The following is a 60,948-nucleotide window of genomic DNA, read 5'->3' on the forward strand; positions in this document are numbered from 1 at the left end:
CCAGTGAACCTTGAACATTTGGAGGAGGAACAAAAAGAGATTGTTGAGAGAATGTTGTTCAATGAGTGCAGGGCCTTTGCGAGGGATGGGAATGATATTGGTTGTAATCCTGATCTGAAAATGGTGATAAACCTAAAGGACGACATACCAGTGCAGAGAGCATATACTTCCATACCTAAGCCGCTGCTACGGGAGGTTAAAGAGTATGTGCAAGACCTCCTGGTGAAGGGATGGATAGTAAGATCCAAGTCCTCTTATGCTGCTCCCATCGTGTGTGTACGGAAGAAAGACGGTTCACTCCGTCTTTGCATAGACTACCGTCTATTGAACCAGAAAACGGTTCCAGACCGACACCCACTACCCCGGATACGCGACCTACTTGACACCTTAGGGGGATACTCCTGGTTCAGCATCCTTGATCAAGGCAAGGCTTACCACCAGGGGTTTGTGGATGAAGGCTCCCGCCATCTCACCGCCTTCACCACACCCTGGGGCCTATACGAATGGGTGAGAATCCCGTTCGGGCTTACTAATGCACCCGCCGCCTTCCAGAGAAGTATGGAAGAGATCTTAGGTTCGCTGAGGGATGACTGTTGTGTACCATATCTTGACGACATCCTCTGTTACTCACAGTCTTTTGAAGCCCATGTCGAGGTGGTCCGCAAAGTGCTTCAGGTCCTACAGGTCCATGGTGTGAAGCTGCGGCCTGAGAAGTGTGAGCTTTTTAAAGCAGAAGTTCGTTATGTGGGGCGCTTAGTTAGCGCTGAGGGCGTCAGGATTGACCCAAAGGATCTGGAGGCTGTCTTGGCTCTGAAGACCAAGTCACCACAGACAGTAGGTGATCTTAGGCGGGTCCTGGGCTTCCTTAGCTACTATCGCTCTTTCATACAGAACTTTTCGAGGATAGCTCAGCCACTGTACGAGCTGCTCCAGAGCAAGTCTTCAGAGCGGCCCACTCATGGCCGTCAGAGTAAAACCAAAGGGCCCCAAATGCCATCGAGGGCGCCCATAGACTGGACTCCTGAGCATCAGAGGGTATTGGAACAGCTGGTCGACATGCTAGTCCATCCTCCAGTGCTAGCATATCCAGACTTTGACCAACCCTTTGTTTTGCACACTGATGCATCCGAGCAGGGACTGGGCGCTGTGCTCTACCAACAGCAGGGCGGGAAGTTGCGCGTCATTGGCTATGGGTCACGAACCCTGTCGCCTGCTGAACGGAACTACCACCTGCACAGTGGCAAGTTGGAGTTCCTGGCTCTTAAATGGGCAGTGTGCGAAAAGTTCAGAGATTATCTGTTCTACGCACCACACTTCACCATTTACACAGACAATAACCCGCTTACATATATCATGAGCACAGCTAAGCTGAACGCAGTCGGTCATCGATGGGTTGGGGAATTGTCGGATTTCCGATTTAGCATCAAATATAGGCCAGGAAAAACAAACATAGATGCCGACACGCTGTCCCGCGTTCCTCTGGATGTGAACAACCTCGCGTCAGTGTGTACTGAAGAGTTGTCACAGGAGGCGGTAAGAGCGGCTTGGGAGGGAGCAAGAGTAGCCCAGCAGAAAGAAGTTGCATGGGCGGCTGTCCTTTTGGCTTCCTCTCAGGACGTCATGCTGCAGCCAGGCGCGGCTCTCCAGGAAGTCAAACCTGATGACCTGATGCGAGCACAAAGGGATGACCCCACGATGAAGGAGGTCATCAGACTTAAAGAGTCTAATGTCAGACTCAGTGAGAGTATCAGGAGGTCATTAGAAGGATCTGCTCGTAAACTCCTCCGCGAGTGGGACCGATTACACCTCAAAAATCGAATCTTGTACAGACGAACACCCGAACGGAAACAACTAGTCCTACCTCTCCTGTACCAGCCTATGGTATTAAACATCTTCATGACCAGATGGGTCATGTCGGTACTGAGAGGGTCCTTCATCTCGCACGAGAGAGGTTCTATTGGCCTCACATGAAGAGGTGCATAGAGGACTACGTCACTAAGAAATGCTGTTGCATTAAACAAAAGAAACCTACAGTTCATGTGCGTGCACCCATGGGCAACCTGAAGTCCAACTCACCGCTTGAACTTGTCTGTATAGACTACCTACATCTCGAGAAAAGCAAAGGCGGGTATGAATACATTTTGGTGGTGGTCGACCACTTTACACGGTTCGCTCAGGCCTACCCGACCAAGAACAAATCCGGGCGGACTGCAGCAGAGCGGATCTACAATGATTTTATACCTCGCTTCGGGTTCCCCAACAAACTCCATCACGATCAGGGGCGAGAGTTCGAAAATGAGCTCTTCCGAACTCTTGGGCAGCTCTCAGGAGTTGGTCATTCTCGGACATCCCCATACCACCCCCAGAGTAATCCCGCAGAACGATTCAACCGCACCTTGCTGCAGATGTTGCGTACCCTGACAGACAAAGAAAAGGAAACATGGAAAGATCATCTCCCGCAGGTTGTACATGCATATAACTGTACTCGTCATGAGTCCACTGGTTATTCCCCACATTTCTTGCTTTTTGGCTGTCACCCCCGCCTTCCGGTGGATCTTTTGTTCGGCCTGGTTGAGGAAACGGAACCGGGGGGGTATGCTGAAAAGTGGCGTAAGAGAATGACAGAGGCCTATCAGATTGCCACCAAAAATAGCCTCTCGGCTAGTGCTAAGGGGAAGTCGTACTATGATCAGAAGGTGAGGGGAGTGGTACTGAAATCAGGGGACAGAGTGTTGGTGAGGAACGTAGGCGAGCGTGGTGGACCCGGCAAATTACGCTCCTACTGGGAGAACAGGATATATGTGGTCAAGGAACAGGTTTCGGATAACCCAGTGTATGTCGTCCATCCAGAGGGTAATGACCAGGGAAGAACTCGGACCCTGCACCGAAACTTGCTCCTGTTGGTCAATGATTTGCCAGTAGAGTTCCCACCACAACCAACTAAACTAACCTTAAGATCGACACACAAACAGACCAATGATCGAGTGAGGGATAAAGACAGGGAAAGACGGATAGAAAATGCTGAGACCTCTGATTCAGATGATGACATAGGCAGTGGCTATTGGCTGAGGGCACCACCGATCCAGGTTGAGTCCAGAACACCCGTCCCTTCTGAGAAACAGGCTGTCAGCCAGGACAGAATGGAACTGGGGAGGCAGACGCAGACTCGGGTTGAAGGAGGATCTGTTCCGAGCCCGAGGGATCTTGAAGAGCCAGGACGAAGGACACCTGTAACAGATGCCGAGGACATTGCTGAGAACCTGTCAGAGATGGCTGGGGCCCACGGGGAAGATCGACTAGGAAAAGAGGGTCCCATGGTACCTGAGACTGGGGATGAAGTTGAGACTCACCAGTATGACTACGAGGGGAGTGACAGTTCAGCAGCCCTTAACTTGCCTCAGTCAGAAGTAGAACCCGAGTCACCTCAACATGAGTGTTGTGATGAGCAGGCAGCAGACTCTCCGTCGAACTTACCTGCCCCACTGAGGCGATCCACCCGACAGAGGCGTCCAGGCCAAATGCTAACCTATTCATCTTTAGGCCATCCAACATACCAGTCATGGCCCACTGTAAACATGGTAGATACTTACCTCGTGACTTCGGCTGCCTTGTGGCCCCCACAATCATGCTCACCTTCATTCCAAGGCCCACCGGTCGTCCAGTTCCCATATCTCTCTCTTCTCTACCCCATATGTAGTTATTAGGAAGGAGCCATAAGCTATGGTGGTTACCTAATCCCAGAGAACCAAACATTCCTAAGTGCTTGAAGTTTTAATTTAAGGGTTGATTATTCACTGTGTGAGATTTGATAAGAATACAGAGACTGTAAGTGCAAATTTGTTTCAAGTGTCAGGAGCCACTTTCGTTGTAGGGGAGCGTGTGGCACCCCTGTGAGGGAATGACCACATTAATATTATTTTGTGCAAAACACTCATGTAACGGGACATTTTTCATTACTATATGTATTTATTTTCAGTTTCTTTAAAAGGATGGAAAATCCATGTAGCAGGAATTCATTTTATATTAGAAAGCAGTGAGGGCGGAACTTTGGTGCTTGCTCCGGGGTTTCGGGGTGCAGTAAGTGGAGCCCACCTTCCGCTGCTTCCTCAGACACGTTCTGGAGGAAAGCAGAGACGCATCGTGTCTTCCTTACTCCGCTCTTCACCTGCTTTTACAGGTCGGTAAATGGTGCTCGCACCGGAAACTTTGTTTATTGTTACCATGGTTACCCACGTTAACGCGAATTAGAGAGTTAAGGCGGTCTGCCCGAGTTATTTATATGTAAACACGGGAGAAACCAGAGGAGTGTCCCGTGCGGCCGCATCGCGAGCCGCTCGTTAAGTAGAGCGCTCGTGAAGCAGACTCAGTACGCTCCTGTGCTCTGTGCAAATGTGTTGTAATGTTCTGATCAAACCAGTTCTGTGAGATGTGAATGTTAATAGTTATGTTAAAGTGACTGAGTAGATTAGCTAGTCGTTAGCTTGATAGCATAATTGCCTAAGTCATTTTTTTGTGTTTTCGGAAAACAAGAAAAAACTAATTTTCTAAATATCACATGCATATTTTTAATTGATATTTTCACAGAACATTTAAGTATATGTGAGGAAAAGTATGGAAAAAGAACAAAACCCAACATCATTTCTTTTGTCTAATAAAAGTGACTTAGGCAGATTATGCCTATGACTTAGGCAGTTTTTCTTCAAACTATAAAATGAACATGACATACTATAATGTAACCATAACACACTGTAACTTTTCAATTTTAATCACAAAATGGCAGCTAGAGTAAGGAGACTTACTCACTTCACCTCACCCACCCATTAATTTGCAGAGGAGGCCTGTAGGCTCATAAAAGAGGTGTGCGTGTGTCTATGTGTGTTTGTATCTGTCTGTGTGTGTTTGTCTCTCACTTCTCTCTCTTTCTCTTCGTGTGCGGGTGTGTGTGTGTGCGTGTGTGTGTGTGTGTGTGTGTGTGTGTGTGTGTGTGCGTGCGTGCGTGTGTGTGTGTGTACTATTTGGTAGGCTATGTATACTACTGATGAGGAAGATCATCATAGTACTTGTGGGCCACTCTTGGTAGTACATTTTTCATTGACTGTAAGTCACTGTATTTCCTCAGGGTGATGGGCAACTGAGCAGGAAAGAGTGGGATCCACTTGAATGGCTTGTTGTCGGGTATGCTGATGCGCCGAGGCAGGTCTTCCCAGTCAGATTCAAAATCCAGCTTGTACCTGATCCGTCCATCAGTCAAGTACTGCAAAGCCCGGAGGTCATGGACTGTGGGGTCCCCAACTTTTTTGCCGGGTCGAATATTGGTGACATAGGTGCCAGATAACTTCATGAAGTCATTGTGGTATAGTTGAGTCACCCTGTATGGGGATGGATTAATGCGTGCAGCCTCAAAGATGACAACGTAATCTCGTGGAGTGTAAACGTCTTGCACAATGCGCCGTTCAATTAGACTGTGCATGGAGTCACACTCCATCTGTGTGTGGCCTGCAACTAGAAATTTCTGCTCAATGCTGACACCATGCTTCATGGCCAGGTAAAGGTAGGCGTTGCTGATGGTAGCACACCGGTTCTGATACCCGCAGCCATCACTCCAGACAATGACTTTCTCAATGTTTCTGTTGGCCTGTAGGACAGACTCAAAGTGGTTGGACTGCAGATGTGCAAAAACCTCACTGCTGAGGGAGCCTTCATGTTCTTCCCAAGCATAACAGTACCCATCTCTGTTGTTCATGTTGAAGCAGGTAAAGTTGTGCATCTGTAATTTAGTTTTGTAGTACATTGTACTTGCTTTTGTCTGGGGGCAAAGAAGAACGCGTTGAAGGTCCATTGTCCACACTGAAAGTGTGTCACTGGATTCATTTTTGTCTGCAGCCTTTTCAGCTTGAGCCTGACTCTTCAATCTCAAGTGTGTAGCAAGAGCATCCTCATCTGTATTTCCTACCTTGGCGCTTACACAGATGTCACATTGGTCTTTTTTTGGAATGAACACAGAGTAATCCTGCTCTCCAAAAACCTTCCGAAAGTATGTCTCACTCACAGCACGCTTTCCATTCTCATTGGCAGCATTCTGGTATTCCTTGTGAAGCTCTCTCAAAACTGTTCCTGGCTCCAGGAACTTCTTGTTCTGATAAGAGGGAACCTGGCGGCAGTAATGGGATGGGACTGTAGGTATTCCAGAGAGCCACTCTTTCAGGAAGGCCTGGTCTCCATCTGATATTGGCATATGAGGACCAGTCTTGTTGATCTTGGGGTTGGGCTGGGTATGAGTGTTGGGTTTCATGCCTGCAGTTAACCATGATCCAATGGTTCTCAGGGCAATACCAAGTGTGGAACAGAAAAGATTTTTGCACACAGGTATTTTGCATCTATCTGAGAGTTGCAGGTGGTATAGCAGAGATGTTGTTCTCCTTGAATCAACACCACCTTTCTTCTGTTTTATGGGCACATTTTCAACAACAGTCTGGATATACACCTTGCGTGTCTCCCAGGAAGGCATGGACCAGAAATTGTTGAAGATTCCTCTTCTCTCAACTTCAGTCAGTAGCTCACAACTTCTTGTCGTTGACTTGAAGCAGTGCTGTGATGTGCATGGTGGGCCCATGGCCTTTGGTGGTCTCTCCTGTCCCATTGTATTCTTGTAATTCTCTCCCTTCAGACGCTTTTCTTTGATGACATTTTTCTTCCACGTATGGGGCAGTGGACGCTTGTGACGAACAGCAGAAGTGCTGGGGGTTGGACTGGCTTCCTCTTCCTCTGCTTCCACCTCCCCTCCTTCCTCTTCCTCCCCTTCATCTTCGTCTCCTTCCCCTTTCTTTTCCTCTCCTTCATCTTCCTCTCCTTCTCCTTCCTTTTCCTCTCCTTCCCCTTCCTTTTCTTCTCCTTCATCTTCGTCTCCTTCCCCTTTCTTTTCCTCTCCTTCATCTTCCTCTCCTTCTCCTTCCTTTTCCTCTCCTTCCCCTTCCTTTTCTTCTCCTTCATCTTCCTCTCCTTCCCCTTTCTTTTCCTCTCCTTCATCTTCCTCTCCTTCCTCTGGCTGCTTATCAGTCTGTTGCCCCATATCAACATAATTTCCTCCTTCTCCCTCATCTATATCCACCAACTCCTCTAAGTTCACATCAACTTCCTTTCCTGATGATACAACAGAAAATAAAATGCTGTTGGAGTATCTTAAAATGGTAAATCAAGATGACATCTAAATCTACTTGTGTAGTCAAAATGTCTGCTATGTAAAAAAAGAAAAAAAATAAATTTGTACTATTAATATCAAATCAAATCAATTTATTTTTGTATAGCCCAAAATCACAACAACAGTCGCCTCAAAGGGCTACATGAATATTACTGGCAATAGAGTTCAACCAGTATCAGTCATTTGAACACAGTCAATATAAAGTCCAATTTAACAATTAACAATGAACCCAGGGCGTCCCCCGTCCTTAGACTCCCCTCCTAATAAAAAGCAAATGTTTGAAACATAATATAATTTGCAAACTTGCTGAAAATGCTCAAATTGCCTTTGAAATTGCCAAAGATTTACTCTGGTAGCATGCTGCTGTTAGCTAGCTGCTAGCTTGTACTACATTACTATGCTAATGCTACACTACTAACGCTAATGTTAGCTAGCCATCATACTTTGTTTGCAACAAAAAAGTAATCTTTTAACATGGTCATAACCTCTTTGATTGAATGAAAATACATTTAGTGACCAAAAAACTAAAAAAATATGAACTTTTACCAGATGTAAATGAATCAAAAAGAAGAGCAAGGGCTTCACTTGCGGTCAACCTCTTCTTCTTATCAGCCATTTTGCATACATCAAAACTGCCTAAGTCAAATTGATTGTAGCAAAACTGCCTAAGTCCAATGGTAAAACTGCCTAAGTCAAATGAATGACTTAGGCAAGTATGTTTTTTGACTCTTATGAGTGTTGTGATTGGCCAATGACATAGGCAGACGGACAGGATGATGCAGCAGTGGTAGGGGAGTAAAGTTAGGCAAAAATCTCAATTTGACCAGAAAATGACTTAGGCACTTATGCTATGAAGCTAACGTAGTGTAACACAAGCACTCTGAGCAACTCTGTGTAGCTAACAGAGGCATTCACAGTTAATTAAATAAGCTGGGTTTCATGATACACTAAATAGTGATTTTGCCAGTAAATTACTGAAGGAAACAAATGTGATGTATTTACTGATGCTGTTATTGAATATAACTGTTTAGCCAGTAAGACACTGTAATGTGATGTGTTTATTGATATGGTAAAGGAATGTAACTGTTATGTAAAGAAGTGTGAATTTGAGAAACTGAACCAGTTAACGAGAGTATATTTCACTGAGGTTGTGAAATAAGTAAATGTAATTGATGTGAATGAGGAACCAGCTGATTAGTATATTGGAAGCTCATGTTTAGTGTTATATAGCCTTTATTTGTGTGAAATAAATCAGACTCAGACACGTTCTGGAGGAAAGCAGAGACGCATCGTGTCTTCCTTACTCCGCTCTTCACCTGCTTTTACAGGTAACATATTTGTCATCGTGGTCTTCATCTTTGGGACCCGTAACAATAACTACATTAAAAGTAGTAAATAGTTGCACAGCATGACATCATGCTTTTATGCAACTGCATAAATGCCATGCCAGTGAGTTCCAATATTTAACGGAGGTGAAACATCTCCACAGACAAAAACTACAAATGTAAAACTTAAATATCCTAATAAATCCTCAACAGTAAAGAAGAAGAATCTTTTTATATATAAAAGTTTAACTGATTCTAATGAAGATTTCAAGGATGGAAAACTTAAAGGTCCTGGTTGGAAAATGTTCCAACCAGATGAACAATCTTGTTGTTTTTTTAAAAGCATTACCAGCACTGAGTTCCCATATAAAGTTCTTATAGAAAGGTCACATGCTTTATTTTTAACTATCCAAGTTTTACTTCTTTGTGCCATCACTTACCTCCATTTATGCTCCTGGCAAATCAGAAACCTTTTGATATTCATCTTTTCATAGTACTTTTTGGAGCATTTTAGCCTTTTTTTATTAGGACAGCAAAGACAGGGGAAGCAGAGCGAGCAGCAAAAGGTTCTGGGTGAGAATCAAACCCGGGCCACTGCTTGAGTCTTGTGACATATGGTAGGACTGGGCGATATGACCCAAAATTCATCTCTCGATATTCTTTAGCTGGATGGCGATATACGATATATCTCTCAATATTTTTTTAAAGCCATAAAGTAAGAACAAAAAGAGAGTTCTTAGTCAAAGCTATGTCCCAGATTTCACACAAGCATTTGAGAAAATGAAAGGACTTTAGGCATCAACGCGTTAGCGCGAATAGCTCGTTAATGTGTTGACGCCGTCCAACCCCACGCACCGGGCGATCCCCGGTAACTGGTTAACGGACATTTGCCGCATTAATGCAGTTATGGTGTTAACGCCATTTTAACAAGATTAACGCTACCAGCACTAAAATAGTAATCTCCAAATGTTTTCTTTTTACCGACCAGCTCCTCTTTGATAGCTGCCGTGTCCATCTTGTCATTGCCTGCAGGTGAAGCGATGGGGGAGGGGGGGTTATGTTCAGTGAAGGAGAGAAGTGAGGCAGAGTAGCGTTGCATAGAGACAAAAGTGGACGAAAGAGAGGCAAACTTGCGGCTCCACAAGTATATTTATAACATAACATAGACTATATCGATATAAACGATATTGTCACATCTTTTATCTCGTATAAAAATATATCGATACATTTAAAAACTCAATATATTATCGCCCAGTCCTAACATATGGTCACCTGATCCACTAGGTGAGCGTCACTGGTGCCCTTTTCCAATTATTTTGAAGGGTTAATGCACCTTATAGAGTTGTGTCTTGCTAGCTTAGCTGATGCCACTGGACAGCAACATCTTCTCAATCAGTCCCCAGCTCACTAAAGAACAAGCTGTCTTTCGTGCTGTTTCTTAAATGAGGTGTAACATCGTGACACGTTGTATATGTCAGACGGCTACAATCTCTCATTCAAGTGTGATATCATTCATCTAGAGCCGATAATGTCTCGGAGTCCACCGCCATCTCCTAGATATGGTTGCTGTGGTCGTTGCCTGACGACGTCTCTGTTGTGGTCCTGTTTACAAGATAAACCAGGCAGTATCTTGCTTGTATAATTTTTTTGGAAAAGGGGAGAGACAGTGACTTCATCGTTAAACTGTCTTATTATTTTGGGCTCATGTTACAGCTCACTCTGTTGTTAAATTGTTACTTTCTAACCTCAGCCACCCCCCCAGGTACTGGTAATGTTAAGACAGGTTTAGAAAATTTTAACAATTTAATTTATTCACTTTAAAATCCGTTCCAGTCTTTGTGCCACACTGGATTTGTAAGGATCTAAACTTTAAAAGCCAGAGTGCAAATATCTCTCCTTAGGCTTAAAACTCAGTTGACCCCCACACTTTCCAACCTGTTTTTCCCTCATTTCGTGTGACCCCATCACCCCTTTCTCTGTTTTTATATCCTTGCCCCCCTTCTTCCAAACACAGGAAACCTGCACTGAAGAATTTAGCTTGTGTGTCACTCCACTTTAAAGTGAGAGTATCAAGCAGGAACATAAATACGGGACTTAGAAAGTAGCAGCAGAACAAAGTAAAACAAAATTGGCATGGCTGCATAGCCAGGTTCTGGCTGATGTCCATGTTGATAGAGCGGCTTAGGCCCCGGCTGGGAGGTTGGTAGCGTTTCAGAAAAGCTGCTTCTGCTGCTAGCAAAGACATGCTGTTGGTGTGCTATTAGATCACTCATTCCCAACCAGTGGAACAAGTACCCCAGGGCATAGAAAACGTAGCTCAGTATGAAAAGATAAGTAAATAATTACATAAATGATGATTTATTCATCGTAATTCATTTCAAATAAAGACTAGAAAAATTCATGAGACACTTCTCATGTCTTTATATTTTTCTTCCAAAGAGCCAGACTTTCCTTGAATATTTTTTCAGGTCAATTTGAGCTGAAGGTCTTTGGTCATTGGCTGCTTTTTCACTCATTTTCAATCTAGTCCTCGTACATCAGCAGATGAATGTGGGGTTGTTGTTTTTTTATTTGTTAAGCTACTCAACTCTGACCTATGAATCATTCAAGGATAAAAAGGTACGTAACTGGAGTGATGAACCAGCCTTGACTCTACACATAAAAGAAAACTTAGTGAAGAACCACTTTTAGATTGTATCTTTAGGCTCTTTGTTACTGTCACACACAAAAAACTTTTTTGAGTTGAATCTACAAAACGTGCCAAATATGACACTGCTTCGGTTGTAACTTAAGCTAAAATCATGTTGAACTCGTAAAAGGATGAACCATGAAATAATTGCCAGAATCTCTTTTTTTTATTGAACCTTCTGATAAAATAAAATAATAATTTAATAATAATTTGCATATATTAGTTTAATTTGTATCATATTGCATATGGCATTTTTGTAATTTATTGCTTAAAAATGTATCTTGTGATTTACTTTGTGTTTGTTTTTCTTTTTATTTCTGTGTTTTATGGAAGGTGGGGATGGGGTAGAAGAATGTAGAAGAAAATTCATGTATCATATATAATACTTTTGGCTTTAAAGGGCTAAACAGTTGAAACTGTTCACTAAAAGCATTTATTGAAATAGCCAACCAGTAAAAGTGGTCACTAAGATAATAAAGAGTTGTCACAAGAAGTGAAATAATAAACCACTGACTATAGATAAAAAGTCAAATACAAATGCCACTTAAAGGTGATGTCGCTGAAGGTTGTTTCTGAATAACAGAGGAAACTCTGGGACAGTGACAAGGTCTCTCTTGTATTTCAGTTGCCTACCAAGGCAACAACTGTGTTTGGTTCTCTGTCATTCGCTCGGTCTTGTACATTTTCCACGCTTTTTTGCTGCCTTAAGCCAACCGTGGCAGCCATCACTGATCTCTTACCTTACTTATCCCACAAAGCTGACAGAAAGATTTGTCTGGCAGTGAGCTCAGTAACCACATATCCTGGTTGCCAGCCTACAAGGAGGACACCGAGAGATGATCAAAAAGCACAGGCAGGGTAATAACAATGTTTTCAAACTATGATCTTTTTTCACAAGTGTTTCATTGTGGGCTACAGACTGTCAAATGTTGGAACCTATTACATAAAGGTATTCTGTACATTTTCTTTAATCACACATCAGAGACTCTTCATTGTCATTTTGACAGGCTTGCCCGTCCCATCTTGTACACTTCAAAGAGGCGGAATAATCTCACACGGAGACACACTGTCACACAAGTACCTCTCACTTTGCCTCGACATATAAACCAGCACACCGACAATTTAAGTGGCTCATATCAACACTACAAATATCTTTCAATGTGTAAAACGATATGAGCAGGAACGGCTTAAAACACCGCACATAGGTGGGCAAGTGTTGAGATGAAAGGGGAGATTTCCCGAGAAGTCTTAACGGCTTTGTTCTAGAAGGATCCTGAGTGGAGATTTATCCGGTGGAATGCGGGGTGAAATCGCAGCCTGCATATTAAGCAGGCTGGCAGTGGGGAAAATACGATACAGAGGACAGATATGTTTAGGTGGAGGGGGGCGTTAAACATTCCTATAAAGTTGCTGTGGGGACAGTCAAGACTGTGTTCCATGGCTGTGTCCACATGTTGACAGCTTTACGCCTGTGGTCATGTATTTTAACTGCTGCCCTGGATAAACCCAAAAGTCAGCGTCTCTGCCACTTTATGTACAGAACTGAAAGAAAATCTGGCCTGGACTAAGGCTTAAAGCTTAGCGATGAGCAGTTTAGAAGAAGGATGACTACTATAACAGACAGTTTTGTTTGAATAAGGTCAATAAATGTCTATATGTCTCCACTCTCAACAGGTGCTGTGTCTAAGAGCCAGACAACCTCCGAGCACAGACATCAGATGGTCACGGTGGTTGGGTTCACTGACCTATGAACCTCCATCCTAACCCTTACAAAGCGCACGGCTTGTCTTTCCTCAATCCACATTTCCAGCCTTAATCACAGAAGAGAAAACATTGTTGGTTTGGGGTTCACAGGAAAATGTTTCAGGTTGTTTATAAGGTTAAAAGGTCAGTTCAGCCATATTACAAAAACATTTTCTCTCTTGCCCCAAGTAATATGGAGCCATGCAAGTAGCTTTGGTTATGTTTTCATAGATCTATAAGGATTTGAGCTGCAGGAAAACTGCTGACACTTGTGATCCTAAAGATTATGATGATGCTGTTGTTATTGTGGAACCTTTCGCCATCCTTTATCTGCATGACTATCTGTTTATATCGGCCTGTCCACCACTTGGATCCAGATGGGAAGGTCTTGGATATTGGATAAATTGCTGTGAAGTTTTAGAGAAAGGAGACAAATGAAGCTTTCTAACTGACATCTCTTTGAGGTGAACACTTCTAGTAGTTAATGACATGGCTTAAAAATTATTTCATGCTATTTGCCATAGATAGGACATTTCATGGTGCCCAGATGAATACTGATAAATTTGGTCAGCTGGGGTGATCTTGAAGCACCAGGAGTAGGAAGCAGTAACACGATTTCACTTATCTAACAAATATATATAATCTTCTTCTGGAGATTAGCAGCAAAGTTTGTATGATGTTTGCAGTTTACAGTGTATGAAGCCTAGTGACACATAAGCTTTGTTGAAAACTATCCACAGACTGCTTAAAACAGGTCCTCTAACGAAATGCTCAATTTAGTCCTTCCAACCATCTGAAAAAAATCCATACAAGTGTTTCCAATTAACAAACGGATAAAGTCTTAGTTAGGTGGCAAGAGGGATGGAGGTGGAACAAAAAGGTCTGGACACAAAATCTGAGTTTGACACTCACCTGTGAATGCTTTTAAACTTTCCTTTTTTGGCTGTTTTATTATTGTTTTCTTGCACAGTTTAGTTAGAGAGAACCTCTTGGTTATAGTTATGAAAAGACCATAGTTTGTCTTAAGATAAATGTTTTACAGTATGCATTCACCCATCCATTCAACCATTTTCTGACACTTCTCCATGTTACAGGGGCAGCAGTCTAAGCAGAGAAGCCCAGACCTGCTTCTCGTCACCCACTTCCCCAGCTCATCCAGGGAAACACAATATTGTTCCCAAATCAGCCAAGATATGTAGTCTCTCCAGTGTGTTCTGGGCCTGCCTCCTCCCTGTAGGACTTGTTAGAAACATCTCACCTAGGAGGCACCCAGAAAACATCCTGGTCAGATTCCCAAACCACTTCGACTGGTTCCGTTTGAGGTGAAGGAGTGGTGGCTCTATTCTGAGTTATTACCGAATGGCCGAACTCCTCGCCTCATCTGGGAGAGCTCAACTGCCCTTCAGAGGAAGCGCAGTTGTATCTGTGATCTCATTCTTTCAGTGCGAGCTAACAGTCATAGATGAGAGTAGGAACGTGGATCCACCAGTTAATCCACAGTTTTGCTTTCATCAGTACAGGGACTGAATAAATTGTAACAATATGCCCAATACTTTGAGTACTCCCAAAGCATCTTCCAAGTGATGCAGTCGACTGCCCCGCAAAGTCAGCAAAGCACATGTAGAATCGGAATCAGAATACTTTATTAATCCCTAAGGAAACTATGTGAGTTGCTCCAAGAAAGTAACAGTAACAGAGTAAACTAATTAAATATGTTATAGATATGTTACAGAATTTACAAAATTAAGAAATAGCACTAATATATATATAAATCGTTCAATTATAAATATCAGGAATATTACAGAGGTGATTATAAATATCAAGAATATTGACAAAGAATATTACAGAAGTGGAATATATATGTTTGACATTTGACTCTAACTTGGGAACTTTGTCATTTGCTATTTTACTGTAGAGCGTGTGCAAAAGGCTGTAACTATTGCTGTGTTTACAGTGTGTTAGATGGAGGAGTTGTACCGGGAGAGGAATGATTTCCTGTGTCGTTCAGTGGTGCTTTTTGGTAATCTCAGTCTCTCACTGAATGTGCTCCTGTTACTAGCCAGCATGTCATGGAATGGGTGGGAGGTATTATCTAACACTGTCCTTATCTTGGACAACATCCGCCTAGACTAGTTGGGGAAGCTCCCTGCCACCTTCAAACATCCTGGAGAGGATAAAGAGCTCATCATGTCTTCTGCAATCACGGCAAAAACCACATTGTTCCTCCTGATTCTGAGGCCTGACTCATGAATAGATTATCCTCTCCAGTATCCTGCATAGACCTTCCCAGGGAGGCTGAGGCGTGTGATCCCCTGTAATTGGAGCACACCCCTCCAGGCCCCTTTCTTTTACAGCATTAATCTGAAATGATGCAAAGCTCCTTTCTCTAGGTCTACACGATGTCGAGTTCCACCCCGATTTAGGGGGGAACAATCACACATTTTGTAAGCAATAATCCACACAGCCACTAGCAGACTAAACAGACTAAACTCTAAACAGTACTTTGATATGATAACTCATCACAGTTATCTTAGGCACAGAAAGACATTTACTGATACTGTTCAGGACACCCCGAGTTTTACTTTACTATTGCCGGTATTATATAGAACCGGCACACGTTTTGAACTACCAAATGCAATGGTTGGATTGGTCGGATCTGTTCATTCACCTGCAAAAAATCAGAAAAATTAAGCTTGAAAAATAAAAGCCGCAAATTCATCCTGCGAAATTATGTGATTGGTGTGAACAGCTGCATGTGTGAAAGCCTTACATCTTTGTCTGTAAAATCACTAAACTAGATTTAACATTCTTCAAGGGATTTGCATGGTTTGCAATTACCTGGTTTAATTCCAGATAAACAACATTGTTGCATGTCATAACACAGATTATCTGTAACTCCTCATTATCAACTGGGAGCAAGATGTGCCAGATATGCAATATAAAGCTTTTCTAGGCAACACCTTTAAGATCCTTGTGTTGCAGTATAAATACAGCATATCTTCAATGTAAGATAGGATTCATGAGGATCATAGCAGTAATTTACTATTGTGTAAACATGTAAATACATGGTGGGCAGCACTAAACTGGAGGCATATTTGCTTCTCTGAGTTTCATAAGACTTCTGCTTCCCAACCCAAGTAGAGCATTCTGGTCCATGCAGAGTCCTCAACAACCTCTCAACACCACTCCCTCTGTCCATTACCACCTCTTGTCCCACTTACCCAGCGTCACAGTGAGACCATCCAGCCCCCTTGTCAGCTTTGATGACAGTATTAAGTGTCTCTAAGTGTGGCACTGGTGTGTGTAGCTCGCTGTTTGCCATGATCCCGTGGATGTGCAGCAATAGTGGCAGCATTCTGCACTCCACCGGTGTTAATTTTGTACATATGAAGCAGTCACTTTTAAATCTGAGGTATGGACTGAAAAGTAAGCACGGACAAACCAAATATAAACACACAAGTCCACTGGCTTGGTGTGTTTCTACAAGCCAGCTGATGAACGAATATACATTTGGTGTAGACCAGCAGGTTACTTTTAGAATGAGGGGGAAATAGCTGCTTGATCCACCTATATGGTTTGAATGGTATTTTGTGATTCACTAGCACTCTAGTTTTTGATGTAGCTAAAGTCCACAGTGATAACAGTCTTACCTCTCCCTTCTCTTTTTACCGGGGCTTCTCAAAGCAGGAAGCCTGCACTGTGAGAAAATGTAAAAGCTTAGGTGGTGTGTTTGAGGCCTTCTCAGAATAACCCCACTTACCTTTCTGATAACAGCACATTCTGTCCCTATTACTCAGTAGTGATTCATTCTGCTTGTATAGGGCCATTGAAGAGTTAATTTATAAATCTCTCTGCTCAAATTCCCCCTCCCAAAAAAAAGAAAAGAGAAGAAAATCAATCCCAAACTACTGGCGGTAAAATGCATCATTAACAAAAAGAACAATGGAGACAATTCAGGAAGAGTCTCGGTGGCTTTATCAAAAATAACCTTTGAGATGAACAAATGTTAACACTGATTGTGCGTTTCTGCAACAATGTGTACAGAGTTTTTATTATTCGCTCACTTTCTGTAGTCTTACAGTGTGAGAAGAATGGTCTTGATACATTCTGCTCTGGTATCAGTGCAGGCCGCAGATATTTGAGTATAAATAGCGTGAAAAGAGGAATTGTGCCAGACAGGAATGTCCTTCTCAAGGGCATCTGTTGGACGATGCCCAGAGCGCCATGATGGGTGTTAAAATTTGCTGGAGAGCAGCCAAACGCGGAGGTGGGGGGGAAAAAGGGGGAACTGAAAGAAAGTACGAGTGAATAAGAGAGAAAATCATCCAACGCTGTCTGTCCTCCCCCTCAGCCGAGGAAAAGAAGACAAAGAACAGAAACAGGTGACAGGTCTGTGAGGTAACAGGCAAAGACGTGGCATGGAGGAATACATTTTTTTAAAATGGCACAACAACTAAAAACAGAGAAGTTGTTATTATTATTACATTATTACAAGAGGGAGGAACCAGGCAGAGAAAATATCTGATTGGCTAAGGGCAAAATAGGAACTAGAGGAGGTGAGAGAAAAAGATGAGGACTTCTTGTCACTCTCACTGTGACCAGTCTCAGACAGTGACGATCATTAAGAGAATACAGAAGGCTGCACTCACTTCCCATTTCTCTTTAATGAAGTCAGCCTCGAGGTTCCTTTGTTTCCTTAGTTTCTTTTTGTTTCGCCCATTCTTTTAGACTCTAAACACAAGGTTTTGTTTTGACCCAATAAAACACCCAGCCAACTTGCAGCTATTCTCAGCGGCCATCACCTGAAAATCATGCAAATGACCTTATAAACTATCATGCCAGAAGAGCTTTCAACAGCTCCTTCTCACTTCTCAAAGTAGAGCGCTGCAGTGCCACCACAGAGCACACGGGCGATTAAGCAGTTATGTCAGGTATTGTGCGGTTACTTTGCGCATGCGAGTCAGTGTGGAAGCCCCGTGCGCGCACACAGCGCCGCACCAGTATAGATGTTTTTGAGCTGCCACGTTAGCATTGTTGCCTTGTTTGTAGCAACAGGAGCTGCTGTCAGTCGCACGGTCACCCTGCCATTTTACAGGGGTTAGAGGTGAGAGGTCGATGAGGTGACGCTGGAATTGTTGGGAGATACAGAGTGAGGCAGCACAGCCCCATCGTGACATGACAAACAAAAAGCTGTGACCTCACTGCCTGGGAAGTTTTTAGATGTGCCGAAAGTTGCTGATCTGGACTTTAAATCAACAGCAGGAAAGCAGTTAAACTATAACTCATTAAGCTCCTGGGGAGCCGAGAGCCCATTGAAGACACGCAGTCATTTTGCTATATCGGTGAAAAGCAGAATGAGGCACGGCCACAAAACAGAATCATCGGTGGATTCCAGCATGACAACATCTGAATCACAATGCTGACACTGTGGAGACTCCATGTAATTCTTAATACTGAAGAATGAGGAAGATACTGCCGTGATTTTGAAACTTGAGATTATCTGATTATCACAGACACCAGAGAGGTCACCGGCTGGGCTAGGTGGATTCAGGCTGCCGTCTCTGGTGCTTGAGATTTCACAGCAGCAGTGAATTCCTAGGCTCTGGTTTGTCACAGCCAGATTTGTTTCAGATGGTAACACAAAGGCGTTGCAAGCTGCATGCGGGCGCTCCACTCCAAGCAGTCAGTCTTGCTGAAAGAGCCACGCACTCGCACAATGCCACCTCTGTAACTCCAGCGAGCCTGCAGATGTTTGCGTTTGATGTCTCGTTGTGCAAATTTAAAATAGAATAAAAAAAATATCTTTGGATCATTGGATGACCTCATATCTGTCTCCACTGTGTTTTTTGGTCTTATTGGGGTTATTTTCAGAAAGTAGAAGCTTCAGTTTTCAGCTCCACTCTTAGTCTGACACTAATAAGTAAAAAGGGGGTTAAAAAAGGCAGTTTTTGCTTCTTTTTCATGCCTTAAGAGGCCATATTTCAAAGATTAAAGTCAACATTATCTAACTCTCTGTCTGCACCCACAATTGTTGACCTTCTCCATTTCAAGCCTCCCTATCCCTATCTATCTTTAATGGTCTATCTAATTAATAATAAATTAGTTAATAGTTTAACTGGAAAACATTAAGAAAACGTGGAACCATGCTACCTTTAAATCTATACTTTCCAACCTTGGCGATCATAAAGCTAACATGCACTGAGCAATCAGTGCAGTGAACCGAGTGTGTAAAGATTCTGAGGTTAACCAGAAGCCTTACGTGACTTCTTTACACAGTAAACCACGCAATGCCACTTTGTAGCAACAACCGCGGTGTGAGCCAGCTGTTCAAAGGGAACATGCCACCCATGCTTAAGCCCGTCACCCACAACCAGACGCTTATGCCTCACCAGAGTTTGATGAGACCATTTGTTCTCATTCTGGGAATGAGAGATGAAACGGGCGAGAAAATGGAAATAAAGAACAAAAACATTGCCTCTGATGCCAGTAATTCAGGGGTTTTGATTTCGCATCTTTGTGCGTTATCATAAAGCGGAGATCGACACAGAGAGAGAGAAATGAGAGCAGTGTGGGCATGCCTGTTGTTTGCTTGCCTATCTTTCCTCTCCATCGATTCCACAGCAACTCACCCTGTGACAGGAGGACAGCTTCCCGCTGAACCGAGGCTGGGGCAAAAAGTTTTCACATAAACACACCATAAACTTCTTACAACACATAACCGAGAACTTTCCTTCCAGCTGTCTGTGAAATGTCTGCAAAAAGCATTTTCTGCCTTTTTGAACTCGCTGACGCCTGATTGATTGTTAAATAGCATATCTGAAACACAGTGCGCGCCACGTTTAAGCTGATTTGTTTTATTTTTATATCCTTCTCATTCCCTGTTTTCAACTTGCTCTCCTGGAGATAGCTCTGCGTTAAACTTTAAAAAGAAAAAAGAGCCATTGTCCTAATTTGCTCTAAGACACATATTTCAAGCTGGTAATATAATCAAATTATCAAACGCTTCAACATTTTCCTGTTGCAGTATTGGTTTCCCCAGTGCAAACACACTTTGATTACCAGTCTCTAACTCATATACACACAAGCCCCGTAGCATTCAGTGTCTCGGATGAACTCAGTTCTGAAATGCACACTTGCGCCACTGGCATAAGAGCAACAAAGGTCTACACAGGCCCTGTTGTCCTGGGACAGTAAGGTAGTTATCTGTGCCACAGTGGGAACATAAAGCAGCCAATAGATGAATGCTATCTTTATATCTTCTGCACCAGAGGTGATTTGAAACGCTGCCACTGGACGTCATAGAGCCCCGCTCTGAAACACTGCCTTTGAAACACTGACAGCACCGACAGAATCAGGCCAGCTCTTTGAAACGGGCGGCAGTGAAAAGAAAGCTTGAGTGTTAAAGAGGGAGCATTACTTAGGTACAGCTCCATTAAAATGCTGGTGAGAATGAGAGGAGAAATAAAGCAGAAAAAGTACATTAAGTACTTTTAAGTTTATTGAACATGCCCGCTGCATAGTTAATGTCTCACGACTGCAGTTGTGAAAGCAGTGGTGGTGTTCTTTGTCTACAACGAAATTCATTGTTGGAACAGGTTGAGGTGAAGGTAATTTAACTATCCACCCAAAATTTGGTTTATTTTACTCCGACTTCCTGTTTTCCGATTACACATCATGTAAATGCGCTTTCTCACTTCCTGCCCGCAGGACTTCAGGTAAACCAAAACATTACGTCAGCGAGGAAGTCGCGTCTCGCCACTTCATGCCCTGAAGGTCTTTCTGAGAAGAATGATAAACACAGTGGCTGGCAGCGCGAGAGAAAGTTAATTGCTAATGGCTGCTTCATGTCTGTGGGGTGTTTTTAATGGGATTCAGGAGTCAGGCTGAGCAACAGCGCAATCTGTTTTTAATGGGACTTTGAAAAGTTACAGTTGAAGCTGTTGTGCTCAGAAACAAAGTCTCTGCTTTTACTTTAGGTGCAGAGAGTGATCTCATTAGAGGGTTGGTAATAAATGAATCGCGGAGCGATTAGATCAGAAAGAATGGGGGGGGTGAATGACATTATCAGCCATTTCTCACTACTCAGAAAACACCCCGAGGCGTTTCTTTTACCACAATCACACTTAAGCCCTGTTATTGTGCTAGTACAACATAAGCTTTCACTGTTGCTCTGACTCCGTCAAATGAGGAGAAAACAGGTTAACTTTGACTTTACAGATACAGTAAATTATTATTGTTATCTAAAAGTAAAGAATGTTATTTAGTGATAGATTTTGGCATCACACTCCAACAAGGTAACGTAGCAGAGTTTTGAATAAGACTGGAGATTTTCTTCACATTCATTCACTTACATGCCCACATAGTGCTTCTGAATTCCAAAGCAGCCTCTCAACATCTAAAAAGTGTTCCACTGTCATAAATGTGATAACCAAGGAATCATAGCCATGGTAACAAAAGATATGCCGGAGAAGCTTGTTTCAGATGGGAATCTAGTTGACATCTAGTGACAAGGTAACATGAAACTGTCCCTTTGTTTGTGCTTCCCTTGTATACCAGGCAATGCTTGGTGTGATCCTAACATTTTTTGATAAACTTTGTGGCATCTGAACTTTCTATCTTGTAGTTAATCATTGCTGTTTCTAGAGACCTGAGGATATTGGTAGATGGCTCGTTTTCATCCGTGTCGTTAATACGGTTTGTTTCAGGCTAGTGATCTTCCACCAGACCTCACATGCATCAATTTTCTTGACTGCTTATCCAACTTAATGTCACAGATCTGTCGAGGAAATCTAGTGAACTTGTGAATTTTTGTTTGTTTGTTTGTTTTTCTGTAATGTTCTGCACCATAATTGTATATATGTGTGTATGTGAGTTGAAAGTTGGAGGCTGGATGTTATCGTGTTTTACTAGTGTTTCAAATGTACAGTCATGTGAAATAGAGAGTATTCATAGGACTCCATGCATTCCTGTTAAAACTAAGTACATCCTCTCTGGTTCCATAGGAATTAAGAGGGTGAGGTGCAGCCAGGAGCTGCTAATGAACTACACCTGATTAATTCATCATTGTGAGTACCGCTATAAAAGCAGAAGTTTTGACAGCTTGCTGGTCTGGAGCTTTCAGGTGTGCATTTACGCAATACCACAATCTTTCCAGCAGTGAGCATTCCAGCAAATTCACCCCAAGGTCAGACAGCGATCACATATCTATATGCAATAAGTTGCAACACAAATAGGTTCTGCTTTCTCAAAACTGTATTAATTAATTATTTCTAAAGTGGATGTAAACTGGATTTGGTAAATTGGATGCTCTGATATACTGTCATGTGCGACCAGCATTCAGCAGGCCTTAGCTTAAGTTAAGCATTTGTAAATGCATTTTTCACTTGCTTATTGTTCCAACAGTTATTGCTGTTCACCGGAAAAGGCTAGGAGGGTAACCTCTCTTTAAAATATGTCCACAATAGTTTTCAAACATGTGGAGCTGAGGGTAAGAATGTTGCAATAAAGACAGAGCAGAATATGAATGACTTTTAAACAATAAGGAACAGAAACTGAGTGACTCAAAGAACGTGGAAGAGAAGACTATTGGATTAGAGAGATAAGGGCAGGACTGAGGATGAGGAAAGTTTGACATCTTGGGAAAGCGGAAGCGCCAAAAAAGAGCAACAGAAGTAGCCAAAGCACCCAGGGGATGCAGACAGACATGAGAACGCAGATGTGTCTAATTGAAGTTTCACAAAAGCTTAAGAAGACATAGAACATCACCTATCAGTAAAACCATGAATAACCCTGCTGCCAAATAGGAGTAATTATATTTCTTTTATTATTTCCAAATTGGAAAGCTTCAGCCATAGGCTATAGTATGAGGATTTAGCTATTTGGCTTTTAGAGTAGCAACCGAAATTTTAAAAAAGTATGATCTGTTGTCAGCAGACAAAGCACCATTTAACTGCACAGAACCCAGAAAATCCGTCCATCTCCCTAACTGCTTATTCACCTCTTACCTCAGTGCACTGTTTTGAACACTGACGCTGGGGACAGGGCGTGTGATCCTCAAGAGGCATTACTAGTAAGGCAAAAGAGCAGCTGCTGAAGTTTTCCACTCTCATGTACTCGTTTTTGAGGTCATGAACGTTTTGCTCTCTTTTCCTACAACTCACCTGTGTGTGTTTCCACACTGACAGCAATAAAACCCAACTAAGGTCACAGAAATTGATATTAGAATCTACTGGATGACAATAACTCACTAAACCTATCTAAGAGGTGTTTAACAGACACAATTAATACTTTATGTCACATCAATTATGTGCTTGGGGATAACTGCTACTTATAAAGCCAGGAAATTATTAAAAACCTATGTCTTACACTGCTCCTTAAGCCGTTATCATACATGCACTGCAGGCCTAAACTTTCCTAGAAACTACGTGAGGAAGTCGTATTTGAGGCGCTAGATGTCCAATGCGGTCGTTAAACTGTTTTTATCCTGCCAGCTCCCAAGTGCAAAGTACAAGTGCGATTGTGTCGATGTAAGAATAGCCGAGGTTGTAGTCCACTGAACTCTCAGTGAGAGACTAGTCATCCTGTGTCCTTCTTCCTGCACGCACAGGCAGCTCTATCACCCAAACATCGCAGAGTGTCCGTTGATGTGTGCTACGTGCAGGGAAAGGACAACTTTGGACATGTTTTTCAAGAGTGAAAACCTTGAAGCTTTTTGTAACATAACCGGTACTGGCAAACACCAACCCGCTCACACCAGACACATAAATTCTGTGCAAATATTTCCTGCGTTAAAAATATTTTTCAGACTTGTGTATTCTTAATGCAGCCATTCACACCAACCGTGTAATTTCTCCAGACGAATTTGCGGCATTTATTTTTTTTGAACCAAGCTCGCTTTGTCCAGTTTTTCAATTGGACCACTGCATTTGGCAAAGAGTGAGCTTGTAGCTCAAAATGCACACCAGTAGCGAATATACAGTGATATGGGAATCAATCGGAATCAAACGTATGAAAATGGTGAAGATACAGCTTCACCTCCTGGATCAAGCCATGAAATTCTCCTTCTGCTTTCTCTTGAGAATTAGAGAATCTAAGTTTCTTCCTTTTTTGTTTGGAAACACCAGGACCAGCTCATCATCGCTTGATGTCAATTTCAATTTTTTCAGTGTGTATATTCAGTATACTGTAAGATATCGAGAAAATTACCTGGCATCAGTAGGTTTAATCAACATAATCTGAAATAATTTTGCAAGGACCTGAATGCTACAGACTTTCATTTACATGTAAAAGTACCATACTCCAGCTTTAAGTGCAATGCAGACACAGCAGACTCCACTGAGAGAACCTAGAGAAGTGATTTGCAGTGCAACAATAGAGGATGATGCCAAAGCATCATCAGTTTCATCATGCCCCCACCCTGAGGGAAGCCTCCATGGGTTGAATGAGAGGGGCAGAAAGAAGGAGACTCACGGGATTTATCGCCTGAGCCTCCTGCTGCACCGCTGAGGATTACTGAACTCTTTATAGCTCCAGAGCCTCCATAACCCTGAAGACCTCCCACAGCTCATCTTCTGTTCATAGCGTCACATAATCTTAATGCTTTGGGAATACACACACAGTCACACACATACAATTGCCTCCTCAAGCACACTCACCCATTTATCTCCACAGCCTATAGTTTAAATCAGTTTTAGTGGCGGTTAAAAATAGAGGTTTAAGGAAATGTTTGGGGAGAAGATCAAAGATCATCATCTGTAATTTATGCTCAAGTTAATGATTGAAACACATTTTGATATAGCAGTATGGCTTGAGTGAGTCCAATGTCAGTCCACCACTTTGACCCAGTTAGAAATATCTCAATAACTATTGGATGAATTTCCATCCCGGGAGCATAAATCGTTGAATTCGGTGATCCCTGGACATTTCATTCGGATTTGCCAGCAGGTTCGCATTTGTGGTTTTGATTAAAACTTCCCAACAACTATCTGATGGATTGCCATAAAATTTCATATATAACTTCATGTCTCCCTGAGGGTAGACTATAGACCAATCATTTCAGAGGTCCTCTTTTCATCTAGCAAAATCACTGGGTCAAAATTTCAATTTGTACAGTAATTGTCCACTACCCATAGTCATTCCCAGGGTCTTATGTTCCCCAGATTTATATGGCACATAATGGTAACATAACAAAGGGTCCTGTGTTTCCCAGCTCTATATATAATGGGAACCTGAAAAACATGTTCCCCAGCTCTGTATTTGCTTCATATGTTGGCCTAATGGGCTGTTCTGTGAGCTTGTCACAGGGTGGTTTTCATTTGTCAAGCAATGGTTAGGGGTTATGATAAGATAAGATAAAGTAAGATGTACTTTATGCATTGCAGAGTTGGGAAATATATTTGTTACAGGCTAAAATACTGAGGAACATAGCTAAATAGGCTAGTGAGTCAGTCACAGGCTATAGCTCAAGAGATAGAGCAGGTCATCAACTATGGCTGCTCCAGTCTGCATAGTACAATACCCTTGGTTAAAATACTAAGTTCCCGATGGGTTCATCAGTGTGAATGTTACATAAAAAGCACTTAGGCACAGAGAAAAGTGCTTGTATAAATGTGGGCGAATGAGGCTTGTAGTATAAAGTGTCTGAGTGCTCCAGTAGAGTAGAAAATGACATATAAGAACCAGTCAATTTACAATAAAAGATAAACTATTTAATTTTTATCTGTTGTTGGGATCATAATTTACAAACATTTGACTGAGGTCATGAACTTATCAGGAAACAGTTTACTGAGGCCATAGAGCAAAAGTAGATAACGCCTGTTTCCCAGCAGACTTCTATACAATCAGATGTCCTCTTGAAACCCAGGTAGTCACAATTGGAAAAATTACAGGTTTAAGGTGCTTCCTCTTTAGTTTCTTTTTCCCACTCATAAGGTGCAATCCGTAGCTTCTATCTAGGATATATTGTAATCAACCACCTAGCTCACAGGTGTCGAACTCCAGGCTTCGAGGGCCGGTGTCCTGCAGGTTTTAGATGTAACCTTGATACAAGACAGCTGATTTAAAGGCTAAATTACCTCCTCAACATGTCTTGAAGTTCTCCAGAGGCCTGGTAATGAACTAATCATTTGATTCAGGTGTGTTGACCCAGGGTGAGATCTAAAAACTTCAGGACACCGGCCCTCGAGGCCTGGAGTTCGACACCCCTGACCTAGCTGCTAAGCCATGAACACTTGTGCCATGAAGCTTCTTTTACGATTGTTTTACAGATGTTTGTAAAGGTAGATTGCATGGCTAGATACCTGATTTTATAAACCTGTGGCAAACACCGATTGCAGGTGTTATGAATAAGATGACAGGCTCTCGTATTTCCCTTTCAATGTTTGCCTTGATTCAGGTTAACACACTTTACTGCAGAACACAGAGTAAAGGTAATGCTGGTCAGCTACTGAACAATGTACACAGTGTGGTAGATGTGTGTGTGTGTGTGTGTGTGTGTGTGTGTGTGTGTGTGTGTGTGTGTGTGTGTGTGTGTGTGTTCTGTTGGTTAAATAAGGATGGGAGAGTGAAGGAGGACTTCACGGACACTGAACACATGTTATGTTTTGCCCTTCTTCCTCTGTCAGCAGGCCAGAGATGTCAGTCATTTATGTTTGAGAGTGTGTGCATAGCTGCCTCGAGGAGTGGCCAACAATGATTTACACCTCCTACACTGCACGACAATGAATATGTCATTTAAAATAGCAGGTGTTCGCATGCTGCTTAGCTCATGGAAAGCAAATTAAAGGGAGAGGGGGAAAGAGAGAGGAGTGTGTGTGCAAGGGAAGGGAGACGGGGGTAGGTCTGAAGCTGAATTAAAGTCTAAAATGGGGTAGTCAAACTGGCAGGCAGGTCACTGAGTTTCCCAACCGTGGCTGGGCCTGTTTCTCATCCTGGGACAATAACTTTGCCAGGCTACTTCAAACAGAAGTGGTACCAGTTATGCTGTTACAATTATTAGCTTTTGGTGAAAGTCATGTCAGAGATATTCGGGTCAGAGTAAAACCACTGAATTTTAAAGCATTTGGGGTTAGTGGGAACTGTGCATGCATGTGTCTGAGTGCTCCCGTTTCAGCACAATCTGCAATGACATCATCGCCGAGGAAAAGAGAAATGTGAAAAACTGCACCGACCAACTGAGCCACCAGAAAACGTTTAAATACCACCAAGGCAGTTATGTTTCTTCTGAGGGGGAAAAAAAACTTACAGGATGATAAAAGCGAGAGAAAAAGCGGGAAATAATGCAAGAATGATGTAGGAACACAGAGAAACCCTCATGTTATATAAAAAGAACGTTAAAAGGACGCCGCAGAGATCAGAAGCTTTAGAGAGAAGGCGAAACGAAAAAGGATTTGCTCCTTTGCAAGACAAAGAGAACAAATGGGGTGCTGTGAAGTCTGAGAGCGGGCAATGTTAACATGCTGTCAGAGAGCCCTACACAGTCCTTCCTCTCTGCCGCCATCCCTCCATCACTCACTCCCGCTTCCCCCCCACTGTCATGACCTTCCCTCAGAAGCTACTCCGTCAAACAGCTTCCACTCAAGACTCCTGACTTTCAGCCTCACCTCACATCAAAGACGGTCATGTCATGGGGGGGGGGCTTCAGAAAAATACCCTCACAGCCTTTAAGTGGATGTAACAGGAAGTTGAAAGCCAGCAGAGCAGTTCACAAATGTTTTTCACAAGAGAGATGTTGTTAGAGGGTTAAGTCAGTTAGCTCAGTAGTATGCCCGAACACTCGAGATTGTTTTGAATAACAGTGAAACTGGAATTTGACTTCCTTATTTAAGATTGGGAGTTTTTCTCTGTGTCACTCAAGGAAAAGTATAACACAACAAATGCGTTACACAGCCACCGGAAGAAGCTGACATCTTAAAAATCTCACTACTATGGTTGCCGCGAGATGGCAAATTAAACTACAGCTAAAGAAAACATCAGCAAATAGAAAAATGTTGCAAAAGTACACAGAAGTAGAATAAAACACAAGAGAGATATAAGAAAATGCAGCAAATGCTCACCAAAACACACCAAACACAGCTGAAGTGTTTTGGGGGGCACAATAAGGTGACGGACCAGCTAAGGAAGTGACAAGCTAACAGTAAACGGCTAATAGCAAACATCTATTATATGAATCATGCGGTTAAAAAAACACATTGTCTTGCATCTTTTTCTCCCTCACTACATTGTTGAATCCCCCTCTCCTTTTAAGCATGTGTCCAATTCGCATGTTTATCTTTCCAACACATCCACAGCTGTTGCTTCACTTTATTGTGTCCCCAAAAACACTTCCAATTGGTTTCATGTGATTTTTCTGCTTCCTTTATATTTTCTTCAACTTCCACTGTGTGTTTTTTTTCTTTTTGCTGGTGTTTTCTTAAGTTGCAGTCCATTTGACCGTAGGAAAGTGATGAATTCAAAGTTTTAAAAAGTAAAAGAAATATCTATAAATATATTCAGTTTTTATATATAAAACATGAATGTAGTAGTAGAGCTGGGCGATAAAACGATAACGATATGTATTGCGAAATAACTTTTTCTCGATAGAAAAATTAAACTATTGCAATAGGCCTCATCTCTCTTGTCCTCTTTAAAAAAAAAAAAAAGAACAGCCAATCCAAATTAAGTAGCGCAGAGCCGAACCAATCACAGCCGCGGCGTCACATCACGTGACTTGTTACGTACAGCACAAGCACCAAGGCGCACATGTGTATTTGTTTTTGCAGCCGTGCAGCCCGGGTAATGAAGGAAAGGAGTTTGCCGACTAGAGCGTGAGCGAAGGTTATCGAAGAAAAAACAGATGATGGTTCCAATGCTGGAGAGCTTGTCGAACGGAAGGGCCACAGAAGTTCCGTAGTGTGAAGGTATTTCGGCTATTTCAAGTCTGACAAAAAACAAGAGTAGCGCGCACTGTAAATTGTGCCGAAAGCAAGTCTGGAAATACAATGAACCGGTGCATGCTCAATCTCTGACTGAAAGCACTAATTCGTCATTCGGCTTTTGTCAGACTAAAGTAACTGTTAAAACTGTTTGAAAAGCTAAGCTATACAACAAGGAGAGATTGAGAATTTCCTTTTAGTTCTCAGTTTATTTGATATTGACAAAAGTTAGTCAATTTTGTCTGTTCTTCTGTAAAACAAACTAAGATTTATTTTTAGAGTTAATATTTTGTTTCTAAGTGGAATTGACAATTTAGTGGTCTGTTTTGTTTGTTCTATTTTGAAACTTAAACGCTTTAGCGGCTGCCTTTTGTGTAGTTTGCAATATTTGCCTTTATTTATCTGAAACTGAAGTCTCATGTTCCTTAAGTACATCTACCCTGTTGAACTTATTATGGGAAATAAATATTTTAATTAAAACAAGCTGCTAATTATTTCACCTTTTACTTGTGAGCAACGGCACATTTAAATCTTATAAATATAGTTATTTGGCTTATATCGTGATATATATCGTTATCGCCTGAAATGAAAAAAACATATCGTGATATGAAAAAATCTTATATCGCCCAGCTCTATGTAGTAGTTGTAGTACTAGGTGTACCATAGCGTCAATAATGGCTGTCTCTTTCGGGGATTCAGTCAGTTGTGTGCTGTCTTTAGTGATAGCTGTTTCCTAGAAGGAATTCAGCTGAGTAAGTCCAAATTTTGTGGTTAAGATTAAGGACAGAGATCCTTTGCTTCTCAATGTTTTGGTCGCAGCAGACAGCTAGTTTTAGAAGGGGGGGAAAAGCCCATCATAGTTTATTGGCTCAGACCCAAGCCAAATTACCGAGTGCAGAACGCAGCAGTCACAGCAACTGCTCAAAAACCTAAAATGAAGTGAATATTGGCCAGACATGATCTCTGTTATGTCCTACTCTGTGTTTTGCATCCTGCCTCAGTGCTGCAGCTTGCATTTAATTGATGTTATAAGCGACACCTGCAAGGACAAGACAAAATATAAAATGCGTGTTCATCTTCACGTGAGCGCCAGGTGCGTCTGCCACCTGCCAGCTGGTGTGAACAGTGGGAGGTCTGTTGTGATGCTCTCATCACACCCTCATCAGAGAGTTAGGAGGGTGGCTCCTCCTTCAGCCTTCAGCCCCACAATCTGTATGTAAACTGCATGAGCACACATACCAAAGTCCAGAGTCCTACATTAATGTTGAACAGAGCTTTTTCTTTTCTTTGCATCAGCACAACAAATTCATTGTGTGTGTGTGTGTGTGTGTGTGTGCCTCCGCAGTCTATTGACAATAGTTTTCCTTTAGAGAAAAGAGAGCCCTGTGTGTGTGCATGTGTGGACTATAACAAGTGTAAACTCAGCACACTGATCAAACTCCTAAAATATTAGATTTATGTGCCAAAAAAGTTGAGCATCTTTCATTAAGAGGCATAGGCTGTGAGCTATCAAATGTCATTTAGTCAGCATCCTAATGAAGTTTGCTCTCGGCATACAAGGCCTTCCTTGGTTTAAAATATGAAGGGAAAAGAACACCGTGAACTTCATCATGTCAATAAAGACAAAAATCTCTGAGAGGAAAAACTGAAAGAAGCCAGGTTCATCTGAGTCCACTACTCCCCTAATGGTGGTTAGATCAAAGAAAATGCTGATAATGGTTACACCGCAGTTAATAACACTGCCGGCCCAAGAATGTTGGCTGGGCCGGCTACTCCCGACCTCACACATATAATTGTGCACACACAAACGTGCGTGCAAACACACACGCGCGCACCGAGTCCTCATTCCTCAATAGCAGTGACACATTCCAAGCTTTCTTCCTCTCTTCCCACAAAACCAAACACTGCTCTCTCCTTCTTTCTAATTGTAGACTTTTGATTTATTTGATGTGCAAAGGGAAACTGGCTTTCCTAGCTGCGCTCCCATCGGAAAACGTGCATGCTCACACACTCGACCTCTCTCACAAACACATATACAGTAGAATCAGTGACTCCAGGCATCTTCCTTTGTAATTACAACACATGCAAACTTCCGCTCCCATTAGGGCCTGACTTATCTCCCTCTGGAGACCTCTATACTCTCAGGAGGACCTCTGCTATGGCCTCATTTACTCCCTGCTTCTCTTGCTTCTTCCCTTCCTCCGTTTAACAAGACCTGAAGCAGACCCTGCCAGGTTCACTTCTGTAAGATAGTGTTAAGAAAACAAGTTGCATGTTAACCGATAAGACTGTGAAGATATCCAGGCTTTTCATTCAACCTCAGCTTAAGCAGTTAAAAGAGTTACAGGTCTATCTAGTCAGAGGAAGAGAAAGTAAATCAGTGTCCCTAACTTCACACCTTTCATGTTTGTGTCTTTTGGTTCTTTTGGCATTTGGCAGAATTGTGATTACTTCAAAACAAGCTACTTCAAAACTTTGAGAGGGGTCCTGTTTCAGCAGTTTCCAACTGAGTGACCATGCGAGCTATGGTCCACCTCCAGTTTATCAGCACCATCAGTCAGCCACACTCTCTCCCTTTGGGGGAGTTAGAATACCACGATCCGGTTTCAGAGTCCTTCAGAAGCTGCTTACACCTCCAAAGACTTTTCCTTTGCTGTAGCCCAGACAGTGAGAGTCTGACAAAGCATTTTAGCAAAGGGGAAGTATAAAGGTAAGAAGATGGGTGTAGGAAAGAAGGATTCTCTGCAACCATCTTCTTTGTGAGTTTTCTGCTTGGCTGGGATCAGTATACTCTCAGCTTTAACATCATTCTGGGTTCGCTGCTGTCAGTGTTGTGTTAGCATGTCTAACAGTTGTTTCTGCTGTTCGCACTTTACCATCAGGCTCCTATCCTTTCATGCAATAATAAAATGGCCTTGAATAATCAGACCCCATCTTATCTTAAGGACCTCGTAATACCATATCACCCCAATAGAGCACTTTGCTCCCAGACTGCTGGTTCCTACAGTATTTAAAGGCATACAGCCTTCAGCTTTTAGGATCCTTTTCTGTGGAACCAGCTCCCAGGATTCGGGAGACAGACACCATCTCTCTCTTCCTTTTTGATAAAGTTCATAGTTAGAGCTGGACAAAGTGACCCTGAACCTTCCCTGAGTTACGCTGCAATAGGTCTAGGCTTCCCATAATGCACTGAGTCATAGGCAAGTTAGACCCTTTTGGGGGTGCTTAAACATCCCATAAATTTCATCATAGTACCCCTAAAAATAACAGTATTAATAGTAGTTGAAATAATAACGTCTTCAGCAGCATGGCATGTCATTAATCGCCTAAATGAGACTTGTGTTGCTGCGGCAGAAAGAAGATAAAGAGGCAATTTCAGGACACAAATCAGATTTAAAACAAACTTCAAATGAAACATAGCAAACGTGCAAACTGTTCTGATAATGCGGAGACGTCGCTGTGGCTCGCAAAGTGTCTGCTTATTTTTATTTGTTCTCTAAATAGCGTCAAAAACATTAGCTAATGTGGCTTAAATCACTAGAGATTATCAGCTAATTTTAGCTTTCTGAGCCATTAGTCTGCTGGTATAGTTGCCAGCAAAAGAGTTGCTTTTTATTTCAGTTTGTTAAAGATTTCTATTTCTATTCTGGTCGAATTGGGCTTCAGTGTTTGTTAACAGTACAGCTCCAGTTAAAGGTGACAGGAAGTCAGAAGGGTGTTACCTGTCAAGAGTCCAGCAGCAGTCTGTATTAATTTAGAATATTGCGCTTAATTGATATGGATCAGTTTATGCCTTATATTGGTTTGTAAAGTCTGTTTTACTGTTACATCTAACTTTTGGGTGACTTGGTGTTATATCAAAAATGCACTGAATGCGTTGAAAGTGTTGAATCTCCATACTAAAGGGAGGGTTTGCATGAATTAATAAACTTTAATGTAAAAGCAGCTCTCTTACCAGTTCGCTTCCTTTCAAGGTGTATGGAGTGGCAGTGGGATTTTCCACTTTCTTTATTCAATAATGCTACTTTAAGTGCTTAATGATTTGGTGGGCTGGCTCCATGCGGTTAAGAGACTGAAAAATGCTGTGCATGTTTTTACTTTCTCCTCACAACTTGTTCTTTACTTTGAAAAATGCTGGCCAACATGACTGAGCCTTCGACTTCAGGACTGATGACCTGAAACTGCTGTATTATATTGGAATCTGTGATTATTATTCTTAGACACTGCAATAGGTCAATCAACTATTTAAGTTGCTTTGAAGGTAACATTCTACAGAAATGTGAAAAAAGCTGACTAAATTTGAAAGTACTTTCAAATGGGATGGCTGTAGCTCGGGAGGTAGAACAGGTCATCTGATCGGAAGGTTAGTGTTTCAATTCCTGGCTCCTCCAGTCTGCATACCAAGTATCCTTGGGCAAGATACTAACCCCAAGTTGCTCTCCAGTGAATCTATCGGTGTATGCATGTGTATGCACTAAAAGCTTAGATGAAAGTGTGAATGTGGAATGTTGTCACTTTGAGAGTAGAAAAGCGCTATATAAGAATCAGTCCATTTACCATATTCCATTAATATTAACTGTAAGGGAAATAATATTAATCTCTGGCTCTCTTCCATAGTATGTCTTTTGTCCTCCCAGCACCCCCAACTAGACCCAGCAGATGACTGCCCCTACCTGAGCCTGGCTCTGCCAGAGGTTTATTCCTGTTATAAGGGAGTTTTTCCTTCCTACTGTCGCCAAGTGCTTGCTCAAAAAAGGGTCTTTTGATTGTTGTGGTTTTCTCTCTATTATTGTGGGGGTCTTTACCTTACAGTATAAAGAACCCTCAGGGAACTGTTCAGGGCACTGAAATGAGTTGAATAAAAATAAAAGTGATGTTCATATATCAAAGATGTTTACAAGAAATGTGACGATAAATATTTTAAACAACCCCTAAAACAATTTGTAAAAACAGATCATATCAGAAGGAAAGAGAAGAAAGAAGGCCCATGATGTTTATGCACTGCATTGCCTCTCCCGTGTTGCTGATAAATCATTACCTGTCTGAGGTAAGCAGTGTGTGCATGAGAGAAAGGTTTCTGAGGGACTGTCACCCAGGGGTGAAACCAGAGCACAGAACGCTTGAAGCGCAAGGCGACCACTGCCACCTCAACCGCCCTTCTCCTGAATCACCCCTTGCTGCCCTAATCCAGTGTTTACATTCAACGCTGGGCAGTAATGATAGCCATGAGACCATGGACCACACCACGTCCTCATACACCCTCCTTTCTTCAACCACCCCCGCCACCTTCCACCGCTAACCCAAAGCTGTTTTCACAGGAGCCAAATACCTTAAATACATAATTAGCAGGGTCATTTGTGCAAAGGGGGCCCCAGTGAGGGCATGAGCGTGTCCATGTAAGTTTGTGGGGGGGCAAAGGGAGGGTAAGGAGTGTAGGAGGGGGAGGATATGAAGACGTGAGAGAGTGGCGCACAACAAAGGCGGGCATTCATGGCCGTGGCCCTGGACAAACTTTGGCTGTCGCCATCTTCAAAGCCCACCTCTGCCTTTCCTCAAAACCCAGAGGCCACAGGTTGGGGCTTGGAGAAGAAACATAACAGGGCTAGGATGAGGGGAAAAGGAAAGGGGAGGATGGAGGAGGGAAGAGAGTAATGAAGCAAAAGTTAAACAATCTGTAATCTGTTAAGGAAAAAAGCAAAAGCTAATTCCTGGAGGAGGTTATTGTGTCTATTAGATTTAGTCGAGGATGCGTTGAATCCAGGGTAGCAAAAACTTTACCAAAAATGGTTCCTGTGAAAGGTGGCATTTATTTACAGTAAACACAACAAAGGGAAAGCCGTGAAAGCTTCACAATTCATCAATAACAGCATCCTCATATGACCCCCGACCCCTAAACTCTGACCCTGCGTGTAGTCGAATGACACTTTGCTCTCTACGAGGGCTGAAATTCCAGTGGAGCATGTTTCACACTGAGACACCTCCTTTGCATTGTTTTAGTACATATACAATCACACTCATTTTGCCAGGCTCGCTCTCTCAAACACTTGCACACACTCACAGACATAAAGCCCATTCATCAGCCCCCTGCTCACCTTATCTACCCCCATATGCCCCTCTGGTATTACTTATAAAAGCATGTCCACTTAAGTGTCGCCCCGTCTGCCCGTTCATGCTGTGGTGCCGATTACCCCCATCCTGAGCCCACCTAACCCCCTCTTTTCATCCTTTTTTTCCACCCCGTCCCATTGCACTCTTACTCCTCAGGGTTTTCCCACTCCTCCTTCTTTTCTCAGCATGACATATTGTTTTCTTTGCCTTGCATGGTGACTACACTGCACACGCTATTCTAAATCCTTACTTCGGCCCTCCCCTCATTTTTGTGAATAAAGCCGTGCATGTCAGGTTAAAAACAATAAAATCAATCAAACCTCTGCTCCTCCTTTTATCTTTGCTTTATTGACTTTATCCCCTATTCTACGGGGTAGCCGAGCTGCTGTCTCTCTGATCCTGTGTCTCTTTCATGTTGTGCCTTTCTTTATCTCACTCCCCTCCTGAGGTAATAAGCAGGGTATATGGCTGGGAAGTGCAAAGCAGAGGGGCTTTCATGTCCCTTAGCCCGGGGATTAGGGTGAGCTGCTCAGGGGAAAAGTAATAAAGCCCCCCAGAACCTACCGTCTGCTACCGGTGGATCCTGGAATAAAACCCGGCTCCTGCTCGGCCTGCAAGCAGGTAAAAGCTCACATTTCCTGTAACAACACCACCCTCACATCAAGCTTATGTTATGCCAACTACAGCAGCACCAACATAAGAACACTTCACTCTTCTGAGCTTGCATAATCTGTACATACTTTTACTGCCTTCACATAGCAAGAAAGTGCATGCTTCACTTTCCTTACCCTTCATGTCCATTTGATTGTCTTTACAGGGTCTACATTCATCCTAAAAACTCATCGTTGAGACACAAGGTGCAATTAACAGGACTCAACATCCAGTGAAGAATTTCATGAGCAGAAATATATTTATTGTTAATAACATAAATATATAAATTATGATTATTGCTATGTTTATCCAATGAAAGCTCAAAAGAAAAGTAATAAAAGGCTTAGCAATAGCATAATAGCATTGTGGTGGACTGCAATCGAATAGCTCTATGCATGGTCCCTGATTCACTGAGAACACTATCTTACATTGATGCAACTGTGACTGAGAATACCGGTGAAACATCAGCCTTACAAAATATAGCACCAGTCAACAGGTGCACTGTGTGTGTGTGTGATATGTAGCCCACAGTTCAGCAGTAGCTGATACAGCCTTGTTTCAGTCAAGCTCTCCTCAATTTGCTTTTCATTGCACTGTGACTCACTCTCATGCCTTTGTCTGCTAGAAGAATCCCAGTCATACTTCCGTATTTCGACACAGGCTGGAAAAGGGACGTTGTTTTTGTGCCATGTAAGCCCCAGGCCTTGTCACACATTCATCACTGTCATAGGAACTGGTAAGGAAGTAATTGTTTGTTCCTTTGGCGCACGAGTTCAGGCTAGCACCGCGCTGTTTTCAAGCCACCTCAGATCATTTGTCCTGACGGAGGAGAGCTGCATAAAGTGTGAGTGCCTTCACAGGGGTGGAGTAATCTGAGATCTGTTCTCTTGTCAACAGAGGAGTAAAGCCTGACCAAACAAGGAGCCCATTCATGCACTTGTCGATTTGCTTTGTACGCTCATTCAGTCTTTAAGATGGACTTTGCTCTTCAAAGGCACAACATGTGTGCTTATGTAGCAGACCGGGCGGGTATCTTCCTTATCAGCGCCGGACTGAAATGGGTGAAGAAGAAAAAAAAATAGCCTCTCGTAGCAGAGAAATTGTGCATAAGCACGCACACGCGCGCGCACACACACACACACACACACACACAGCCTATGTATTTGCTCTAGTTTAGACATCCAAGTGCACTTTTTGTGCACTTATGTGATTGGCAGACACTCTAAATTTGCTGAATGCATGTTTGTGGTAAATATTGCCTAAAGGATAGGGCAGGGCGTGTCACTGCTGTAGCATATGCCACAGTATGCCACACCACACACACATGCACACACACATATACACTGGAACTGCCACATCTGGGCTGTTTTATCCCCATCTTTTATCCTGTTCACAGCTATGCTGCATTCACACACACAGGCTAACAAGCACTAGCCTACTTTCACCCCTGACCTCATTTTTTGCATCCCCCCCCGCGCCCAGATCGATTAAATATAGACATTCAAGAACAACAAAAAGAAAACAATTTCTGCTTGGATATAAGTATGCATAATATATTTCATAACAAAAATAAAGCATCTTCCTGTACTGACTCTCAAAACTCCTCCTCACACACATATATCCAAACCATATACAAGACTGGACATCAATCAGATATACTGTAATATAATAAGAAACATGGCTGACAAGAAGACAAAATTACACTGAGATTGTGATACTGATGGTTACAAAGAACCAGACCTATTGCAAAAACATGATGAAACATCTTTTGTTTTTTCTTTCATAATGGAAAGCAAACATCCACACGTATAAATAGCTTGTAAGAAGAACGACTACTTTCTTTTCAAATTGAACTGTACATAGCAGGTGGGCAAAGTCACAACCAGAGGTCTCGGAGCACACATCTGTCAACTCAAAGTGTTTGATGCTCCATAAAGAGTCTCTTCCATTCCATCATTTTTTCCTATATCTCTCTGTCTTTTTTCCTGTGAATGCAAGACTCATTTAAGCAGGTCAGAGTACTTGTGTTAAGTCGGAGCGCCTGATTCTCATCGAGGTGTGGTCCAACTGTTCAACAGCTGTTTAACTGTCGCTCAGTCAAAATGTCCAACGTCGATCGATCCCTTTCATCGTCTCCCTTTGGCCTTTTTCCTGGCCTGCCCGAGATCCGCAGCATCCTCTCTTTTCTTCTTAATCAGCCATTTAGGTAAGTAGCTTACCGCAAAGAAAGTCACCGGCTGTTTTCTTTTTCAAAAGCACCTTTGGTATCTCAGTTGTTTTTATCTGCTGTCTCTTTTTCAGTCTGACATCTTTACAGAAAAGTTTGGGGTTTATTTTGTTTTGTTTTTTTTAAACGAAGGTTGCACGGCAGCGGGGAAGAGGACAGAGCAGGTGTCATTTTTGGAGGCCTCCTCTTTTTGGGCACCTCCCACGCTGAAGTCCCTTGTTCTGATTGGTCTCACCTCACATCCACTGTGGGAGAGAGACAGAGAGAGAGAGAGGAAGGGTGAGATTAGAATCACAGGTTTACAAAAACAATGCATGTTTGTTTTTTGTTTGTTTTTTTTAAAATCACAAAAAAGATATCCAACTAGATTACTGGATTTAGAGCCCAATTTCACCAGTTTGTTCATGCATTTCAAACACAGTTCAAACAAGATCTGCAGTGTTCTGAATCATCTTTCTCCATATTTCAAAGACAGCGCTCAGACCAGACATCATCATGTCCAGTCAAAATACAGCGTGTGTGTTATTTTGTTTATGTTTGGTGTTTTTGCTTGTGTGTGTGGCTGAAGTAAAGGACAGAATGAGGAAAATCGCAAATACTGGTCTCTTATTTTTTTTAGAGGGTGATGACAATATGATAAGGTGAAAGACAGTAAAAGAAAACTCAGAGGAGTGATTTCTAGAAAGTGAAACAAAACAAACAGTTGCTTTATTGTACAATGAAAAGAGATCATGCAAGCACAAAACACAGCAGATAAAAGCAGTGTGCATGCTCAGCGGGCCACAAGCTCAACATGCAGCATTGAGGACAGCACGGAGGATGACACTCCTTAGTTCCTCCTCTTTTCACACTGATTGGATGTGATGTTATTGGGTGATTGGCAGGGCCCTTTCTTTGCACCTGATTGGGCCAGTGCAGTGCCGAAAGGTGATTAAAGGCTGCAGTTCTTAAGTCCTACCTGTGCGCTTCACAGCTCTCCAGTGGACTTTGGGTAATGAGTGCAACTTTTTTTTTAAGTCACCAATAATCCCTTGGTGCGTCTTAGCTTTTTAGGTTTCCTTTTTTTACCTTTGGCCCTACGGTGGCCTGAAAACACAAAAGTCAGGGAGGGTGGATAGGAAGGAGGGTTACAAGCGAGAAGCAGGGGTTTATAATACAGAAAGAGCCACAACAGCCCGGGGACAGAAGCAGAGAGTGCAAAGATATAACACACTATAAATTCTTGAGATGCCTTATCAGCACACATTACAGCGCTTATCTGCTCCCAAGGAGAAAAGAGGCCTCAGATCAAGGCACTTGCGGGTTACCTGCTGTCATGCCAAGCAGCCCTTTGGACACCCTCCCTTAACACACAAGTACACATACACGCATATATACACACGCACACATCCTCATCTTACAAGGCACGAGCATTCAAGCTTTACAGTTTTGCAATAGTGAGCCGCTTCATGGGTTTGTTTGGGGCAATCACAGAAAAAAAAAAAAAAAAAAAAAAAAAGGTCAACCAGTGCAAAGCCATGGAGACAAACGGAGAGAAGACCATCAGACCGATATGAGGAAGACGGGAAAGTAGAATGTACGATGAGGAAGAGGGGTCGGTTTCTGCAATCAAACTCAGCTTCTAAGTGCTTTTTTTTGCAATGAAAGCTTTATTTACCCGTTTCTGGATCTGAGGGCTCTACCGCGTGATGATGTGATGTGCATACACACTCCAGGTGGTCTTCTAACCGCACAAAGACTTCTTTCAACTTGGGTCTCCTCCTCACGTACTCCACCTTGGCTACCTGAAGGGAGGAAGAGGGAAAAGGTTAGCTACAGACCCTGCTCCAGCAACATCATTACTCTTCTGTGTGCGTCAGAGAATGCAGACACTCATTGCCCATCCGCTAATATCAAGAGGCGTAGCTCTGTGACTGACGACACTGACGACACATCCATAAATCGATTCACAGAAAGACAAAAAAAAAAAAAAAAAGGAAAAAAAAACAAAACATTGCCTTGGTGTGTTTGAAGTGTGACAGCAGCATTACCCTGAGGATGATTCATTGAGTTCCACTTGTCGTGTGCTCTTATAGACTCTTGATCAGGTGTGTAAAAGAGTGGAGTGTATGACCTTGTCCAAGCAAGCTCAAACAAGGAGGAAAGGGATGGAGGGTGGTGGTGGTGGGGGGAGAGCATTGTACGCCCTCAGGCACAGGAAGGAGTTTACTCTGGTAGAAGAGAAGAAGCTAGGAGCATCCACATCTAGACAGACACACGCCTAAAGTCATTCACCTTGTCATAACACGTTTGGAGGCATTTCTTTGTGGGTTAGGGAAAGTGTTGCTTAGCATGCATTAAAGAAATACTAGGTGTAATCTAAGCAGAAAAAGCAAACCTTCCCATCAAGCAAACACAAGAAGCAATGCAGGAATTCCAAAGCAGGTAACGCCCACTTACTTTAAGCCTTAGACCTCTATTTCTCACCCAACTGCCAGCAACAAAAACAGCCGCTTGTCGGCGGTTCATGAAGACGCTGTATTGATTAAAGCTTAAATGAAAGCTGAACGGAAAGGGTTGTGTTTAGATTACGATGATCTTATTGTGTAACTCAGGGGAGGTGGCTGCATGCTTTTTCATTCTCTGATCTGAGTGCCAAGGGCAGAAAAACATCCACCATCCACTGCCGAGGGGCCCGGGGGCCACATGGAAACAATATCCTCAGCTTCAACCATCTTAGTTGCTGCACGAGAAGGGATATTGGGCGAAATCTCCCAGCACTCTCAAGTGATATGAACAACACAGTTTTTCAGTCAGCACAGGGATCATGTGCACGCAGACAGGGCGCAAAACCAGCGAGTGGCTTTTCTGACTCTTTTCTTACCCACGGTGGCGTACTGCCAAGGCTGCCTGTCGGTGTCGAGTTAGTCATGCAGACTAATAAACATACAAGTCCCTGTATGATAAAACAGAGTATAATGGTGACATTCACACAGAGAGGAGAGCTTTATGTTGGTGCTACAACTGTGGCTCAAAGTCGAGGGTCGTCAGGTGAGGCTAAAACTGAGGCAGAAAGAAGTGAAAGACGAGGAGCTTCACCAGCCACTCCTGTGCAACAGTTTCTTACGAGTGAAGAAAGGGAGTGAAAGGAGGGCAAGCGAGCACAGGAGGTATGCAGTGAGCAAACAACGGACAATGGCGTCTGGGCTAGTGGCGGTGGCGTATTTTCTATCATCAGGCCCTGAGAAGGAGAGCAGGTGAAAGGCAGAGAGAAGAGAAGAACTTGGAGTAAAAAAAGTGAACCATCGCTCTCGTGTGTGCGTGTGTGTGAAAGCAGAGGGGGTCATTTAAGGCAGTGAGACGGACGGCTCGCTGTGATCATGACTCGCATGAGATGACATTCATGCGTTAACTATTAACGCTTAGATCCTGGGTTACCCACTGAGAAAAAAAAGTTTACTACACTAACACCGACGAGACAGACAGCTAGAGAAGTTATCAAGGCTTATTGTTATCTACCAAAAGTGAAGCAGCATCGCCGTTTCCCAGAAAACTTGCTAATATTTAATCAGATTATCTAACTGAAAAACAGGGAGTTACGGGGAATGTCGGAATACTTCAGAAGAAGTCTGCAGGAAGCAAAAAAAAAAAAAAAAAAAAAAGAGAAACCGCCGCATCTGAAATTTACTGCTGATCCTAGTAACTAACACACACAAACACTTCTGCCTAAACAAACAGCTATAGACTGAAGGATAAAGCAATGGGCCCAGCAGTAAGCTTGTCTCCTTGCCCCTCGCACAGCAGGGTTAAAAGCACTCCCTGCAGGAGTTGGTATACACACACACCCAAACTTTTTTTTAAATCTAAATGAGTTTCTGTGCTACAGTTTGCTTCAAAGTGCATGTGCTCTGACCAGTTAGTTGACGCTTTCTCTTTCAATTTCTGCCTCGCTTCCTGTTTCCTATGTTATGGGGAACCGTTAATGCTGTCGTGGAAGGAACCATTGTTCCTTTTTTTCTTAACTATTTTTTTTCCACTTTGCTTTCATATTTACTTCTGTCATATTTTTTTAAGCACTTCTTAACCTTCATACAAAGATCACCGGCTTCCTATCTGGCACAGAATCAATCACTTTCCAAATAAAACATACATCAGAAAGAGACCCCCATGCTATGACAAGGGGCCCCACGCTCTCTTTGTATAAATCAAGCTCCTCTAAACTCCCTGGAAAGCCGGGGCCCTGAGAAAAAGTCCCCTGAGTGGCTGTGGAATGATATCCGATGCGGAGGGTTGGGGTGAGGCCGGGGGCACTGGGAAGTGCACCCCCATGGTTTGTCCCCAGTGTCTCCGCAGCCTTACTTGTGAATGCAGTCGTCCCAGTCGAGTTAATTGGGAATTCCCTGAGTGCACGGCGCTGATGAGAGCATGATGGAAAGGAAAGTTTCACTCCGGCCTTCCAAGGAAAACACAGCGAGGATGTAGATGTGCACCGCAGGCCATCATGAACTGGAACAGCGACAGAATTGAGCAAAAATAAATAAAAATGTATGTGTGCTCTTGGAGAATGGAGGGTGGAAAGAGGCAGGATTGGGTGGCAATTCATCTGTCAAGACGGAAATTAGGCAAGAGTGGCCTGACAAAAAGGAACCTTTGTTGGTGCCACAACTGTGAGGCTTCTTGTACCTACAACTTTGTGTCTGTCTGTGTCCTGAGATCAAACAGAAAGGAAAAAAACCCAGAAGACAAGTATGAAAACTGAACTTTAGACAAAGACAGCCAAGATAATCTGCTGCTGCTCACACACACACACAAACTTTGGATAATGGGTGAAAGAGGTTATCACAGGCCGTGTGTGAAGAAGAGAGGAAGCAAGGAGGGCATTTATCACATCTCTCGCAGGTCTGCAACACCCTTCAGGGTACACCACTGTCTCGTAGCCACACACACGCAAACATACGTCTCCAGATGTGAACATCTATCTTCCCCTGACCGCATCACGTACCTCTCCTGCACAACTATCATGCAATATCAAATATCAAAGAATCTGAAGATGTGTATAATCTTTGTTTTTGGGGGGTTGTTTGGGTTTGTTTTTTTGTTTTTTTTAAGTGAACAGCAGAACAGAGTTAGAGACATTACTGAGAGGAGAAAACGAGGTTTTAATGAGAGAGAGCAAAAGAGATAAAGTAAATGGCAGAGGGGTCAAATTAGAGAGCGGGGATGGCTCGGATTCAGGAAAGAGACAGAAAGAGCAAGGAGGGAGTGAACAACTATTTGACTGAACAGACAATCAGACTCCAAGACTGAAAAGGAAAGGGGTGGTGGGGGGGCAGTTCTGTATTGAGAGGAGATGTGGAGGGGGAGGATGAAGTCTGTAGGGAAGAGCAAAGGAGGGGAGGATTGAAGAAAAATACAGAAATGAAGTAAAATGTGATTAAAATATGGTTTTTCCTGTTCGGACTGATGCATTCCAGCCGGTGCAGCAGAAGCCAAACTTTCCATCTTCGAGCTTCGTGAGGACACTCCCATTGGTCTGTCACGACCTGCCCCGCAACCCCCGCCATGTACACCACAAACACGCTTGTGCGCACACAAACTCTCTCACCCTTCCTTTGTCTAGCTGAGCTAAGTGAATCAAAGGGAAAATAATTCACAGCTGCAGAAGACTTCAAAACCAGGAGGCCCCTCGTTCTCCATCTGCACCCCTAGCCTTCAAATGATCATAAATCATTCTCACTGTATCACCGTCACGACGCCTTTTATTTATGAAACACCCCGTAAGTCAGGGTCCCACACAACCGTGGGGCTAGAGCTACTGCTTTACCCCCAAACCAAACACCCGGATGTGACCCACTGTTGCTGAGGTAACTGTCAGTACGTATGTTGTGTGTTTGTGCGTAAAGGTCGGGGTCGGGGCCGCCGCAGCGAGATGTGTGGACCCCCACACTCAGCACTGTGGCTATATCCGCCTGGCCTCTGTCAGCCTCCACTTTGATCCAGTAGCCATCAACACTTCATTACTCTTCAGCCCGTCTTCCTCTTTGCTGCTGCTTTGCCCAAACGGCCTTGTCCCTACTCTGCGGTCAGGGAGTTTACATCGCTTAGCATGGAGTGCTCACTCTATTCTCACACACACACGTATTATTCTTGGGTTTACACAGATGTGCTGATGACCCTCGTCAACCTCTGCAAAATACTTGTACCTGTGCGTCAAAGGTGACTGAAAGCCTCGAGCTACTGAATCAAACCGAGACTGAGTTGAACTGAATTGAATTAACAGTTTATTGGATGAAGGCACTATTTTCTATAGTGGGATTTAAAAATGTGCCAGGACATGTATATACAGCACCACTTTTTCTGTTTCACAACTCACAATTTCCTGCTGTGCATGCATTAAAAATCTACAACTTCTGATTTGCTTGTTTAAGAAAAAGTTTGTTTTTTTTAAGGAAAAAAAAGCATATAGCCTTAAGAGCTGATGAGTGACAGGTTGAATGACAGCTCTGTTCTTTGCCTCCGCTGCGGCCTGTTTGCAGTCGTATTTGTGCACGTATGTACACACAAACACAGACGCGCAAAAGAATTTAAAAGCGCACGTCTTTCCACCTCGTATGCAATTTGTATCCCTTTTCCTGTCGAATCCCGCCTCCTTCAAAATCACCTGTTGCTTTATGAGTGAGTGCGTCTGCAGACACTCTGAGCCAAAAGCGCTGAGAAAACCATCAGAAATACCGGACACAGCTGCAGCCGTCAGCCAGCAGAGACAGACAAGCACAAAGAGGAGGATGAACTGAGGGAATACAGGAGAGAGGAAAGGAAGACAAAAATAGAAACTTGGAAGTGTTTTGTGCCAGCGATAAATAAATTTGGGCATGTTTATATTTTGAGCTATCCGTGCCATGTCAAGATTATAACAAGTCTAAGAACTCTGTGGCACAAAATCAGCAGCATGCTGGCCAAGATGTTTCTTGGCAGCCTTCTGCTGATAAAACACCACAAAGAAAAGACAAATGAGAACTCTGACTAGAAAAGAAATGCGAGAGCCAAGATGCCGGGATAAAGGGAGTGATTATGGTGTCATTGAAAGTGCAAAAGGAGGCGGGGTGCAGGAGTAGGTAAAGGAATGCCGGGATGTAAATACATGAAAACATATAATAACATTAGCTCATTAGAAACTGTTTACCTCCCTCTGTTTCTCTTTCTGTTTCTCTTTCCACCTTCCTCACTTGATCTCTTTTACAGACACTGAACCATCTCTAAAAGCCTGCCACGTCGCTTATCTTTACACCTCTCGCTTTTACTGTGTTCTCTTCCATGCCAAGGCATGCAGACAACACAAAAACAAGTGTGTAAACGAAATTGACACGTACAAGGTCCCAGAGGCTGACTTATCTCGATGAAGGAGCAAAGTACAAAATGCAAAAGAGTGAGTGAAGGGGCAAAACCAAGAAAAAAGAAAAGAAAAGATGAATTTAGGATATGGGCCCCGTTCCCACCCTCAGGCTAGTCCTATTTAAAGTCGGCTCTTTTCTTTTTTCTTTTTTTTATTACCCCATCACAGGACAGGGCAGGGCAGGCTGCTACAGAATGGGGCCTGCACAGACCTGCTTGTTTCTTTTGGGTCCACAGCATGAAAAAGGAATAAGGGAAAGAAAGAGAAAAGGGGGAAAAAAATAAATAAAGGTGCATTTGGACAAACGCAAAGTGTCATAAGATGGAAAGAAACACAGCAAATGTGTTCTTTTCCCATCCTTGCTTCGCAGGAAAAAGAAAAAAAAAAAAAAAAAAAAAACAAGCCGGGCCAAGGGTAGACGAACAACATTTTTTAGTTTTCTAATAAATGAAGGCAGACACACAAATTGAACCCCTATTCAGACCGAGGACAGAAAAAAAAAAAAAAAAAAAAAAAAAAAAAAATTGGCATGAGACAATGTTCCTCACACACAATGCGATGAATGTCTCCTGACCGGAGCCCTGACGGATGACCTTTACAGGGATACGACGCTTCTCAGCCGCCCTCCATCACCAGAGGCTGGAACCACATGGAAAAACTGACCCCCTTGAAACCCGTTCCACCATGCCTGAAGGTCCCTCAAGTCAGTGAGCTCATTTTGCCCTTTGTGTCAAGATGGGGTGGGGCGGAGTGGGGGTGGGGGGGTTGACAAAGTTGCATGGATCACTGCATTCCAGGAATAGCTGAATCAAGCCTTATAGTGTCTTCCATGCTGTTGTCAGCCTCTCTCCATCCCTCATCGCTGTGATCACAGACAGTGCTCCTATTGAGGTCTGGCAGACAGAGAGACAGATGAGCTTGCATGCAGACAGACAGACACACAGAGCTGTGCTGTACATCAGAGCTCCACTCTCCTTCCACGCTATGAGTCAGCAGGTCTTACCATAAACTCTGTGCCCTGGGTGCAATGGCTTCTGCCCTACAGTGACCATCTTGTCAGTGTTGCCTCACCATCTCTGCACCAGAAGTATACAAGGAGATCCTCCTATTAATACTGAAATCTCCATGGCCTGTGCCAGGGTGCCAAAGGGGAAAGAGGGGGCAAGCCCAAGATTGATATTTGTTTTATTACCTATTCCTCTGCTGGTCTATCAACGCGGCATCTTTAAAGTCCTGCAAGAGGACCAGGAGACAAAGCAATGTACCAGCGAGGGCAGCTGGGCAAGATCAGAATCAGAGAAGAAACAATAGAGCGCGAAGATGAGTGTGCAGTCAGACTGTTCCAGGCTACCCTGTTTATTCCCTGGTTGTCTCTTACTTACAGAACAGACCACATAATTCCCATACCTCCAAACAGAGCCATGCTCAGGCTAACAGGCTGAAGTGTAAATACGTCAGAAATACATCTCCCGCTCCGGCCGCTGAGTGTCTCCTCTGATCCTGAACAGGACATGTTTTCAAGCAACCATTGCCAAAGAGTCTCTGAGAACAGTGCAACCCCCTCTCTCTTTGTCACCCTGTCTTCTCTGGGCTTACTGCTTCCCGAAAGGTCCAAACAGAGAAGACAGGAGAGGTGTACCTGTGCAATAGTGAGAGACAGATACTTTCTAGATACAAGACTCCATCTCTGTCTCTTAGCCTGTCTTACATCTGCCAGGAGCATCCCTCTTGGGTCATTCCTTCAACAGATGCCATGGTTCCAAGTGCCAACAGCCCCATTTCCTCCTCTTCCTTCCTCCCACCGTCCTGGCACAGCCAACCCAGGGCCTCTCACCAAACATGAGAAGAGGGGGTGGTGATCAATAAAAAATGAAGGATAGAGGGGAGGAATGGAAGCAGCAGGTTCGGTTAGGTGGCCAATTCTGGAACCGTGAGGAGGAGGGTTGCAAAGAAAATAGGGAGTAAAGTGTGGAACAAGTATCCAGAAAAACATATTAGCCCAACTTTGCCTCCCTGTTTTACTTACCTGCAGAGAGGAAAAGTGGTGATTTGGATGTGGAAGCGAGTGTGTTTGCACTGAGCGGGTGACTGGGTTTAATATGATGCAGTCATGGATTTACGCAAACAACCTATGCTGTAGGCGTCTTACCTTAACGGTGCGGTGGTGTTTGCGGGAAGGGTGACAGCGCATGTTGCTGGTGTTGCAGCAGCCCGTGCAGCGCTTCACCTCCACACAAGGCGGCCATATCAGGAAGTTGGCAGACGTGGGATCCACCTGGCTCCTGGGGATCTCGTAGATCACCGTCCGTGTCTTGCACACTGCTGGGACTGCCTCCTCTACTGTAACAGAGACGGGGGAGAGAGGGAAAGTCGAGTTAATGACTTTGGTCTGCGCCGGCATTAGTTATCATCTTTTCCATCTCGATGTACTGTTGTAATCTGTCCTGTTCGCTCACAGCTGCTTCATGCATTCTTTCGCTGCTCGTTATTTGATGAGTCATTTGATGTGGGAGCTGTTTGTCTAGGCTAAGATCACACCCAACCCCATTTAAGGCTGTTAAGAAGACAAGCTATCCAAAAAAAAGCTGATCTCATATCAGCTAAGAAGCTTAGGACTCGGTGAGACATTAAAAGAGTACTCCTTTGTTCAGGGACCCCAGTGGAGTTAATGCAGCGTGACAAGGCCAGAAACCCTTACGTGCACCGGTGGGAAATCTAATAATGGCCTTTGACCCCGCTGGCTGTAATGAAGACTTTAAGTATTCATAGCAGATTTAATGCGCCGAGAGGCACTTAAACCTAAAGATTTGATAGAGTGTGTACAGTAAGATGCCATTATGTCGTAAAGATGATATGTGCATCATGTGTAGACAGCTGCCAAAATGGTATACAGTATGTTACACTTATGATATATATGAAATACAACCAACCGCATTATCCTGTGTGGCTTTAAATGCTGTGCCACTTAGGGTAGAGCGTCTTAATGCACACGCATCACACATTACACGGTGTTCTACACGCCTCTATCAGATATCGTACCGCGTGGCGTTTTATGAAGAAATCTGACTGAGAGCCCAGACGAGCTGCAACTTGAGCCCTGAATGCCTGGAATTTCCACGCTCAAGGATATATTTCTCTCCTGACGCGCGTGCCTTAGATCTGTGAGCCTCCGGCCAATTACAAGGCTTCGTGTCAGACGGCCTCGTCAACCTCGCGCACCAGTCTCGTTTCTCATGATTCCTTGATTGCAGTAAATACCGGGTAGACGTCTTCATTAGGGTTCCCTTTTATCCACAAAAAGGCAGCATAAAAGCCACTAACCATTAGCTTTGTTTGAAATTAGTGTAAAGTGATCGGTTTCATCTCCTGGGAACTCGTGTCGGGGGTGATATTTAAGACGCGGGTTATTTTTAGGGCGTCTTTACACTTTAATCTTATGTGCCAAAGTGTGATGGTGTTAAAAGTAATCATGATGCAACCTCTGAGTTGAGCATGTTGTATTCTGTCGGCCTTACCAATGCTCCTCTTGCGTCGGCTGTGCAGCTGGGAGCTCTTCAGGTCACCGTAGTAACCATAATGATGAGAGGAGTTCTTGTGGTGGTTTGGGTGCTTGTGGTGCTTTTGGTGCTTGGGCTCCTCGATAACATCGTTTCCCGTACCTCAACAAAACAGAAGGCCGCCATGTTAATAATGTCACAAAGAGAAAAAAAAAAGAAAAACACAACACACACAAAGCTTATTCAGCCAATAAACCAGCTATGAGTTGCAGCTTAACAATGCTGAATGGCAGCGATGGGTGGCTTGGTAGACCTCAGGAAAAGCTGGCATGTGATCGGCCGTTGATGTTTTTATATACCCGATCCACAACAAATTGTGCGTCGGTTAGTCACACAACCATAATAAGATGGTAACTTCTGACTGGTTTCTCAGGGCCTATAGTTCCCTTCAACATGCCGGTGGGCAGGAGGGCAGAGTGACTGCTGATGAGGTCACAAACTGAGGTAAACAGTCCAGAGGACACAGGGTGCAGGCAGGAGGCCCGTTTTTACACACAGCTCTGCATAATTGTAAAGCTCTGTGTGTCAGCCTCACTCACTCATTTGGCAGGAACTTTCCACGCACGAATGAAGTAGCTAGACGCAGGTGAGTCAGCACGCTCCCTCAAAAACAACCAGCTTTCACAGACACACGCGGGGGGGACTAAAGTGGTCATTTGACAGGTGGTACTCAGCCACCATTATTCCTGCCCTAATTAGCGGTTTGGTGTCTCTCATTTGCCTGAAAATGTTTGCTTTTTCAATCATTTAGTGGCTTGGAAAAGTACATGTTTTGTTACGCTAACTCCTCAAAGTTCTCTAACCTCAGGTCAGTGTAGCCAGTTTTTTTTTTTTTCTCCACATTCATGGTCATCTGATAAAGCTTGCTTGTTTTGGTCCCCACCCAGGATATAAGGTGCACTGCAGAAAAGTACCAGAGCAGCAATAAAATGATAACACTTCCCTGCAGGATACTGCCCTTTCTAAGAGAGCAGAGTCTGAGAGTGTTTGCTAAGTGGGTGGGTCCTACCTGTCTGTAGGCAAGGCACAACTTCGCCTAGCTAACACACTCCTATGCATGTACACTTAACAGAAAAACATAGCGACAGTTACACAAACTCCTCTTATTATTCAGCGTGGCAGCCTAAAACCCAATGTACACCGGCACAACAAAGCTTACCCACAAGCAAACACATTCCACCCCCTGATCTGCTTTGTGATCTGACCAGAGTCATCTAAAGGGATTTCCTCTATCTCTACAAAGTCCCCCTTCAGGATTGGTTGTTTATTTGCTTCTTGATGCCGTCTTTTTCCACATTTGTCAACTTTCAGTCCCAGTGTAGTCTCTTTAGTGAGTAGTCAAAGGAACTTGTCGTGCGCTCAGTCAGACAGGGAGTGAGTGCACAACACCTACCTACCTCTGACTGGACGTCTACCTAACAATCTTTATAAAAGGTGACTCAGGCTGTGCTCAGTTGACCCCTGTCCTCAATTTAGGAGTGAAGAAGAATGTGACACTGTTGGCCACCCAGATTTTCAAAATCTGATGTGGAAAAGGGAGATGTGACAGACTAAGTCTCCCCGCCCCTCATTTTCAGCATCACTGGGTAATCTTTCCTGCTTAATGGAAAAACAGAAAAACAGGGAAATATAAGGACAGGCAGAATGAGAAAGGAGTCAGCACCAGGGGAGTGAGGGGTTTTCTCCACTGCTGAGTCCAGGTGGCTAAGAAGCAACAGCACCCCCAGAATGTTGTCAAACTGAGACAAGAGAAAAGAAATCATGCAGGAGACAATCTCATGCCATGAAGGCAAATTACTCCCTCCTTTTACCCCTCCTCCACTCCTTTGTCCCTCTGCTTATTTAAATAGCTCACGTTCTACTGACTTGTCGCAATAAGTGACCCCCATAATTCTCTCTCTGCGCTGTTCTCCCTTGATTTGTTATTTGAGAGCATCTACATGGTTGAGTTGACAAAGCATTCGTTTAGGTCACAAGGGCAGCATGTCCCCTCTGTGGGTGCGAGAGCAGGTAGAAAGTACACAAACGTTGTTTTTGCAGATTTGCGGGTAGTCCTGGTGTACAGGACGTAAACTCTGTCAGCTTTTCAGAAACAAAGCGGGTTGCACAACTACTGCAGTCTTTCTGCAGAAAGCGGGAATACAACCTCCGGATTCCTCCTGCTCCCTCCTCCACCTCTGCCCCATGCTAAGAGTCAGGTTCCCTTTTCTGTCAAAGTTCTTCAGTGAAAGAGATAAGAGCAGGCAGGCAGGGGGCCACCTCAGGAGAGAAGAGAGGAGCAGAGAGGAGAGAAGCACCTCAGGGGCCAGACGGCCATCTGTAGGCTCCAACAGGGTCATCTCATCTGTCAGTCAGAGCTAAAGACACCATCCTCCCGAAAGCAAATGCAGGCCGGGATGAGCAAAGCAGCACTAAATGAAACATTCATCCTGACAGGCAGATTTATTTTAACTCTTGATATTTACAATGCAGTTCCTTGTTGAAATATTCCAGGTGCAATGTGTTGCATACCCTTTCAGATGCTTTTCTTTCTCCCTCCCTGTTTAATATACTACAACATTTGCTATATATTGCAACAAAAGCTCTGAAAATATCCCTCTGGCTGGCGTCAAAAGTCTTTTAATGGGCTGACCAGGGCAGCCAAGTGGGCCTTTGGACAGATTTATGTCCTCGTAACAATAATCAGCCTACTACTGTTACCCTGAAAAACATTACTCTGTTTGAAGAAAGACGTTTTAATTCAATTATAAACACCTCTCCTCATGCTAGAGGCACTCGGGGAATCTATTCTGGGCTCGGCATAAAGAGGAGTGATCACTGTTGTGCAGTACAGGCTGGTGATTGTGAACTGATAACATACTAATGATGTGGGAACTATTAGTCCTAATTAACATGTTCTTCAACAAGGCAAATGCATGCTCACACAGAAGAATACTTGAGCAAACGTCCGGTCCCAGCGCTGCTCTGCTGAGTATAAGGTTTGGGGTTGCTAATGAGCTATGACTGGTGAGGCAGCTTACATCATTTGGGACTGTTAAAGCAAATTTTGTAATTGCCTGTGTCCATCAACTAATCTCCATGGGTGAGACAGTTTCACCCGGTAAGTTAATCGCAGAGGGTCCAGGATGACCTGGTCTCAGCTTACGTGGCAGCACAAAAAAAAAGAAAAAGACATGCCTGCCAGCGAACATCCAACCTTTGTCACACGTGCACAGTAAATGCACCTGTTGCAGTTTTATCGTGCTTGGCAGACCCCCACTGGTACACAGATCCCTCAACAATTTCCTGCACATGGTTATGTTTTTGAAGATTCATTTCTGGAGTGCAATGATTTCCCGCCTGAATGGAGCCGGCAAAAATGTGCCAACACATTCCATTTACCTGTTTGTTTATGTAATTCACTAAATCTGGAATTGATTAAATGTTGATACCAGCATACTGTCAGTGGCTTCTGGACTTAAGTTCTTTCTTAAACATCGCCATAGCCATTCAACTACAGGCTTCACAGTAATAGCCCATAGAAACTAAGTGAAGTATGAAAGAAACATAACCTATCTTTGATAAATCCATGTGTTGATTTACAAAGAAAAATATATATCAGATGCTAATAAAAGGCTATTCATGATGTAATGTCACATCTGAATATCAGTGCGTCAGGATTCTTAATGTAATTCATATGTATGATTCAAAGCATCAAGAAGCAGAATTTACCTCTCCAGTCGATATCCAGTAGCCGCTGGAGGTCGCTGATGCTGTGGATTTCGCTGTGGGACAGTCGGTCTATCAGCTCTTGGGGAAACTCCACTTCCTTTGGGGTGGGCGCGGGTCGAGGGTGGAGGAGGAGGAGGAGGAGGAGAACGGTCGGGGCAAAGAAATCAAACGACAAATGAAGGTTAGAAATGTGTGATGGACAGCTTTACAACTGTGTGCCAACAAGCAAGCAGATTTGTCTCATTGCCACACATCACCTCATCCGCGGAGGAAAAAGCGGTCCCTTAAGAAATTCTGCACTTTAGGTAGTTCTCGTTAATTTGGCACCCAGATAACTATAGAATAAACACTTTTATCATTAAACTTTAAAATGTGCGTTAAAAAAAAAAAAAGGATTTCCATTGCCTGTCAGCATTTTTAAAAATAGCTGTCTTGCGATAAGAGTTGCTTGTAATATCATAAACAATACCCTCTCCGCACTCTGCACTTGTTGCGGACCTGCAGGCACCTCAAGCTGAGGAAACCGTGCGACCCGCACAGGAGCAGGGGCTAAAAATATCAGCCGGAGCGGTTCCCATGATCGCGCTCAGCCCAACCAAAACGTTTGCCCAGTTGACTCAAGCTACGAACAGATTTGGCACATAAGCCAAAAATAACTGAGATATGCATCCAAGTGCAGACGTGATGTTTGTTCAAAAGCGCACAGTCACTGATACGCTGTTGTCCAGAAAAAATGAAAGCACATTCACACTAATGTTTAAAATCACAGCCTACACCACCATGTTTTTTTTAAATACACAGTTTAAATCGGTTATAAGTGAGTTAAAATTTAAAAAAAAAAAAATTACAATAAAAACTGTCTTACATAACGCCATCTGTGTGTATCCGTGCCTAAAATGGCTTAAATCAAATCTCAGAGCTCTTACTTTTGTGGTTTTCTTTATCTGGACATTAAAGCTGTGCTGCTGAATGTGTGGCTCTTGTGAGAATGCGCGCTCTTTGGGACCTTTGCACCCTCACAAGAATAAAAACCCCACACCACCAAGTATGACACGGGGGCCAAAGACACCGTCTGTCTGACCCCACCGTGCCTCCACCAAGTTAACTGGTAACTTTACCTCAGCAGTGGCCAGCAGGTACGTCGTCCACAGCAGGATGTAGGAAAGTGTGGCTCTCATTTCCCTTTAATTTAGAATTTACTCGAATCTCAGAAAAAGTGCGAACGTGTAGGAGCCCCAGAGTCGCTCCTGGCCCCAGAGAATCCACAACCATCCCCTCTGGGAGAGAAACCCAGAGTGTCAGGCAGCTCAGCGTGCTCAGTCAAGACACCGCGCTGCACTTGCTTGAAGCTGTGAGAGGCTGGAAGTTGATTCTTGTTATTCACAGTGGATCGCGTCCTCCCGAACACACTCTGCTGCTGCGACTCGACATAGCTCCTCAAACGCAAGTGAGACAATCCCAAGAGACAAGCAGAACGCGCATTGCCCTTCACTTTCTTAAAAGAAACTACAGGCTTCAAACTTGAACCCAGTTTAATATATATATTTGAAAAAAATACAATAAACCCGGCTACTTTAAAGAAAATGTCACATAGGATTCAATAGCACGACTAATTTGCTGACTTTTTTTTTAGTATTTAATAGTCCTACATGAATATATAATCCAAACGAGGAGAAAATCACAGGGGGGAACGTTGTCCGTGCTGTGCTATCCAGAGCCTGTCTTGCAGCAGTCTGCGCAGTTCCTTGGCTGCGTGGGACTCTGGAGTGAATGGTGTCAGAGCGACTCTGAGGCTCTGGATATAGAGAGCAGCTCCGTGCCCGTTGCGCCTCCCCCCTTCCTTTGGTGATCGTGCATCTATTCAGTGAAGGGAAGCTGGTTGGCTGCTTAGATGACTTAAGACTCAAGAGCACATCCCCACCCCCTCAGTCCATATGTATGTGTGTGTGTGTGTGTGTGTGTGTCCTTCAGCAGAGAGCCCATTCAGAAATTCAGGATGTAATCGATATTGATTATCAGTGATTAGAAAAGGAGGATGCAGGATGGAGATACTGAATAGATACTGTTCTCATTAAATCATCTGACGGAATAAACATGAAAACAAATGATCAGGGGAAGTTATAAATTGAATTTATCATATATCCCTCAGGATGTTTGTGATTTTCAGGGCGTAATTTAATTTGGACAAAACTGGGGGGGGGGTAAAAATGATTATGATCATTACGGCAGTGATGGTGGTGACTCAGCCCGCCTCACTCTGAATTTGAGTTTAAGGCAGGAAAAACAAATATTCAATGTTCAGCAATTTTATCAAAAGACAGCAAAATCCTAACGGTGATAGCAGATGATAATCAGATTATATAACACTGGGCGTGTGTGTGTGTGTCTGTGTGTGTTAAAATCACTACACCAACATGCATCATATCCTTTCACCTGTCAATCTGTTGGACACACCCAGGAGTCTGCCGTATATAACTCCACCCTTTGGGCCTGGTTGGCCCTTTTCCTCCTTACCTCCAGACTCGGAACAAAGAAGTTAAGAAGACAGCTTAACCTTATAACTGATTACCATGCAGCATCAAGGGATATTTCCTCACTTGGATCACTGTATTGTTAAATTTAAAGAAATCAAAATACTAAGATGGTGGTTGCATTAGTAATGTAAGTTGGTGTTTACTTAATTTATTTTGGTTTGGACTTTAATTGTAATTATTTGTTTGTATTTGAATATATGGGTATAAAATCATCCATCCACTCCAGCTGTTAGATATACCACATCATCACTGACTCCATAAACCTTTTGGAACAGCCTTCTGGATTCTGTGTTTAGATGTGCACACCACATCAGCTGTTCTGTGAGCCATGTAGTTTTTTTTTTTTTGTACGTGTAAGATTTGAGGACACAGGAAGCTTCTACTTAAAGCAAAGGCTCACGATAGGCTGGTCCTAACTTGTTGAGAAGAAGCTGGAACCAGTGCACCAGTGCTGGGCTTCATTTGGCATTGCTGGGAGGTCTGGGAGAAAAGCCCCAAGGGCCTGATAAAGGAGACATACCTGCAGGAGCAGAGACGCGGACAGACGGCTTGCACACACATTATCACCCAGAGGTGACAATCAGCGGGGAGGCATAGGTCAGCCGACCAGGTGGTCTGCCGACCACCTTGTCCATTTAACTGGATCAATACAGCGCGAGGCGAGCCAGAGGGCACGGTGGCTGGAAACGTTGCACAGAGAAAGCGCCGCAGCAGATGGTGGAGTAATTAATGAAACAATTTTAATAGGCCTATGAAGCTCGTGTTAAGATGGCACGGGTGCTATTAAACGAATCAAATATTTTTAAAAGAAAAGTCCCTCTGCTAAAGCAGTTTACGTGACATCTCGCTCAAACTGCATTAATCATTCATTTCTCATCTGGTGGTGCCACAAGAGAATTAAACTTTATGATTCAATGGCAACGTGACTAAGACCAGCTGGTGACAGCCGGGTTCATCCTGACTCCTGTGTGGTCATGATTACATCACACGCCAGCCTCCAAGCACCGATAGATACTCTCACTCATATTTTTGACTTGAATGACTCATGTGACTCATACATGTTTGGTTTTTTTAAGTCTACATTTGGCTTCCTTGTTGGAGTCAGAGGTGAGATAACAGGACACAAAGTACAAGGGAGTAGTTGTCTGTCTATCAGAACAGGTGAGTAGAAAGTGAGAATGAAGCACTGCTGTGTTTATTTCGTGTTTTGGAGACGGTTTATGGTGTGTTGAGCAAGATTAATACGGAGAACCAAAATGTGGAGTTTTGACCCACAGATGTATGAAGCAGATGGAGAGGATGGTACAAGCGGTGAAAGATGGAATAGGGTAAAACTTTTATATAAACAGAACTAAGCAGACAGAGGGAACAAAGTCTTCATGCTTTAAGGGAAAAAACAATATCAAAACAGCAAGATCTGAAAATATGCTCTCATTCCTGCCCCTCCTGCATGAGCTATTTAGACATCATGTTTACTGGCAACTGAGGCATGTGTACCTAACAACATTAACCCCATTAAATCATTTTATGGATGCTAGTGCACAGTAAATTGAGCCATAAAGACTCTGCGGAGAGGATTCTCTGAGTGAGGTGATGACTCCCGTTTTGCCTGTGGGCCACACATAGTTCCCAGTGAGAGACACATAGGAAAAAGGAGAGACTTTTACTGGGAATGCGGTAGATATGAGCTGTGAGGCCTTTGGGGAATTGAAGTGTGGCTCCGTCTGGATGAACTGTCTGTTTAACTTATTTATGTGAAGGCTAGAGGTGTTCATTTGTGAATGCCTGAGGTTATTATTTCATCATTATCTTTCAAGCTGTGACAGGATTTTTCTAAACATGAGCTCAGTGTAATTTAAAAAAAAATCAATTAAAATCACTTAAAAATGTCAAAAATCTGCAAATCCTGTGTGATATTTATTTAAATTTAGCATTTTAACCATATTATAAAAAACAGTATTACTGCTTATTCTGCTGGACATTCTTGTGGATTTGGGTGTAGATGTTGCCAATGGCAACACCCCCCCCCGCCCAGCAATATTATGCACACCATCATATCTTAAAAATTCTGAACAGCTCAAGGAACACAACAAAGTCATCCAGGCATAGAGCAGGCTTCCAAACTCTTCAGATCCTTCTGGCTTCTGGCTGTTGGGGATTTCTGTGTATTGTTGTAGGGTTTCTACCTTTCAATATAAAGCACCTTGAGAAAACGGCTGTTTTTCTAATTTTAATATAGAGTGTTCCTATTTGGTTTGGTTTTCTTAACAAAATACTGCGCTGGAGTCAAGATGCATTTCAATCACTGTCACATTTCCATCTCTCACACTCCACTAACACTTTAAAAAATGGTTATAATTCAGGATAATACAGGAGACCCCATGAGGTCAGAACTGCAGGTCTTTATAATAATATCCTTTCATTAGAATGGTATAAATCAGATTTCCTCAAAGCATATAAGTGTCACGTGTTACAGCAGCAAAAGTGTTGCATGCTCATTATCAACAAAACAAAGAGTCTCACACTTTGGTGCAGAACCATAAAAAGAGAGAGCAAGACAATAGAAACTTTGCACACTGATAGCTGCACATTCGTGACAGTCCACCAGCATCTCCATTCTATAACACCTCATAATGTCAAAGACCAAAGTGGATTGCCTTGCAACAGAGAAACAAACATAGATCCCAATGTCTCTCCCCCCCCCATCCCAGCACCGCCCAGCCATATCATGAGCACACATGAGTCACGGACACAAGGAGCAGGCCCTTTACAAACTACAGGCAGATCTCCTCCCTCTTCCTCAGGGTAAAATTAGGCTCTGCAAACTAAAGCCCAAACCAGCTCATCAGAGTCCATGATGACAAAGTTGATGCCATTAGCGGGTTGAGTCTTGATGCTTTTAGTGCGGAGCTGTGTGTTATTTGACACACACTCTTGTAATACACCTATTAGAAGAAGCAGTAACATTTATGGTTAGGTTACTCATGTAGACGTACGCTCACACGGGCCAAGCAATTCAGGTGAAATTTCCCAGGAGCAAAGGTGCATTCCAGAGCCTGGTAGCAATATAGATTGGGCTTGGAAATTATCCAGAGCAGAGTGCATATCCAGGGCAACCTCTGCGCACATAAGCAAGCAGTGGCACAGAGTGTGCACGCGCACATGTACGCTTGCTGCTTGTTCAACTGAATATTAAACAGCAGAGGGAGGCACGGTATGGCAGCCATACTTAAAACTGGTCCCAGACGCAGCTGTTCTTTTATATGGATGATTACTGGCAACGATTTACAGGACTTCATCTCTCTAACATGCATAGAGCACCCCCAGCACCCCTCAGGAGCCCATTTCCTTTAAACCTCTGTAGGTGTGTAGCCTTTTCAGATGGCAGGGCTGTTTCATAAGTCACAACTTTAAGCAAACTGACACTTTCTGGGTTAAAAAAAAAAAAATGCCACATGCACTCATAAACGCAGAAATCCGGTGGTACAAGGTATGCGAGGCAAACTTCCAGCTGGAACACATTATACATTACAGCAGCACACTTCAGTTGTTAAGAGACCGCGGCATCCTTTCTGTGTGATCTCCAGATCTGTCAAACTGAGGTCTGCTCTTCTCATAAGTCTCTCTCTTTTTTTGTATTCTGTACTTCTCGATGAAAGTAATCATCAGAGAGCTAGAAATAGGTGGTCGGTGTGAAAGAGAAATGGCACAGAAGAGAGAAAAGACTGGGAACACATTGGAAGAAGGTGTGTGTGTGTGTGTGTGTGTGTGTGTGTGTGTGTGTGTGTGTGTGTGTGTGTAGATTGCTTGCAGACTCAGCATCCACACGAAGGGTTTAACCCTGCACTGCTGTGGTCAGAGATGGACTCCTGACCACAGCAGTGCAGAGGAAGCCTCAGACAGCAAACCACAGCTCCAGATGTGAAGAAAGGAAATCCCATTTAGAAGCAAAAGCACTCAGGTATGAGAATTCTCTCATACAGTAGATGGTGTACTTGGGAACACCTGCACTGCATTCACTGATTTCCTCAAATGGACAGACAGAGGAGACATGAAGCAATCCATGCACAAGTTCCTACATGCAGTTCCTCCGTTCCCCCTGTCCTAGCTCATTTTCCCCTTAAACACTACCTCTTTATGCTCTACGAATGAGAAAAAAAAACACTCTCTTTCTGCACGCACACACACACACACACACACACTGAAAGCAGGGGACTTCCAGCTACTAAGAAATAGCACTGTAATTGCCGGTGCTCTGTTGTCTATCAAGACCTGACCTTTTCAACATGTGTGTGCCGTGGTGGGAGCGGTGGGAACTGGCGAGGAGGAAGATAGGGGTCTCCCTGACTCTGTGGTGGTCTGACCCAATCCCCCTCCCCTCTTTTGACTTCAGCTCCCCCAAAAAATCTGGGATCTCCCACTGTGGCCACATGTGCGAGTTTGGAGTCTAGAGAGGAGGACATGACTAACCCACACACCATCAGGGTCCTGCCACGGAGTGGGGGGCATTAAAGGCAGGACAAGGCGATGTGGAAAGGACAGCAAAAGACAGACCTGCCCTGTCTCCCTGGGGTCCCAAGGGGGGTTGTAGGAAAACTGGAGGTCTGTGCGACATTATAGTAGCAGAAGTGTTAGCTTTCTGTCGGTGCCAATGGGAAAAGAGTGGACCAGGATTGCCTTTCATGACTCTGGCTCTGGAATAACAGCATTAAAGAATGAAACATATACAATGACATACTCATAATAAACATTAGAATAGATGGGATTATGCACCAGTAGTGAGCAGAAAAACACGGCTTTAAGTTGCAGAGAGAAGTCATCAAAACAAATATAAAGAAACCGATATCTCCATAGATGAGCCTTATCTAAAAAACTAATAAAAACCACGTTAAAGGTTAAATGGCTCGCTCGCAAGCGAAATGACAAGTCATCTTTACATCATTACATGACAGACAAGCTCAGCTCTCAGAGGGGCTGCACAAAGCTGTCCTCAGAGATGCATTAGGAGACTATAAGCTCATAATTACTCCAATTGGCATGTCAGTGGGGGCTTTCACTTTACCCTTCCTTCTCAGTGTCTTTCAGTAGCCATGGGCAGTCACGCTGTAGGGACCGTGAGATGAGGGGGCTCTAGTGGTGGTTGTGATGATGGTGGTGATATATGGGATTAAGGTGAGATTTGTCTGCTTGACTCGAGTGACACTAGACATCTGTGACAGAGCTTAAGACGTGGATGGAAATAGGAGAGAGGGTGTAAGGGGACAGAGAAGGAGTGGATGGGTTTGAAGGAAAGAAAATGGTAAAACTTTGTAATACGCCCCACGACTAAGGGTGCAATTCCCCAGTGATTGAATGGAATTATCTACATTTTATTAATTATCTACAAAGACTTTAAGATAAATACACTGGAATCAGGAGGTAACGATCCAGATTTTTACAGGAAACAAAGAAAAAATTACAACAAGTAAGTAAATTTAAGTACTGCAGATTTACTGAACAGTAAGGACTGTTCTCCCTTTGCAACTTACACGAAATATTGAACACAATCAAAATGTGCAGGCCTACATGACCTCATAATTATACTTTAATACTGTCAGTAAATTTAAGTACAGCACAAGGAAATTTAACCAGTGCGTAATTTCATGGAAAACTACATTTCCTCACCTTACATCATTAATATGCTGTACTTTTGAGGGCACTTATATTATTGAGTGGATTAATCTTACCTTTACACATCTTTGTGTAATATTCAATATGGTGATGTGCACAATGGATCGCTTTTCATTTTCCCTCCACTTTTTAGTTATGTTTGAAGAGTGATTGTGAATTATTAAAAAAATAAGTTAGACTTGGCTCTGTCGTTTTAATGTCACATAGGCCTGCAGACTTTCATGGTATTTGTCTTTTCTTGTAAGTTACAAA

The 60,948-nt window shown here is 43.3% G+C and overlaps 1 protein-coding gene across 3 annotated transcripts; it reads right to left on the reverse strand.

Moving 5' to 3' along the window:
* Positions 1–36,792: 36,792 nt before the first annotated feature.
* Positions 36,793–54,313, reverse strand: pdgfab (platelet-derived growth factor alpha polypeptide b). Of its 3 annotated transcripts, none has more exons than XR_003219612.1 (7): positions 53,611–54,313; positions 52,493–52,589; positions 48,740–48,883; positions 47,374–47,561; positions 39,510–39,636; positions 38,811–38,938; positions 36,793–38,097 (listed from the first exon to the last, which is right to left on the reverse strand). XR_003219612.1 is itself a non-coding variant. In XM_003450054.5 (6 exons), the coding sequence occupies exons 1-6, from the start codon at positions 53,668–53,670 to the stop codon at positions 38,084–38,086; spliced, it is 633 nt and encodes a 210-aa protein (XP_003450102.2). In that variant the 5' UTR covers positions 53,671–54,297; the 3' UTR covers positions 36,793–38,083. The 3 variants fall into 3 exon arrangements, 1 of the variants encoding a protein (XP_003450102.2); XR_266539.4 differs by having other exon boundaries at positions 47,374–47,564; positions 53,611–54,306; XM_003450054.5 differs by lacking the exon at positions 38,811–38,938 and having other exon boundaries at positions 47,374–47,564; positions 53,611–54,297.
* Between the last annotated feature and the right edge of the window lie 6,635 nt (positions 54,314–60,948).

This window comes from Oreochromis niloticus, linkage group LG4, assembly GCF_001858045.2.
Source record: "Oreochromis niloticus isolate F11D_XX linkage group LG4, O_niloticus_UMD_NMBU, whole genome shotgun sequence".
NCBI classification, from domain to species: domain Eukaryota; kingdom Metazoa; phylum Chordata; class Actinopteri; order Cichliformes; family Cichlidae; genus Oreochromis; species Oreochromis niloticus.

Excerpts from the sequence above, each read along its gene's own strand:
- pdgfab (XM_003450054.5), bottom strand. The coding sequence starts at position 53,670 with ATGAGAGCCACACTTTCCTACATCCTGCTGTGGACGACGTACCTGCTG. Across the intron at positions 52,590-53,610 it reads ACCTGCTGGCCACTGCTGAG|GAAGTGGAGTTTCCCCAAGA; the intron begins GTAAAGTTACCA and ends CCCACCCCAAAG. Across the intron at positions 39,637-47,373 it reads AACACCACCGCACCGTTAAG|GTAGCCAAGGTGGAGTACGT; the intron begins GTAAGACGCCTA and ends TCCTCCCTTCAG.